Source organism: Corvus kubaryi, unplaced genomic scaffold (genome assembly GCF_017639235.1).
Source record: "Corvus kubaryi isolate FWS band 111438036 unplaced genomic scaffold, C.kubaryi_AGA036_p1.0 71, whole genome shotgun sequence".
In the NCBI taxonomy this organism is placed as follows: Eukaryota; Metazoa; Chordata; class Aves; order Passeriformes; family Corvidae; genus Corvus; species Corvus kubaryi.
The window spans coordinates 13,312,936-13,379,907 of NW_024582059.1; the positions used below are offsets into that span (position 1 = coordinate 13,312,936).

The following is a 66,972-nucleotide window of genomic DNA, read 5'->3' on the forward strand; positions in this document are numbered from 1 at the left end:
ACCCTGAAATGGATTCCAACTGCCATCTTAGCTCCTTTTCTCAGGGAATCTATTCTATATGTTGTCATATGTGTGTTTGGCATACAGAAATTGAAAGAGTCTGTATTGGGTTTTATTTCTCTCAAGCAAAAGAATAATAGTAAATAACCTGTACAGTTATGTCTAGGTCAAAGCAATATCTCCTAATGTAATTACAAGCCCATAAAAGCCTGAGGCACATGTGCAGGTCCATAATGCAGCATTCATCACCACAATAACTAATTTAGAGCTTCTTGTAGATTCTGCCTTTTTTTCCCCCATTAAAATACACAGACATATCTGTCTTTTTATTTTCCCTTTTATACACTTGTGAAATCCATAGGCCTGCCCTGGGCTGGTGCCTTCTGCAATTCTGGGACACAAGTAGAAGGTCACATTCGTGGGATCCTAAGTACTCCGTGTGTATTACTTATGGCTGATGTGACCTTAAGGCAAGCCAGGTTTTAAACTACACATACTGAAATATTACTTCTTGCAGAACCAATATTACTGAGACCTTAAAGAAATAGTCTATCAGGCAGGTTAAATCTCCTCACTGATAACAAAAAATCAAATCAGCCAAGTTTGGTAGATGAAGTGTTCACCCTTCCCCCCACTCACCACACAGAGATCCAATTCATAATCCTCAGCTCTAAAATACAACGTGTTATCTTTTTGCCCAAGACTTGAATGGCACATGCTGTTCTGTGCTCTGCAAAGGCTGAATTGCCATTTTTAAGTCATCACCTTGAGAACAGCTGAAGGTGCACAGGAGCCTTGGCACACCTTCCCATATCCTTGAAGCATTTAACAACAAATATTCTTGACATAGAAAGAGCTGGAGTCACGTGCTGTGATTGCTTAAAAGATATAATAAGGTGTGCCAGTGATTTGGCATTTCTCAGAACAACTCAGACCAGCCCAAAGGTATTATTTATTGCTTTCACAGCCTATAACCCCTCCACCCTCCCATTGCAGACAGATTATAATTGTTTCAAAATTGTTCAAAACTCCTGTGTAGAGGCAAGTTCAACTCAGGTAAAAATCTGATTTAGTCCTCTAAAAGCAGAATTTGGACTGGAATAAAAATCACAACATTACAAACTGCTGCCTATCAACCTCACTAATCAAGACACGCTTTACCTGTTCTGTTCACAATACAGACCAAAGTCACCTGCACTTTTCACACCAACAGTATCAACCTAGCTTTGATATTTATTGCTGGTGATGTAAAAAGTATGAGCACCCCAAAGCATTTTTGTGTGTCTCAAACTCAATTTTCAACATGGGCTGCAAAGCTGACAAAGAACGAATCTTTTCTTCCCTATGGCAAATTGAGCTCCCACTGGATTTCTGGCACTTTCTTTCCTCTATTTCAGAGAACAACTGGGGTGCATCTCCCATAAAGATTATTTGTGTAGAGGTTTTCATCTCTGTCAGAGCCCCTTCACTTGGATAAATTTCCCTTGAGCCCCAGCTCAGGGTTAGTGTCCCAAGCTGAATTATCTTCCTCATAGGGTCTTCAAAGGGACACAGGAAAGAGGCCCCTTAAAGAGCCTGTGTTTGAAAATTTGGGTGTACACTCTCCCAAGTGCCTGTCCTAGGTGATTTTGAAAGCCACGGCTTATGCTCAAGAGGTAGCAGAGCCTTGTGAAAGAAGATGTCTGCTGTCACCATAGGAGGTCATTGTAGCCCATGGAGCAAGGGTTTAATCCAAACTACAGATATGAGTTATTGCAGGCTGGACTGAAGTGTCTGGGGTGATTTTGTAAGATTCTTCTGTTCTCTAAGTATCAGTCAGCAAAATCTGCAAAGTACATCACAGGACTGAGAGTATTTTCAGCCTTAGTCTGAAAGTTACTGAATAAGATGCATGCAGTATTAGCATTCTTTTTTTTTAGATATTTCAGATGCCCCCCCTTTTTTTTTTGCTAAGAATATACTTTACTGCTAATACACATATTCCTGATGCTATAAGAAAAATCTCAGTTCTCAGGTTCCAAAAAAAATTAATTTTATATTGATCAAAGCACTGTAAATATTCTAAGAAGGCTTCATTTTAAATTATGCAGCACAGAATCAACTTGGAAATTTCAAAGTGCATCATAAGATGCTTTGAAAATGTTTCAATCAACCCTCATATGGCTCAAAGATCCCTCTGTTCTGATTTTGCATAAACAAGCCTGCCCTGTCCTTACTGATGCTTCGAGGACTACCAACAAGGTGCTAATGAGGATTTTTGTGTGTGTGTGTGTGAGAGTAAGGGACATATCTCTTAACAAAGAATTTGACTAATCTGACAAGGTCACTTCTATATAAGCAGCCAAACATCTGTCAGACTGTAATGACTTCTTCTGATCAATAGTGACATGGCCAGATTTGAAACTGGCAACCTGGAGGCAAAAGGCTTTGTACCCTGTTACTAATCTCCTGAGCTCTCTAGTCCCCTCCGATGTGCTGCTTTCTAATGAATACATTCTACATTCAAAATGACAAATGGCTTCAATTAAAAAGAGATCTCGGGGAAAACATTTCCATGTTTGAATGGAAGACCCCACAGTATTACTCATTTATTCTTTTAGGCCACTGGAGTTAATATGTCAGTTCTGTAAATTAAAAGTTTCTGTGTGAATCATGAAGAAAGATGCCTGGGAGCTGCATTGCCTTGAGACACGAGCTGTTCCTCCTGTGCTCACCAGGAGGTGGGAAGCACAAGCTGGGATCAAGAGAGATGCACCCTTGAGAATGTCACTGGTGTCCACAGAATTGAAGCCCTGCCTCTCTTAGGACTTTGTAATTGTTACAATTTTAAAATACAGCAAGGATTGCAGATGCTGCAGGAGGGGGGAAACTGGGTGAGCTCAGTTACCATGAGAGGAAGAGCTCGTTGTTTTCCCCATTACTGTGAAGCTGGGTGAATGAAGTAGAAAGGCCAGCTTCTGCAAAACTGAACTTCAATAAGAACGATTATTTTTTATGGCCTTACCTACAACACAAACACTTTCTTTCAGCCTTGGTTGCTGGCAACAGATGGAAGGCTAACACAGGGGTCTAGGCGCACAATCACCTGCTTTGTGCACCCCACAGACCTTCTGACCACTTCGATGGTGCGCTTTTCAAAGTTAAGCCTTTAATTCAGGTATTCAGAGTCTGATCCTGACGTTCCTTCTGAAGCCTGAGGTCAAGTGAAAGCTGTGCAGTTCATAATGTTCCTCACAGACATACACACCAGGCAGTCCTGGGTCCACCTGAGTTGCAGAGCAGCAAGTTCAGGAGGTGAAGAGGAGAGACTGTGCTAGAAGAAATCTGTAAAAATCCTTGCCTTGATTTTAAGCAAAATATTTTAGAAGCATATAACTGTGGTAGGGCAGTAAGAAATGCAGTGGAGTTTATTGGCTCACATAACTCGATTATGCTTAAGCTTTGCTGCTTAAGCATTCTGTGGGAGCTGAACAAGGACAGAGGCAGAGACTATACAGCAGCACCAAAGCTTTTTGGCCTGAGCTCTTCACTGCTGAGCCTTACAGAGGATTTGCATGCACCCTGCAGCCCCCAAATCCCCTGAGCTAGTCAGTCTGCAATCAGCTATCCCAGCATGACTTGGAGCATCTCCACCAATTTACTTCCTGCTCTTGTCTCACAGCTGGATGCCTCAGGAGTGGCTTCACGTGGCCTGTGCTGCCCTGAGCTCTGTCAGGCAAAGAGGTCCTCATCTTGCTCTCTGCTGCAGCTGCCCCTCTGGGATGCCTCTGTCAGGTCAACAATTGAATCTTTGATGGTTTTACCCTGTTGCCTCTTGATTAAATTCCACCAGAGGCAAACTGGGCATGAAGCGTGACATTGTGAGCTCTTCTAAAATGTCTCACAACTACTTCTGCTGGCATGAAGGGACAAAGCAGAAGGCAGCGGGAAATGATATCAGGAGTTTTAAAGTGGTTAGAAGCTGATCTAGATGATTATATTGTCTGTAAAAAAGGACTCAGAGGCAGAAAATCACACTACTGCTTTGGAACCTCTTCTGTTCATGACACTGCTATGAAATATGAACTTCCCTTCCTCACTCTGAACTGTTTGAAGAGTTTTCTCTGACTTGACTGAAAGGTCATCTATGTGGTTGGGTCCAGGAATTCCCATCTGTCTTCTTTTCAGGTTCACGGGTTACCAACTCTACTTGTCTCAGCAACTTGAAAAACTTTCACATACTATTATCTTCAATTCAGACCAGTGAGGGTTTTTGCTAATGAGTTCCAAGAGGAAAAAAATTATTGTTTCATAAGGAAACACTAAAATGACAAAGATGAATCTTCTCGTCAACTGAAGAGCTGAAAAAAAGCCCAACACAGCTGAACTGCTGCAGTTCTGGATCATGCCTATGCTCATTTCTGCAAGGTTCCAGCATGTAAAAGTACATGGCAGTTCAAATGAGAACCTGATGAACTGAAATCCTCTAGACCTGATTACACAAAAAGTCCAGGAAAATTAACATCTACAGGCCTTGTTCATTAGCAGTGAGGCCACTGTCAAAGAGATTGTGTAAGGGGGCAGCACAAATGCAAGCTGAACGGCTGTGATGACACAAAATCAGATGTTATCAAAGCATATCCTAAACACTTAGGCATATAGAGGTTTTTTTATAGTTAAACTATATAGTTTTCACGAATATGAAATTACCTACCTTAACTATCACAATAAAAGCCATTGCTGTCATATCATCAAATTGCAAAAGTGGTCAGTACAAAAAAAGCAGTGAACCAACAGTAAAAGACCACTCACCATAACCCTATCGTAAGTATATCTTGCTCCGTGGCTTGAAACTGCAGCAAAGTCAAACCCACAATAAAGTTTTCCATTAAAGATCTAAGATGCAGCATGGCTGGGGAATAGCTGCTTTGGCTTTTGGCTAAACTCTGAACACATTTCTGGGACACAGAGGTTCTATTTGTACCCACACGGTGGTTCTACCCTCTGGCATTATCTGAATCCAGGATGCACAACCCACTAAACTTCACTCTGAATTTACAGGAATTCATTTAAATGAGACTTTCACAGGTCCATTCAGCCATCCAGTATATCACACCGTTTAAAGTCTACTACACAAAGCATAGCAGCAGGCAGATAGAAATCTCTGCCTTAAGTATTTTTGCCACTGATATTGAAGATCTGGAACTTGAAATCCATCTTAGGAAGATATCTGTGCGATAATTTATTTTAGCTTTGTACCAAATGTGAATTCTCTGGTGCTTCTCTCCTACTGTATAAAATGCTGAGGAGTCTGTTCAGATTTACAGTTCACTGATCTGTGCTGAAAGTATCTATTACAATAAGCAGAGGAATGAATGGAAGGGAAAATTGTCTATCAGCACTCTCAGAGAGGTGAAGTTTTCAAGAACAGCAATCAAGAAAGTTATAAAACAGCTCCATTTTGCAAGCGTAGCTCTGAGAACATTTCCCCATCAGCTCCAGTAAATTGCAACACGGCTGGGTGTATCTGTCAGTATATTGATGTCACTATTAAACACCTGAGAGAAACAGAGTGTCTGCAGAGTTGGAGAGTGAGAGAAACGAACACCAGCAGTCGAAAAGCAATTCAGTGGTAAATGCCTGTGTTTTCACAGGGAAGCAGCTTCCCAGAGCAATCTGAACTGCAGTTCAGGGCTGTTGGGAGCATTCAGAGGGCTTTAACCTGAAGAAGCACCAAATGTCACTACGGTTACTTACGTAACAGTCCAAACTGCTTTGTAACAAGTCATTTAAAGGCTTAAGGTAGTTTAAGGATTTTCTTGATGGTTACACTGATGTTGACAGGGCACTAGCTTTACAGTTTGCTAATATTTTTATACAATTTTTATAAAGAAGATTTAAAACTCTAAACAATAACCTAAATGCAAAAAAAAACCCAAAACAAGCCAACCCAAAAGAACCCCCACAAACCAAAAGAAAACAACCAGGTAAAACCCCACATGATTTATGTTACAAATATCAAGACAAACTTTTGTGTCAGCTTCACTATTGTAGTTTTCTACTTCATATAAATGGTATGATTTGAAATACTAAGAGGAAAAATTCACCTTGCTAGCCGGCTTGCCTGTCTTCTTGAACACACTTTTAATGAGGATCCAAAGGGCTGACACTTTGAAATGATACTTTATTCTTCTAGCTGCTGCAGAAATATTATTACTAGTAGTAGTATTATCAAAAGAAACATAAGAGACTCTCCTGGCCCCTACATCCTACCAATGCTAACCAAGCACTATCTGCAGAATCTTCATCAAGCCCAAATCTGTACCTCAGTTGCAATTTAGCACCTGGAGATGAGGATTATTGGTAACAACTGCTGATTCATTTGATTGTTATCATGCTTGGGGTGGCACTGCCTCCTTTTATGCCTGTCAGCACTTAACAGACAATAACAGCTAATTGCAATTAGTAACCATCACTAAACCTGCGCCAAACCCCAATTTCACTTCAGATTCCTGGCTGAAATACTAGCAGCATGCATAAACTGCACACGTCTCTACTCCTTACTCCCCAAAGCAGAGAGGCTTCCTGCTTTTCTGGGCAGGATCAGCTGGAGGATCCTTAGTGCTCATGAGATGCAAGGACCTAGATCTTATCCACCCTTCCTCTCTTTCTTTGTGCGCTCTGAGGCTGTGCCTCAGCACCAGCCATGGCAGCTCATAGAGCTTTCCTTTATCACTGGCTTAGGCTTTCTTGGCTGCTCCAAGCTACAGCAGAAACTTCAACCCAGTTTCCCAAGGATAAATGTCATCATCATAAATTATCACAACTAGCACCGAGTGTTTTCAACAGCCCACAAAAAATTCGACTCAGAGGATCTGCAGTGCAGGATTTAAAGTGAATCTGCCCTGTGCAGTGACTTAAGTGTTGAAATGTCTCAGGGTGTTAGCTCAGACAGCCAACACAATGTAATCACCGTGGTTAGCCAGCACGGGAAGAGCAGGGAAGAGCAGGAGAATACTCCAACTCTCACGCATTGTACTGAAGGGCAGGAGCCTGTAGGAGGCATGGACAACACCCACTGTAAGCAACCTGTGCTTGAAACACCCTGGAGTTAGAGGAGTACCTCTGTCATCGCATAATTAATGCTTCCCTTCTCTTTCCCTTCTACAAAATACCTTGGGAAAGACAAAGTGATGCAACTGAAGTGGGAAATACCGCTGCTGAGGTAAGTGGGCACACCAGCTGTTTCAAACAAAGAGCTGGAACAAATGGAAACGAAATGTGGCGAGAGCAAAAATTTTGCAAACTCTTTGGACTTCAAAGTGCACAACAAACCACTGTAGGGGAATCAGTAAATGCTGCGTATCCAAATCTGCACTGTAGCTCAAGCATCAGTATCCCCACAGATTCACAGCTCATTCAGAGGTGACTCCTTTTACTCAGGATTTCAAAACCGCAGTGGGAAAGCAGTGGTTGTTAGTAGATTCCTGTCCAAAATAACAGCTGGGGGACAACTGAACTGAAAGTCCATACAGGTGGAAGCTGTATCACTGGAGATACCCCTGAATGGTCTTGCAGCTAGCTGCCAGCGTGAGGAGTGCTGCAGTCAATATAAGATGCCAAATGACCGGTTTTCCTAAAAAACTGAGGTATGATATATACAGCCAGCAGGTAATGTGGCGGTGCCTCTTGTTTTATTTAATCATAGAGCAGCCTCTCATTTCTCTTGCTGCTTCTGGCCAGGTGTGTGTAGCACTTCACCTGGAGTACTGGTAGCTCCTGGAGGAATGTCTCACGCCTTCCAATGCCAAGATCTTTGCGACCACTGCTGTCTGCCTGGGCTGACATCAAGTGCTGATTGCCCAATAACGCGCCACTCCCTCTCTCTTTAGCCTCATTGAGAGTGTAAAAGAGAGAACAACCATCCACAGCCTCCTCATTACAACCCTCAGTGTGGTGCCCTTAAATAACACCTTTTTTGTGTAGGTCAATTGGCCAATATATAGTGGCTGCCATTGGCTCCTCTGAGTGCTTGCACAGCGCGCTGGGCGTGCATGCATGTAATTTATCATGTCAAACTCATTTTCTTTTACCCGCTATTGTTCCTGCCTTTCTTTTTCCACAGAGTTATTATTCTGCATGAATTTCCTTTGTAATTAAGTGGCTCGGTTGCCATTCCCAGCTCTGGAAAAATGACAAAGGGAAAACACGAGAAGCCTCAGCCTCAAATTGGTTTGCATTCAGCAGGGTTGCCTGCCATTTGCAGGGACCAGCAGATGTCAGCCTAAATTGAAAAATGGAAAAGAAATACTGTATCATAATGTTAGCATCTCCCATGCCAGATGGGAGCCTTACAGAACATGGCAGGAGCAGTTAGCCAGCAGTGGTTAAAATTCAGCGTTGGAACAAGTATGGTTACGCTGCATGCACCAATAGTGTATTTTGATTATAGAACTTAATTGTATCATGGATCAATGATAGTTTAATTTATGAGGATTGATTTTGTTAATTCAAGCAGTTCAAGAGGCACTGTTAAAGCTTCAGTTCATTTAACTGTATCTGACTTCAGCTTTACTCATTCTATCAGAAGATAAATGACTGTATATAAACTAATACCCTCCCCTCCCTATGTGTATATTTATTTCAGCATCTGTCACTAACTGTGAGTAACATTTAAATGTAAAGTGTTAGCTGGGCAGGGTACAGCATTGGGCTTTGAGTACTTTAAATCCAGTAACAAAAGTGGCATACGATTACTTGCACATGCACACACTGATTTTTCTGATGGTTTACTGTTGCTGTATCCCCAAATTTTGTAATAGATAATTGTTGCACTCACACTAAATAGCAACAGGACAGTTGTAAATGCTGTGTCAGAAGAAAAGAAGGATGGGCAAGCCTATTCAAGACATGGGTTATGCAGATCACAACTCACCAGTACGAACCTGACATCCAGTAAAAGTAAATGTACTGTTGAGCTTCCAGCCATCTCACAGGACTCTTTCTTGAAGATCCAGATCATAAAAACAGGCTTTACATGAAAACCTTAACATTTACTCAAAACTGACATTTCCCACCAATCCACTCCACATGCTTTTCTATCCTTGATTTTTTGGGCGAAAGAACTGGGAGTTAGAAAATCAGGCAAATATAATCCCAAAGAAAAAAACCCAAGTTAATGATTTTTATGAAACTGCAATGCATTTTCTAACCCCTGAGGATTCTCACCTGAATGTGAAAGCAATCTCCTGAAACAAGTCAAATCACAGGCAGGAACTGGTTTGTCAGCTTTGAATCGACTGTTGATGAGGAAAAGCATTCATACGCGCACCTTAATTTCACACTGGCTTTTGCATCTTCCTCTGTTTTTTGCTTAATCTGATAAAATCAGACGATGCTTACTCCACCCTTGTGCTGCCCGTGACAAGCCAAATCCACACAGGATGCACCTTGCTGCAGCCTCTGCACTTTACAAGGAGTCTGAGGTTTTTGTCACCACAACTAGGCAATCAATAAACATATGTTTTCACTCGTTTGTTTTAATCCTTAATCCCATGCTAATCCAGTATCACTTGCACTAGAGTGGGGGAAAGGAATAGAATCATAGAACCACAGAATATCTCAAATTGGAAGGAATCCATGTATTGATCTTATAGAAAACAAGAAAAGGGGATGCATATTTCTACAGAGACCTAATGAATCAGGAAGGCTTGTCACCATGTGACAAGCATGAGCTGTGCAGAGATACTCGAAAAGCAAATAAATTATCTTTCTGTCAACAAAGTGTCATATCACAGGAGACTGCAAAATGGAAAGCTTTTATGAGGTAGGGGGAAATTCTTCTCTTTCCTGCACTGTTATATCAGCCCTTTGAGCCAGCTTTGCTTCACCTGTTTAGAATTCAGTGGAACAGTGCCGACTCAGACCATCTGATGCTTTCTTGAGCTTTTGGAAAAAACAGCAGAAAAGGATTCATTATATGGTCGACAATCATAGCATCAATAAAAATACAAATTACAAAATGAAATCAGAGCACAAAGAGAGAATGGCACACAGGAAAATATTAGGCCACAAATTGCAAGAGGCAACAACAGTGATAACCAATAAAAGGGATAAAAACCAAAATGAAACAAATGGTCCAAAATACATTTTGTGTTCAGCTCTGTGCCCTGCCTAGTCCTTCCATATCTTTAACAATTAAAGTCAACACACCCATAGCCAAGTAATTGTGGCTCCAGGGGTCTCTCAAACCACAATAACAGCAGATGCTTTCCCAGGGCATGTCAGTCACTGGCTCCTTCCCTGGCCAAACACTCCCAAATCTCCCATGCAAGGACTTTCCTGTCCCTTTGGACCAGGGAGTAGGACATTCTCTAACTAGGTCTTCACATTTCTTTTGCTGATTTCAGGGTTTCTCAGACAGATTTGCATTTTACAGCAGAGGTGGGGAGAAAACTCAGAGCTCCAAAAGGGATGTTATCTCTCCCTTTCAAATCAGCAAGAAAAAATGTTCTTGCTTCCTAATGAAGAATCAGTCTCCCACACAGGGATGTTCTTTCCTTGAGAGTGGCAAATTGGAGGGGACAAAGCAGAGCAGGCAGGCTTATCCTCTCACCAAGTTTTCCCATTTGAGTCAAGACACTTTTTCAGAACAACCTTAGTGGGCCCCAAGGTGTTTCATCTCTTTTCAAGTTTACCTCTAAAAAAAGCTTGTCTTTTTTCCACTCTGAATCCCCCAAGACTTAGTTGAGTCTCTCTCGCTCCTATTTCATGTTACACAACCTATAATAACATATATTGGTGGGAAAGAAACCAAGCAGTAGCAATTTGTAATAGATTTCTGCAGAGTAGCACAAAGGCAATTTGATCCAGCTTAAGAAAAATCAGCAGCATATGAAAACATGTTCTGCTCATGACAAAAATCTTTCTGTTCTTCCCCATCTGGCATTAAATCATCAAGCCTTACATAAATGCTTAATTTTGGTCAAGGGGGTGTGCTGACTGGGTACAATGGTGCTGCCTACCTGAAGTGTAGCTTGAGTCACACAGAAAGAAAATCAGTGGTAGGACAAAAATACTTTCTCGTCATCTCTCCTGCTCTTTGTTTTATCTTGCTCACCAGATAGATTCATTCTGCCTTCCTCGAGAAGACCTGAATCTATTCTGAAGCATACCCTGATCCAAGCTTTAGCCCTCTGGAAATCACACAGACCCCATGAATGTTAACTAAGGAATCACTGCCTACAATCATTTTACCTTTTCCTTTTGTTATTAATCCTGTTGTTTTTCTATATGTTTCTCCTCTGTTTCAGTATCTCTCTTGTCAAATACCGCTTTTCCTTTGTTTCTTGCTGCTTTCCAGTTTTGGATGCTCTCCAGCAGCATGGCAGCCTTCAGCTCAGAGTACATGTCCCCTTTGCCTGTGAGTATTTCCCCTAATGCTGACTTCTCTCACTCCACGAGTGTAATCCCTGTCATCTCTATCAGGACTCATTTCACACTTAGGCTTTTCAGGGTTATTTTGTTGCACATTCTCAACACAGCTCCTCCTTTTGTCCCTCTCCCACTTTCATTTTCTGGTGACATTCCAAGGATTGGATCCTGCTGAGCAGCCACTTGTTAGGAAGCAGAAAAGAGGAGCCTCTGGGGACTGGACTATACTATTTCTCTGCCCAGGACTGTTATGGTTGTGGGCAGGTGGTGTGTGACTCACCACAGTGCGAGCACAAATGTACTGGACTGGTACAGCATTAAAACCATTCAAGGGGTTTCTCTCTCTGTAGGAGAGAGAAATTGGAAATCTGAAACAGAGCCACATGGCTACCAGTGGAACATAAGTGAACTCTTTACAGTGTAATTATACTCACCAGAGCACTCAAAAATAATTGCTATCCTTAAGAATCAAGCTGCTTGTTTTAATCTTAATGGGGTAAACTGTTTTAGAGGGTATTGGTACAAAGGAAGGAGAGGCCAGACAAAGCAAGATGCTTTCCTTTTTGTTTTCATTGTGTTTGTCTTTAAGACTTGGATTTTTATCCTTCTGTACACCTGCACAATACAATAATTATCAAATTAGTTGCTGTCAGTACTCATTCCATACGGTCAGATAAAAGGCTCGTGAGGACACATGCGCAATAAAGATGTTTAATCTGGAGAATTTTAAATTAGGAGGAATATCTAGTAATTCATGTAATACTGACAACATACAAGTAAATCAGAGGAAGCTTCTAAAGCAAAAATGTCATTATTTTCTGAAAGATTATAGCAGTTCAACAGTCTGGATAGTTCTGTGGAGAAATTGGGTTCTCAGCTCCTAGGAGAATACAGGGAAGCTTTGTGATTTCAAACTGTGCCATTTTGATCTGCCAGCTGAAAGGAGAGTTAGTCTCATAATGCAACAGGACATGAAACAGAGGGGATTTTTAAAAAGGGTTGTAACAGTTTATGTGCAAGCATTTTTGTATCTACATACCTCAGCAAATTCTCTTTGAATTCTAAATTGTTTAGCTTCAAGTGTTCTGGGAGCTCCAGAAGAGCACATAATTTCAAGCTAACTGTTTGAAATGCTGTGACAAATAGTCCCTCTCCAAGAAGAAAGTATTGGACATCAAAGTCATCCCAGGAGGAGGGTAAAACAGAATCACTCAATATATTTATTTTACATTACTTTTCACCATCAAAATGCATAAAGTCATGTAGGATGCCAAATAAGGAGCTAGAGCCTCTGCAGTTACCAGAAAGAGTAGTTTTTCTGAAGTTAATTTTTAATGCTGAGAGACACAGCAGTGTCTCATTTATTCTCAGCTGTGGGTGTTTGCGGCATTTTTTGGTTCCATGCGAAACCCTGCTCTCAAGTCAGGTGTCACCAGGCCAGGCAGTAAAGCCTGGAATTTTCAATTGCAACCCCTGTGTCACAGAAAGGACACACCTGCCTGAGAAACAGGGAAGGGAAATTTATTGAGGTGTGGCCTTGAAGGGGAGCTACCACTAAAGGAGAGTTTAATTTTTTAAGGCCCACATGAATCAGCTTTCTGGGAGAAACTGAAGTGGTACATGCGCAGACAAGACCCTAAAGGAGTGTATGGGCACCAGCCATGTTTGGAAAGCTCATAAGATGAAGCAGATCAGAGATCACACAACACACCTCCTTAAAACCAAACACAGAGGTGTACTGAGGTGAGAGACAAAGATGCTGTTCCCAAGGCAATTTCTTTACCACTCCTGGATTATGGCAGTAATGGATTTGGATGCAAATTCCCAAAGCAAGTACTTGACAGATAAAGCAGTGAATGGTCAGCATAACAATGATGGTGGGGAATATGTTACATGCTGCCTGCTCCAAAGAAATGTAGAAACTCAGAGCAGCATGGATGTAAAAACTGAGCCCTTGTGAGTCTTCACAGTGTGTCTGGAGTCAACTGGCAGGAAATAAAAGCAAGTTAAAAGCATGAAACTGCATGGGATTAATCACAGAAAGATTGAAATGTTGCAGCAGTATTGACCACTTGAGAGGTGAATTGCTGTGATCAGTCCTGTCAGGTTCAAGAGACAGGCCCAACATCATCAACACTTGCAGCATGCTGTTCTCAGCACACATGAGCACATGGCTGCTGCTGTAACTCAGCAGAGGAGAGCCATCATGCTGCGGGAAGACCACAAGTCAAACAAAAATTTCTCATTAAAAATGTTATCTGGGAAGGGATTGTCACTGCCAGCACTGTGGAAAATAATTGTGGAAAGAAAAGTAGTAAACAGGATGGTGATGAAAGACTACTCCAAGAAAGTCCTTTTACCACCAGACATCATTATTTTAGTCAGTAGCTGTGAAGCAAGATCTATCCAATTTACAAAGACCTTAAAAACTGATTATAGTCTTCAATTCTTCCTGAGATCAGCAACCCACCCTAACTCTCACAGTGGCTTTGGAAAGGTACCAGCATTTACTGGTTTGGTGGTACTCTCCAGAGATGGCAAACAGACTGATGTTCTTAAGAAGTGCTCTGGTTGCAGGCTGTGAGGCTCACAAGCTCACCTTAGAATGGCCTGAGAGTCAAAAGGTGCAGACACAACAGGAGACTGGCAAAACATCTTTACTTGAGCAGGAACCTTGTTCTTAACCTGTAAATGTTGTCAGGCACTCCTCTGTTACTTCAGCTTTTTATATGCCTGTTGTAAGTGTTAATTTACTTCTGTCAAACATTGTTCTTTTCAACATCCTTGCAGTAGAGTACCTGCTGTGCACGTGTTTCTCCAAGTAGCTCTGTTCCATCAGGCAGAGGAGTGACACACATGCAGTTTGGTATTTATTCATTGCTATTACCACCTAAGCCTGAGATTTTAAACACTTTGCCACACTAACGCTGCCACTAGCACTGCTCTTTGCATGCAGGAGGAACTGCCTTTGTTCTGCAAGTTCAATAGGGTTAGCAGAACTAAAGGGCTGCAAAACCAACCCTGCATTTTTAGCTTCCCTCAATTTACACTGACAAACTTATACTGAAAAAGATGTTGGACATCTTTTGCTGTAGTATTTAAGTCTATTTTGGGATTTTTAAACGCAAAATGTAATCTCATTATTTTCTTAAATATTTTGTAATTACTTGGCTTAAATTTGACTGGGTGGGTCTCATTCAGATAATGATTCAATCTGTTTTTGCAGTAAGTTACTGCAAAAGACTTCAGAATTGCAGGCAGCTGACATCAGGTAATTTGACATAAGATAGACGCTTCACTCAATGAGTTTATTTTTATCAGTGCTCATGAGCCAAGGAAAGCTCTTTGCATACGCATCAAAGCACAAGCTGGGGTAGGCTGGCTATATACCCATATCTACCTTATACCCCAATTTTGATCTAATACTTGGAGGTAGCACAATAAGAGCTGAGATTGCCCGAAGTGCCCCAGATGCCCCTAGCTTAATCATGTTCTTCCCAGTAAGAAAGCAAGCACACTATTCAGACCCACTCAGCCTCAGTTTTGCTGCTGCTGTTGATGGCTTTCCTGCCATGTTTCAGAAGTTGCATAATTCTTCATTCTGTATCTCCCTCCTGCTTTCAGGCAGAAATCAAGACCTTCCTTGTCTTTAAATGCTTTAATGAAACATCCTTTTACAGATCAACATGTCTTGCCATACATTCTCTGTCTTCAGTAAACAGGAAGTTTTTCTGATCAGCACAGAAGAGAATTTTTCATCTCCCTCTAAGTAATGTTAAAAAACCTTACAAGTCTATCCTATGTCTTGAGCAACAAATTCACATATTTATTTATAATAATCTCTGTGTTCTTTCCCTTGATTATCTGTTTCTGCAATGTTTTTAGCTATTCTCTGGTTTTAACTCTCCTCTTCTACCTTTGTATCTTTAAACCTGCCTCTACTCCTGTTTCAAAAGATACATCAAGATCTACCTGCTGGCTACAATCTTCTCGTGGGCAGCATTGCTGGGTGACCAACAGTGTACCTTAACCTGAAAGGATCTCCAAGTATTTTTATAACAGATGGATGGTTTTTCACTGTTGATACAGGGCCTTTGGCATAGACACATTTTCACAGTCAATGGAAAAATGACCTGAGATACAACCTGCAGGCCGAGCTGTGAAACTGGCTACCAAGTGAGTGGAGAGATTGTACATACACCTCTAAAAAATGAAAAGCATGGCATGGAGCTTAAAACAGGGGACACTAGACAGCTTCTCACCCATGTGCACTTTATTCTCTAACTAAAATGTGTATCGCCTGGTTGAAAAGTAATTTTTCCCCATCAGCTTTTCCTGTTACTGCCTGGGGAAAAAAAAAAAGGATATACTGACAAACAACAATGAACAACGGTCAGCAACAATGAAATACTGTGTTTGTGTAGAAATAGATTGAAGGAATGCTCTTTCCCTTCTTCCAAACAAGCTTTTTGGAGTTTTGTGCTGTACTATAACAAAACTAAAATGATGGTAATTGGGGTGCCCGTAGGACATAGCAAACTGAAAAGAACAGAGGGATGGAAAAATCTGTCCTTATCTTATGGCTCAGGAGAAATGTGGTGCAAGGATATTGCATCATAAACAATTTCCAAAGTCATTGCAGCCTGGTCATTCTCAGAAACAGCAGGGAAGAAGAAAGAAATGCAGGGTAGGACACAGGGAAGGCAGAGAAAAGGCAGGGCTGTGGTCCAGTCCCAGCAAATGTACTTGGGTGCTGTGAGAGCTGGGAGAACAATCCCTCACAGCTGGGCATCCTAACTGTTGATGAACACTCCCCCATATCTTACTTTTAATTTATTTTTCTCTTCATACTTATTTAGGACAGCAAATGTATTGTTATTTATGCATTTTGTTGAACACTTACAAACATGTCCGGTGTTATTTCCCTGATTTGTACCTTTCTCCCACAGTTATTTAAGCATCTGACCTTCCTTTGGGGCCATAATGGCCATATATACTAGTTAAGTCAAAGTCCAAACCTATACAAACAAGGTAAGCCCACAGACAAGTTGAAGGGTGGTCCTAGACCTATATCTTCTGCTCTGAAAGCTAAGAGTTCCTCATAGCTGTCATCATATTTCTATTTAGCTCACACAAATAATTTCACATATAAAGGAATGATCAGTACTTTTTGGCCAATAAAGGCTGTTTTTAATGCACATTTGGCCTCTCCTTCCAGGAAACTGGCAACAGGATGAGAGGACATGGCTTCAAGCTGTGCCAGGGGAGGTGCAGGCTGAACATCAGGAGGAATTTCTTCATGGAACCTTAGAATGGACTGCCCAGGGAGCTAGTGGAGTCACCATCCCTGGAAGTGTTCAAGAAATGGCTGGACATGGCACTCAGTGCCGTGGTCTGGTTGACAAGGTGGTGATCAGGCAAAGGTTGGACACAATGACCTCAGAGGTCTGTTCCAACCTAAATGATTCTGTGATTCTGTGATTCATTGCTGATGGCATTCCAGTTTCCTCTGCTACGTTTTAGCTTTTAGTGAATCTCTCTCCCTTTTTTGTAAGAAAAGTTCCTGTTTTTCCAGGATTACATTTATTATGATAGTGTGTACCTATTAAGAAGCTGTAATAATGCCAGGTGTTGGGGCCAAGGTAGCAAAGTGATCAACTTAGACCCTAGAAATTATTGATGAAAACTATACTTGAGGTCTAGTATGTTCTTCTAGAATGTGTCTAAATGCTGAGCCTGAAAATTGTCTCGCTTGTATAAGCTGGTAATGGCCCTTTCTTTGAAAGGAAATAATAGTAGACAATTTTCTCATGTGTATTCTTTTCCCTTCAGTAAGTAGCAGTAAGTAGCCTAGCAATGGATGGCTGAACCTTTTTTTCCCTCCCAAGGCAATTTGCAGAGGAGTCAGAGTCGTCAGATGGAGCTGACGATAATTCTTTATCTAAACAAGTCTGTCATTTTAGGATTTTGTTTTAGTTGCCACCATTCTTGACTTTGCCATTCATCACACTAAATCTGTGTGAAGGTGAGATATACTGGTCCAATGGCTAAAAAAGAATTTAGAAAGCCTATAGTATTTATAGAGGACTTCTGGGCACTTCAGATAATTTTCATGTTATCTCCCAACTCTTGCAGATTGAATAGCAAGCTTTCTGGAAGTGCTTGCCCACTGTTTGTAAACAGCCATGGTCGTTTTGTTTGCAACTTGCTCTTTCTAAGACAAGAATTTTCAACAGCAGCCACAGCAATCAGTGTTTTCAGAAACACTTTGGTTTGTTTACATGCAACATGTGAGTGCAGAAGACTGTTTTCAGCTCGCAGCCACCACAGATTTCTGAGGGTGGGGAAGCAGGGCAAGGAAGTTCATTACAAGCCAGTGCGTTGGTTGTAACATATCTATAGCAACTTCAGCTAGGAAGCAGCTTGCTGATAAAGCTTTCTTACCATGCACTCTTGACTGGAGTCCCATCTGAACAGAGTGTTTTATTTTATCTCACCCTTGAGAACTCTCCTGCCATCAGGGCCATCATACAAAAGGGGAGAATGGCAGCTTTGCAAAGGGAAAATTACTGCGATGGAACTACTGTCTATTTCAAAAACAAAGTACTACTTTGTACTAGTATAAAACTGCTGAAATATTTGTACTACTTATAAAACTGCTGAAAATATGATTACACCAGGATGATTTAGTAAATACAAAAACTTCTTCCACAATAATTAAAGGTTTCCATCTTCTGCTGTTGATAACACTCTAGCATGGGAGCAGGAGTATTGGGCTCAGGCTTCCCAGCAGTCAGCTGAGCATGGGAAGAAGTATGAATCAATAAAATTAAAACTGAAGGAAAAAATGTAGACCTCTGTGTGATACATCTGATGGCCTGAAGGGGTTAATGAAATGCATGGAGCTGCTAGGCATTTGTTTCTGCAGCCAGTAGCAGCCACCAGTGACAGATGTGCAAAGCCACGTACACTTTCATTCTTTGAAAGTGTCCAAACTTTTTGTGTGTTGTCTTCTTTTGTTTCATACTCTCCAGCTCACCTGCCCAATTGAGCTGCTAGGGAGATTCAGTTTTGCAATTGCCTCAATGCACTTATTATCCCACTGTCAAATGCACTTAATCATCAGGTGCCTACTGATTTTGGTGGGATTTAGCTGTAATGTTGCTCCTAATAGATGCTTTCAGTCACTGCTGAATTCAGAAATAATGGTTTCTTTCATGCTTGCTGCCAATGTAGATGTTATTATCGCAGAGAAAAAAAATAATTGAACAAAAACACCCCAGATGTAGGGACAGACGGCAATATGCACGAGTCAGCACCAGGCAGGCCTGGGCTAGCAAGGGAGCTTGGCACGAGCTGTGCTGGCTGTGCAGCTAGAAATGGTCTGTGAGGAAAACCAGCCACTGGTCTCACTGGGAATTCCAAGCATATGAGGGGCTGGGTTCAGCCATAACTTGCTTGGTATAGGTGAGGAAATGATAGCACAAACTCTGGAGTAAATGGGATGGGCTTGTCAAAGCCAAACCAGACAAAATGGTTATTGAGTCACCCAAATAAAGAGAGCACAGTTCACTCTGAAGTACAAAGGCTCAGGTTGGCTTTGTGATCCCTCACAGGGGCTGTGGGCAGAGATGAGCGTTCAGAGTTGTTGCCTGCTGTCATTAGGGAATGCAAATCAGAGCATGAAGATGAAAGCAGAGGGGTGACAAAGTGCCTCGGGAACCACCTACCCTGGCTGATGCCTGAAAAGTTCTCCTGGGATTTCAGACTGATTGCTGTCTATTCTGCATAATGGGTAGGCTGACTGATTGATCCTCAGTTATTTTCCAATGGTTTGCCTCATGAGTCCAGGCAGCTCGGGTACAATCACAAGCCCATAAATAAGCTTCAGTGACTGATACAAACCTATCTTCACAGCGAACAATCTGCGTTTTAGTTTTTAAAAATAGACAAAGCCAACTATAATTAGTTTGTATACATCTGAAGAAAGATTTGAATGGATTGTTAAACAGTATTAAAAGGGGAGCATACATTTATTAGTATTTTAAAGTATTATTTTTTACTATATTTTAAATAGTAAAATGAGAATTAGTTTCAGTACTATTTCTATTAGGGAAATTAGTTTTCTAAGTGTTACTCAAACACATGTGGTTTTAATCAGAATTTTTACTTTACTCCAATGGAATCTGTAGTTTCATGAGAAGAGGAAAAAAAAAAAAAAAAGGAGAAAAGAGGAAAGAAAACCAGTACAACAACATAGAAATTATCTGATTGCTGGGGCAAAATAGTGCCTGTGAAGATGAGGACCCAGATTGAAGGATTTAGAGAGAAGGGCAGCAAAGGCAAAGAAAGTCACATTAAAACAGAGATGCAGTCTCTGGTGGGTCATTTGAATTTAATCTTCAGAGTAATTTTCATGCCATTTAGCCATAATGGCAGCAGGAATAAAGAGGACTAAACACATTAAAATGACAAAGTCATACAAGGAGGGATTTGGGCTTGTAGTCATTATATTTGATAAAATGCCATGATACAGTAGGCTGAGTTAGTGCCATACCAAAGATTTTTGTTTACAGAAAAAATGTGGTATGCAACAGGAGAAAGGTCTGTAGCACACTCATTCAGGGTCCATGGTACATTAAGAACCTGTCAATTACAGAGAATAAAGGATTTCCGACCTCAAAAAACCCAGGCTTGGATTGAAAACTTTCATCAATTCTCCACTGCTGTCCTTAACCACAAGCCACGAGAGGATGCCCCTGAAGCTGGAGGGATGCTGTTCAGTGCTGCACATTTTTGTAATTCAAGTAGCCAGAACCCAGAGGCACGTGCCCATGGACACTCTTCAGCACCATTGCTGCTGGTGGGGAATGTTCATTTCCGTTTGGAACAACAAAAGGTAGATTTATGCATCTGAGGGAAGATACTGTGGATTATCTTATCCACACACAGCATGGCAGGAATTCAGTCATTTCATGGACACTCATCTTAAGATCTTGTAATGTACATTAAGTAATACTAAGAAGAGAGCTGAAGATTCCCATGTGTTTTCAAGAAAAGTTCCTGATAGTGGGGCACAAATTAATTCAGGGATCTTCAAAACATTCTGTGTTTTAATAGGAAAAGGGAGTGAGACAAACACAGAGCCACAGAAAACCTGGTCAAATAGCATTAACTAAGGCAATAACCAGAAACAAACCTGGCCAGTCACACCAGAGGATAGGATATCAAGAAACTGCAGCAGCTTGGGACTTTGCAAAGAATAAGAATAAAAACCTGAAGGTTTATTTTTTTAGGCAGACAGGCATCAATTAAAAATATTTCTTTATTAGATTGTTGCTTTACAAATCACATGCAGACTGAAGTTAATTTCATCTTGCCTCAGTAGTTAGTGAACATCATGCAGAAACAAACAAAACCATGGATTTATAGAGCTCAAACTTAGAAAACACTTTGGTTATATAATTTAATCTTGTGTACTTTATAGGTCAAATGCTAAAATCTGTGTGAAGCCAATATAACAATGTTTGCTTAAAACACATCACCTAAGGAAAATCCAGCTGTGGTTTAAATATTTCAAGCAGCAGAGAAAATCCACCAAATCTATTACGGTGTTTATCCTGTGACTAATTAAACTGCTAAAAATACCTTATTTCTGATCTGAATGTATTCCTCTTAGTTTTTTGCTGCCAGACTCAAAAAACCTAGTTTATCATTATACTGGTTACATGAAAAAAATAATGAATCAATTAAATGCTCCCATATCAAAGTATGTGGTGGATAATGGTAGGCAAAATGAAAAATATATTTTTTCCAAACAGAATATATACCCATGATTATCAATTGATACAATGAGCTAAGTAGTAATCCAGCATCTGAGTCATCAAAATCTATCTGTCACTTTTGATTTGCAGTGAGGGTGTAAAGGAATAATCAAAACAAGCTTTCTCTTGAGAACTGATTCTCAGCAACATTGTGTGAGTATGTCTATGTGATGTAACAGTAGAACATAATTAGATTTGTGCTTCCAAATCATGCTAATATAAACAAGATGCTTTGTTTTCCCCTATCTCCAACCTATGGACTCCTTGTGGTTGCACACGTGGCTACAGCCAAAGGACATCTTGGAGGATCGGCACTAGAAAAGACATTACATTGGGAAACTTAGTGCTGTTAAAGAAACAAAGTATTTAAAAGCAAAGCTAAATTCACCTGCAGGTTGCTTCATTTGACTAACTTTGCATTTAGGACTGACTTAAGTACGATACAACAAGTAGCCACTGAAGGTAGTTACTGGTGGATACTGGGCTGGTATAGAGCCAGTTGCCAGTCTGAGCCAGACTTCCTGACCATAATTTAACTCTAATAAAGCACTTCCAGTAATTACTCTGTCAGTGTACTTATTACTGTTAATACTTTCAGCCTGAAAAGTAAGTTTGTCTATTCCATCAATGACCAGATAGCCAGAGGCACGTGGACTAAATGATTCAATAGTATATTCAAAAACATAGACCCCCAGATACGGAACATGGAACTTTCCAGTTGCTGGGGCAAATGAGGCGCCGTAGTTGACATCCAGATTGTTAAATCTGATGGGTCCTGGAGTTGTCATTCCATATGTATGAGAAGCAAAAAAAGCCACCATAGGTGCATATCTGTATGATCCTTTTGAAAAATCTGGAAAGGAATAAATAACAATTTCAAGTGATGTTACATTGTACAAAGGCAACTTGGACCAGTCAGAAGATCAAAAGCAGACTTTCTGATGTCACATCATCCTGTGGATGGTGGACCTTGAGCAAATGAAACATAGTATTCCTGCATAAACACATCTGTCTATACTGGATAAAGAGTAATTTTCTTCACAATTAGTGCTTGGTGTATTCACCAGAGAAAAATTTTAGAAACAGCAAGGGGACTTTATGTTTGTTTATCTATGGTATCACTAAGGGAGCTTTCTTTCCACCCCACACCCCCTCCTAGTTTTTCCCACCCCAGGATCTCTTTCACTGTTCATGTGAGAGAGCTGAAGCCAAGAATTTCACCACAGATCTTAGACAAACACTGAGGAGGTTTAGCACTCATGATGTTAAATGAGGGAATAAAAGTGTATGTGTTTCTCTTCAAGCTGAGCCTGCACAGTATCATTCCCTGCTTCTGTACAAATGATTTCATTCACTATTCATATACTGTCATGAGTGAAAATCAGCCTAATGACTGCTGAAAGATGCATAAAATTCACATTCCATGTGGCCTGGGTGTAAATTATTTATTTGTTTTCTGGACCGAATAAGCATAATTTTCACTTTTTTTTTCCTTTTGAAATCTTTCAAGGGCTGCACCCTTTGTTGATGAAAGCCAGAGGCAAGCCTAACATGATTTCTGGAGGCCATAGTCCCACGCATCCTGGTAGCTACTGGTATTTATAGAACATTTATGGCTGCATTGAAGCTAGTATTCCCCAGCGATGTGATTCTACCTCCACCTTCAAAATCCATGACATCGTGTTCAAATATATCTATTCCACACCCTCCCACTCTGCACATTTCAGCAGGGAGCTTTCCAGCTATTATGGCAGGTCCCAAAACAATTTAATCCCATCATCTGGTCATATTAAAAAAAGAGATCATGAGTCACCCGTGGGGATTGATGTCTTCAGCACCAAAACACAGGACTCTGCTACTTGAGTTGTCACTCATTAAAGTGAAACGTGAGACCTCTGACCAGCAAATGCTCTGTAATTAGGCCCTGGGGCAGAGGCCTGGACTGATGGTGTATTGCACTGCTAAATTCTGTACTTGCCAACACTCAGGGAATTGTCGTTCACCAGCTTCACACTACAGTTGACTCCTCCGAAGGGGTGGCGACAGGCACAGACAAAACTCTGCCTGTCATTGACACAGGTCCCTCCATTCTGGCACGGGGAACTGGCACACGCTGAAAACTGCCCTGTGAAAGAGAGAGAGGAAATCCAACAGCCTCAGTTGCAACATCCTGACAGTGAGACACTTCCTAAGTATGCAGTATTTTGGAAAGGCTCTTTATCAATTCACAATCTCTGCTGAAGTTCTTAGTGAAGGCCAACTTCAGATCCTGTCCAGCCTCCCTCTTTACCTGAGCACAGCACACCTTCAGCTATCCTCCAAGACATTCAAGATTACCTGTAAATTCTAGGTTCTGCCAGCCTCAGAGGGTCAGGAACATGCAGTGAGAAAAAATGTCCTCCAAAGAAGTTAGATCAGGCTGCTCTTTCTGGACTGGGCCATCTTATCCTTGGGTGTACCAAAACAGATTTTGTACTGCTGGTGTTCAGGTTGGACTGTCTTGTCTATGGTATTTTTCACCCAGGCACGTCACAAACATTGCAGAAGAGTCAGGCTCCTGGTGATGAAAGGTCTTAAATGCTATCCCAGCCACTTCAAGTATTTGTCCGTAAAAAACTCCGTAATTTCAGGATATCTACCAAGATTGTTGTAGGAATTTTGGATTGCAAGCAAGAAAAATTACACCAAACAGGCAGCTTTGCAGAGCACCCTTACTGAGGATGTCCTTGCCTCTGTTCCCAACTGGTATGAGCTGGCCAAACTACACTCAGCCAATACAGATAAATCTGTCAGGCCAGTGCTGCTGAGCTCTGAGACAGTAATTACTGAGTGTAATTGAATAATGTGTTGTCATAGCAGTTTTTTGGAGGGAGAAAATTCAGGTCACATTAAAAATTAAATATTGCTATGAATAATTCTGAACACAAAGCATTCTCAAACCACACAGTTTTGCTTGCTTTTGGTATGGTCAAATAAAACTTAGATATTTTAGAAAACAAACCTTTTCTTTGCCAGGAACTACCTGCAGACCTCTGGAAAGAGAACTCCACACAGTCCTGTGATGGTAAATCTAGGTTTGTAGGTCAGAACCGAAAAAGTCTTGCAGAAAAGCATCTGTTTATTGCCAGGAAACTGTTGAGCTGGATTTCACGTAGATGTTTCAGTAATTGCAGTGTTATCTTCATTTTACCAACCAGATATTTCACAGACTGCTGCATTAAGGCAAACTGTTTCTGTGTGATATTTTAGTTCAGTGAGCAGAATGCTGAGGCACATTGTGCAGTGACACTTGAATTTGCTCTGATATAGCATATGGATTTATAAACACAACAGTCATTCTTTTCACAGAAAAGAATGTCTGTTCTGTAATGCCTGAAATAAAGCAATTTAGGACTGTCATGACTGGGGTCACAGCCCAGGCAACTGGACATGAGGAAATAATGTTTTTTCTCTCAGATAATAGTTTGCTAAGTCCTTCATTGAAGTTATTTTTCACTCACATTTACCGAGCACCCACAACATTTCACTGATATTTACCAAGCATCCATATATTTACCAAGTGTCAAAGAAAAGCAGAAAAGGAAGGAAAACAGCTGATTGTGCTGACTCTATCATATTCCCAAAATACAAAAGCTTCCTGTAAGAGCTCAGCAGTCTCTCTGCTAATTGGCCTCTGCTTATCATAAACAAGAAGTAAATCCAAGAATCAGGAAAAAGATCACTAAAAGGAAACGATAATGAGATTGAGACTAGTGCTTTGGAAGTCTGCTGTGGGGTGATTCTGCCCGAACTTAACCTTGGAGTTAATTCAAATTTAGACACAGCTTTAGCTACATTAAATTAACCCTCCAGGTGAAGCACTGCTTAACAGCATCAGGGAAGCTCCTCCATTTTCTAGAATAGGAGAAGTTGTGCGGGGGTTTGAGTCAAGTTAGGATTTTCAGAGCAAGAGGCAAACGCTGCAGATCTCCACTGCACCAATAATCTCCATGTAACTATGCTATAATAGCATCTTTCTGCTGTCATTTCTGGCTGAGGCTCCTCCTCTGCCCAGTATTTTCTTTTATCTTACTGAAGGGTGTCCTGAGACACCACGTCTGAATAATCTCCTTGGGATAAAGATGCCAGAAGGTTCAGATTAGGAAAGGATTTCCTACTATAGTAAATATTTTGTTGTTACTTTATCTTTGACAATTTAGTAGTGTAGATGAGTAAAAGAGAGAGACTATAAATTAAAGGCTTAAATTGTAGCCAGTACTAGCAGAGAATAAAATGTAGTTGCTAATTACACTTATTATGGTAGCAGTGAGAAGAGCCAGTTAATGCTCACTTTTGCTACTCTTTGGGAGTGCAAACAGCCAGAAGCTCTTTTGGGAAATAGACTGCCAGTGCTGTGCAAACAAATTTCAAACAAATAATGAAGCTCTGTCAGTATCTACCGGGGTGTTGTTAGAAGCAAAACAAATATTCAGCAATTTAATGGTCTCCTTATGGAAAGGATTGACTCCAGTAGTTCAATTTGGAAATTCTTCTGACCAGGAAGTAACCTACCAACACTTTCTCAGTATTCAGTTATCAGTACCTGCTTCTCAGGAAGCCCTAGGAGATTGGAAGAGCCTGAGAATCTACTAAACCACCCTGCTTGCACAGGGTCAAACTGGTTGTCAGCCTATAGTTATTAATCACCTCTGGCTTAGCACTCTCAGGCTGACAGTGGGCAAAAAGCAGGGAGGAGAGGTGCCTCAGCTGTGCCCTCCACTTTTGGGTGGGGTGGACTGTCAGGACAGACCCGAGCTACCTGGACTTTGGCAACTCTGTCTCTTTGTTAAGCAGAGGTGTCTAATAACTCCAGTGTGATGATTTTAGGCCTACCAAATTAAAAACAACACAACAGTTTCATCAATCCATTAGTCAAAAGAGTAAATATGCGAATTTGAAGTGTATGTCACCAAACTGAACTGGAATAACCATCACATGTGTGCAATTAAAACACAAGATGGAAAACATTTGAATAGGTTAATTTAACTTGAAATTAAGTCTTGAATGATAAAGCAACAATGGAACTTTGCAATTCTGTTAGGAGTCAGAAATCTTGTGAAAACAAAATCAGAATTAAGACACAAAGAAAGTGAGAATGAAATGAAATTACCTCTCTCATAGATGCACTCTTTTAAATACATAAATATAGCACAGCTTCACTCTCAGTTATTCATATTGATGGGAGGGTGGCATAATCTGAATAAAGCAAAATCCACAGCTAATACAAGACATGCAACAAGAGAATACACTCACCTTTGGAAAGCACAGATTCCCTAGAGAGCAGCACTAATAGCAACAGGGAAATGGGAACTGAGCTGAACTGCCCTCACACTGCATCACACACTTCTGCAGAACAGTGCATCGGAAAGTAGGACCAGCCATAATCCACACCCAAGACTGATTAGTCTATATGTCTGTATGTAGATACATAGCAATACATATATATTAAGGTTGTCCTCTCCTCTATAATAGATATTCAAGCTGTCTTAAGATCATCACTTTTTTATCCACCCTGGGTTGCCATATCAGTCAGCATCAGGAGAAGTGTTGGTGCCTTCACCTCTCATACACATATTGGAGCCTCCACCTGACATAGAAATCCTCTCTAGTTCATTCCACAATACGGGAAATCTGCAAAGGTTTATGTCCCTGCACATGCAATGCAAACTCACGTTGCTTTCTCTTGATTTCAACTAATTACTTAGGAAAGTATTACCTCAGGGTCAAATCCCAAACACATTAAAGCCAATTAAAACCCTAATCTGTTAGAGGAGGCTCAAATATTGAACATATTGGAGTCAATGAAAATTGTCATTCACCTCTTTCTATAGTTTTATTCCTTTTTTTTAATTGAAAAAGGCAGTCTGAGATTAAATACATCTTATAATTAGCCAATTGTGCCTTAGAGTTTCTTCTAGAAATTTTAGTAGAGGCAACACAAATCTCTGATGGTATCCTAGAACTTGCAAGAAAAATCTTTCATAGAGAAGTAAAATCTACCCAGGCAGAAAATGGATATTTGTTAATTAGGGTAATGGTCTTGGTTCTTTAACTTACAGAAATATAATGTGTGGCTTTGCTAGGCTTGAAATATTGTTAAGTACCAAATCTCATTACTGATGGAAAAGTCAGCATAAACACTGCTGTATAGAGAACTTGTATAAAAATAAGGCTTCTCAACATCAGCAAAGATCTGCACTTTATGTAAGTGAGCATATATCCAAAGCTATCAAGCAAGTTATTTGTTAAAATTGAGTATGAGATAAATAACAAATAGGAAAGACATTAATTCATCAATCTGGAGTGAAAACCAGAGCAGTTGGCACCTTTCTGTGCTCCAGGCAGGTAGCACTAGTGATATTTTCCAACAAAGTACATGGTGTGGGAAGGATCAAAGACATATCTCATTTCCTCTTAATTTAAATTTTGAACAAAGACTTTGAATTTCCATCCTGTGCATTGGCAGGAACAGACAAAACACAAATGACTGAGGAAGAAGTGCCATTTTTAACAGCAAAATATTAAAATTACTTTGTAGTGAGGATTTGGCAAACCTTGGTGCATTTTTAAGTGCGATTGCCTCCTCTAATAGCTGTGTCCCCTCTCTAATTGAAAAGATAACCAAGGACTGCAATCCTTCAACAGGGATGGCTTTCATCAGAAACCAAGCTACTCATGGGATCATGGCTTTATAGAGGATCCTTTCCATTGATCATTGAGAAATGCTGTCCCTAGGTCAGGAAGACATGAAAGAGCAAAGTGGAAAGGAAGGGAGAAAGCATGGAGAGGGAAAAGGAGATTGCCCATAGCCTTAGCACATGAACAAGAGTAATAGTTCTTACTTTCTCTACATCTGCTTGCAGTAGGGACCAAACAGTGGTTTAGAAATGTTCAAAGGTTTAAGAGTACTTTACAGAAAGTATTCAGGTCTGGATCTTCAAGAGTATCTGGACATGTCTCTGTCATTAAGAAATCTGTCTAATTTTACTGTGAATTAGAATCATCTCAGTATTTCTAGTCACTCATCCACTCTTCATTTTCTGTATTGTGCCAGAAATTATATTTCCATAAAACATCATCTTGTGCTGTGGATTTTCACTCAAGCATGATTGCAAAAGTCATAACTCAAGAGTTTGTACTTCTGTGAATTCATTCATATGAATTCATTTCACATGATGGCATTTGAATTTAAGTTCAGAAGCAGATCACACTCAAAATTTCCTTTTTAAGAATGGCAGCTCCTGCTTAGCTGAGCTGCTCTCCTGGTGGACTGGAGCCAAATTTACTTTATTGGCTGGATTCCTGCTTTTTCAAGAACACACTGTTGTAACTAACTGCACTTCTCAAGGAAGTCCTGAAGGAGCCAGCAAAAGCCTCATTACAGTCATTTGTATTCACTTGCTTCAGGTTTTTGATACCTTTCGTCATTGCTGACACTGCAAAGTATTGATGCAACTCCATATTTCTCTCCCAGCTTGCATATATTTTTTTCTTATTGAAATTCCTAATTGAGATGCAGGTGCGACATTCTGGTTCTTCAGATTTGGTCTAAACTATCAGCTACTTTTCAAAGGTCAAGTTCTCAGCTGATTGCGTGTGCACATATATATCTCTTAAACTGATCAGATGGGAACCTATTAAGGAAAATTAAATGGAGCTTCTAGATGCCTTAGTGCAAAATCTCCTCATAAGCAAAATAAATTCTATTGTAAGCAAGAGACTAATCTCAAGTTCCTCTGAAACACTCTTTACAGCAGTCTTTAAACTTTTTATTTCTTCTCAGTCAGGTTCTGCCACTCAGTTCATCACAATTGTTACATAAATCTTTATAAAACATACCTTGATTTTTAGTAGAGTAAAACGCATTACCTGGATCTATTGCATTATCTGTGTTTCTCTGGCTTCGGCTTGCCAGGCTCATGGTGGCATTTGCTGCCACTTTTTTTGCTGGGGAGGGTTTCTTTATAACTGGTTTCAGCGGCTTCTGAAGTTTGGTGATATTGTTCATTGCATTTACCATCGATATGTCAACATGCTGGGTTAAATTTGTCAAAATAGCTCCTGCTTTTACTTCAAGCACAGATTCAATGAGCTCCTTGAGGCCTCTCTGCAGCAGGGGGATATCTGGCTGAGCCAATTTAATTAGCACAGGTATGCTTGCGTTCACTTTCTGGATGCTGTTGTTGGCATCCTGGCACAGCCCCCAGGCCTCATGAGCAGTCTTGTTCACAAGTGGAATGATGTTTGAGAAACGGATCGACTTGGCTTCCAGGGCCTTGATCCTGGAACTCAGTGCCTGGAGCTGAAGTGAGACCACCTGCTCTTTCTCTGTTGAGGCAGCTTTCGTTTTTTTGAGTGAGACACAGTTGTTTGCCAAAAGCTTGGAAATTTTTGACTCTACATTCAGAAGGCGAACCTCATGGTCCTTTGAACCCTCCACAGAGTCAAATAGTTTTTCTTCCAGGCGGCTGATATCTTGTTGCTGCTTTTCTACTTTTGATGATGTCTCATTTAAAATATAGAAAACTCTACTGAAGTTGTGGAGGATACTTTTGTCAGATTCCTTGTATGGAAGATCAGAAAGAGATGGTGATACTTGTGAAGTAATTTCGTATTTCTTGTTATAGAGCAGTGATTGGAGGGATTCATTCCACTGCTGGAACTGAGGAATGAAAGCCAGGAGGCTGTCCAGTTCCTCAGCTCTGCCACAGCAAACTCCAGTCTCATTTCTTAGAGCATGTAGCATATCTTTCAGTACATAATTATCTTGAATAGAATCAATAGCACTGTTTATTACTATCATGGTCTTGTTTAATCCATCTTCTATTTCCATGGAGCATTCATTAACACGACTCTCAAACAGATCCTGATAAGCCTGAGATTCATTTTTAAGTCCTTCCTGAGTTTTGGAAAGTTCCTTCATTGCAGAACTCATTCTGTTAATGACAACAGTGAGGTTATCAAGTTTCTCTTTGAATTCTTGAGCTTGGATTTGTTGCTCATACTCAGAAGTCAGACTAAAAGGTACTCCTTGTTCAATCAAGGGTTGCAGGATCTCCATATCATAGCACAAATCATTAATTTGCTCATTCATTTTGTCCATCTTACTGCCCAATGGAAGGAACACATCAGAGAGACTCTTGTTTAGAACAAGCATGCTCTCTTGGACTGCTGCCAGCTGTGCTTGGAAATCTGTCCTGCTCTCTGACAACATGTCATCACAGACCCCCAGAACAGAGTCCCTCTGAATTTCCAGTGCAACACTGAGATTGCTGATCTTGCTATCTTGGACTCTTAAGTCATCATAGATCTCCAGTACCATCATGCCTTGTCTCTTTACTTTCTCATGCAGGGTGAACATGTACTCTGTAACATTGTATTCCATGACTTTATCTGCTGAGGGGATGCTTTGCCTTGAGGACTGTTCAGCTGATAACAGTTGTTCATGAGCATCTCTCATTTCAGTAAGGGTCCTATTTAAAGATTCATAATAAATTACACTTCTTGACTGTTGATGCTCCAAGTTAACTTCCAAGGACTTCTGCTTTTCTTGTAAAGCTTTCACAGGCTTGTCACAAGTGAGGGCCATTTCCTCTCTCATCTGCACCATATGACTCTTCAGCTCCAGAATGTCAAGTTCTGTTGGCCCACTATCTTTCTCCTGAGCAAATTTATTTTGGGTTTCATTCAGATGCTTGACTAATTCTTTTGTATTTTCAAGGTCACCTGACAAACTAGACATAGTCTTGAAAATCTGAGCCATGCTCTCTTGCATTTCACCTTGAAACACATGAAAGTGTTCTTCAACTATGTTTTTGATTAAGTCGTTAATGCTTCTGGATTTGAGACCTTTGAGGAAAAGAAGAAATACGGAAACAATCAAACCAACTGTGCTATGACATCTAAGTTTTTCCCACAACGTGAGCAAACACAGCGCTGCACAGAGGTGACACACATCCCTACCCCAATTTACCCACACACAGAGCAAAATTTACAGCTGAAGAATGTCAAGTCCCTGTTTCTACTGAAATCAGCGCGACTTTTGCTATTATTTTGAAAGGGCAAACTCTGTCTTTGACCTCCTAGCTAAGTTGTTTCTGAGAACCAGAAGGAGATCTGTATGCTTTTGTGGCTTGCTCATAAAAAGTGATGTATCCTTTCTCCACTAGGGAAGCAAGGCAAAAACCATCTGCTTTACAACATTATGGTCAAGAAGTGAAAGCAGAGATTATTACCTTCCTGCTGTATTGTATGTGCTAGGTGACAATACAACACACTATTGTGAGAAAGAAGCAAAATAAAAAAAATCAGCTTATTGAATAGCTAAAGTTAGTAACACAACAACTGCTGCAAAATGCTGACATTTTAAAGGTAGAAACTTTACGGCTTGCATACTACGACTCCTTAAACAGCTCCTAGGAATTCTGATCCTGAAAAGCACTAGGCAGAAGTGAATGTGTGGGAATTCTGCCCCAGTGAACAACATGAAGGTATGTTTCCCATATAGCCTTAGAGAGGTCAAGGCAGGCATAAAAGAGTTCTGCATAACATATTTCAGTCAATTAGAGCAGTAGTTCTGCTCTGGTGCGAGATTAGAAGGATTTTTATTAATTTATTCTCCAAAGGTAGCCCATATGTTCAACTAAAACACTGATGCATTCTTTGCACAATTTTTATAAGCCCTATGAACATTTGCAGTCAGACTGTGACATAATGATTAAACTCTTCAACCTCTACAATGCCTCAATGACCACAGGTTCTCTGATTAAAACTGTATCGATAAAGGCAGAATTTATCTATTCCCTACTTCCATTTTCTTCTCAATTAATTCTACAGACTGGAATTTATTTCTTCATCTCTAAAACACTGAGGCATGTTCTGAAAACTTATTTGAAGGTACATTCTCAGCAAGTGCAGTAAAACATCAGGAAATCAGACCCAAGTTTGCTAGCCCAGGAAAGAGCCACGTCAGAAATACAGCACGAACTTTCCTAAGAATTAAACTCCATTATTGTCAACTGAGGTCCCAAATGTCACAGCAATTTTGTATAAAGTATAATAAACAACAATTATAATACTGGGATTACCTTTATTGACTTCCTTTTAACTATCCAAAGAGCAAGTAAATGACTAGACAGACACATGTACAAGAATACGCACATGTATGTGCACACTGAAATATCTGAGAATAAAGGTGTCCTGGCAGCTGAGAGGAAAAACCAAGATACTAACCAAGTTCAAAAAACTGACATGTAGGAAAACCATTCCAAGCTATGATGTGGTCAGGTTGCTTTATGATGCTGAAAAGTGTTCTGTGCTCTGAGACACAATGAGCTGTGAAGAAAAATTTAATGGCTGTGGAAAGAACCAAGATTACTCTAAACCTTCTGTGAGGAATCAATTAAATTCCTTCATCTCAGCAACAAATCTTGATAACAGGCCATTCATCTGTGAGAGGTGTTCCACAGGTCTGCACTGACCTTTTCTTTCTGTGACAGCCAAGAAGGTGCCAGCCTCACTCTCTGCTATTCCTGTTCCATTTAGTTGGATAGTGAGGGTAATATGGAGCTCGGCTCTGGTTTTCGGGTGTTCCCATTACCAAGGGAGTGTGGAGCCCGATAAACAAGACGGCTTTGGGTTTCTCTCCCTGCTGCTTGCTGGCTAGGACAACTAGGCAGGGACTGTGGGAGCACACTTGTCCACACAAAGACCTAACCCAAACTTGTGTTGTAGGTGACAATTAGGTATGCTGTAAGGCTTGAGCTAAGAATACATGTATGCATTCATGGATGTAACTCAATTTCTTCATTGCTCATTTTGAAATAGAAAGGTCCAAACTACCTGTGAAAGTTAAAGATTTCTTGCACTTTTTATGAGATTATAAATTTTAATTTTAGCTTCCTGGCTGAAAACCAAAGGGCGTAATTACTCTGTGTCAACATATACTCTCTTTGCAGTTTCAATTATTTGAAGAATAATGTGCAAAATAAATGTATGTACACAGGAGACTGAATTGAGGTTATATATGCAGCTGTAAATGACATTTCTGACTTGGAAGTGATTAACACTCCATTATTGAGTTCATTTTTAAAGGAGTGTACATTTTAATAATGAAGAGGAAAGGTGCGTATTAAACATGGAGTTAAAGGAGGAAGAAAAGAATAGCAGGAAGTAAGCAGAGTTTCTTAAATTAAAAAGAGAGCACAAAATTATTTTCCCTAAGTAAAAAAACAGAACAGCTGCCTGAGTACTGAAAGCAATTTTTAAAATGCACAACAGGTTTCACTAACAAAATTAGAGGAGCATATCAGTTACTCCAGTGAGTGTTGCCCTCTATCAACAAATGACATTTGTGTCACCAAAGTCACAGATCAAACCAAGAGTTAGAGACTTTTCAAACTGTATTGAATTGTTTGGTCATAGAATCAGACCTCACTCCTAAGAAACCCTGATACAAAGCTGGGCAGAACATTACAATTGCTGTGATAAGAAAAAAAGTGATGCATGGACTGTGAGCAAAGGACCTGGGCACACCAAGAAGAAAATGGAAAAGTAGGTGAAGAAGGAAAATGTCTGTATAACATGAAGCAACTATAGACCTAACTGTGCTTTGATAGCACTTTGCTTCAGGATGGCAAAGCCATACTGGGGAAAGTTGTGGTTTGCTTCAGGAGAGCTTTTAAGAGCTATTTTTAGCCAGTCTGATGTGCCTATGCTGCACCTGTGTACAAAGTTCCAGGACAGCATGGAAGCTCCTTCCAGGTCCTGCTACTTTAGGATGCTGTTTATGCATTTGAGTACAACTCAAATATTTCCTGGACAGAAACTGCAGTTGCCGTTTGTCATTACACACACAAGCCAACAGACACACTAACCTTTTCTTTCTCCCCTCCTGTCCTCATTCCTGATGTTTACCTATGTAAAAGTCAAGAATAACCTGTACTGGAATGCTCATAATTAGAGCCAAGGAATGTAGTTGATAGCATCTTGTTCATTGGAGCTACTTGATTAGGAGATAGATTGAGAAGATAAATTAAAAAAAAAAGGGACATCAGCTGGAGATTTTTTTTAAGCAGGTATAATGTAAAACATTGCAGGTAAAAACAATAAAGGCTTGAAGCACATTTTCAAAGAAGGGGAGGGGTTTGAACAGCACATTGTAATAAAGACTTAGACCCTGAAATACCAGTAGGGAGTGCAGAAGCAGAAACACAGGATGCAGAAAAACACCTCTTAGACTAGCATGAAAATGACAGCTAGAATGAGTGGAATATACGAAAAAGAATGAGGACAAAGCAGAAGGGAAATGGAAAATATTCAAAGACAAATTAAATGTGCACCCAAAGGTCAAGAATGCCATCTAGCAATATGTGGAGAGGTGAAAGCAGGTCACCGATCAAGAGATGGAATGAACTGCATACAAGAGAGCCATCTAGCATGTGCAGGAGCAGCTCAGGAGACAGAGGACTGAAAACACAAGAAATGAGATCCTACTTTGAGGGAGATACAAAACCACTTATTGTTTCATTCAGTTTTATCTCAATCTAAGGCACTCCAGAACCTCTGCTCTATTTCTAAACAGTAGAAAAGTCCTCTGGATTCTTAAGTGTAAAATATGGTTTGGGGAAAATTCCTGAAAAATGAGAAAAATAATGCACATTGAGGAAATGAAAGTTTCAGTGAATCTGTTTGTTAAGCAGCACTTGTAGCTGTGTAACACACAGGTCTTGCTCCAGGATTCAGGAAGAATGCATGCATAATTCTGCGGGTGAGGATCTGCCCAAGCTCCTGATCTCTAGCTGTGTCTTTCTCATATACTGATCATGTTTATCAAAGATAGCCTAATATGATCAGGGACAAATTATTCAGCAGAATGTTTGCCGTGTTATAAATACAACCACCACAGAATTCCTTATAGTTTGCCCTGCATGTGTGAATTACGTATCAAAGGATATTAGTTAGACTTGGTAGCAAAGCAAATACTGCATCCTTTAGTGGCTGCCAGATAAACAAAAACAGAGATAAGAATATTTGCAGAAGCTCTAAGTAAATTAAAATGCCTTGCTAGTGGCTTAAGTTACCATGTAGATGATGAAGTATCCAAGAATACAAATCTTTTGTCACTATGAAAAACACCATAGCGAATGTTGAAATAAACAAATTCCTCTCTTATGAAATGAAATTTAAAAAATTAGTTCTCCCTACAAGTGTTGAGTGATAGAACAGGACAGTCTATGAAGGTTTTTAGCTTTTTTCCCCCTGGCACCTCTAACAGGGTGAGTGATTACATTAATTTATTTTTCTTACCTTTTAGAGAAGACTGGAAGTCTCTGCCCTTATCTTCATTGATTTTGCCTTCCAGAGAAGAAAGCATCTTGCTCACATCATTCATTGCAGCAGCAATGCTGTCAACCTTCTTCTGTAGAAAAGTCAGTTTCATCTCCTGACTGCTAATCTTCTCATTCATTTTTTGAAAAAGTGCTTGGTTGGGGAACAAAATGAGAAGAAAAAACCCCAACAAGTAGTGTTAAAACATTGTGCAGTGAATTAAAAAAAAGGCATAATTGACTTGAGAGACATTAGCAAAAAGTGGGGTGAAAAGTTTCTGAACTTTTCATTTTGAGTGAATCATCTTGATTTTTGTCATGTATCATTTATTAGTGAAATTCAGCAGCACAGTAGTTACTAATTACTGAAGCATATGTATCCATTATAAAGTATTTATGATTCTACAAGGGTATTCTGAATGGTTAGCATATTTTAATCAACATAATGCCATTCTTCCTCCATGTAGCACCCTACAGGGTACTCAGTTAACTCTCATTTAGTCAATCTCCTTTAACACAATCACAAAAGCATTCATTTTTACTTACCATTTATAACACAACTTCATGAATTTGCAAGGCTTGTGTCTGAAGGAACACATCATCTTTCCATTGTTTAGGTCAAAATAAAGACTTGTTCAACACAGAAGCAAGGCAGAAAAACAGCTAATAGATAAACTACTTTGCAATAATGACTAGTCTGTCATTAAAAATAGAAGCTCAACCTACGAAGTCAAGTTTATTTTAAAACCTGCCCGAATTGTTGCTGACACTTGTAGTCTCTTCAGGAATAAAAAGGCCTCGAAGGATGCTTTTAAGATAGGGAATGGTGAAGAACGCATTGATGCTGAAAATTAAGACCCCACTCGACTTCAGCCAGCCGTCTGAGTTTGATGGGTGACAGGTACCAAACTTAGTCTGGGATTTTCAGAAGATGGTGATAAAATTAGGTATTTGAACTCCTGTAAGCAAAGCTAGAAAATCTCCAACAATTCAGCCTAAATGGCCTATGTTTGACATGGGATATATTACCCCAAATGATCTGGGCTATGTATACTATGACTTAATAAACTGCTGTGGAAGAGATTCTTTAGCATTGCACACACATATTTATTAGTGTAAGTTTACAGTATTGCTATTGATCCTTTGTCACTTTTCATCACAGCATCAGTGTCTATTCCTGTGGCAGCAAACAGTTCTAATCAGAAATCGTGTCTAAGTACAGGGGTCTAAAGGCTCCAAAACATCCCAAGTTACATGCTAAAGGGCATATTCTTCTGATGACTTGTATTTTAGTATGTAAAAAATACATGTGTCTTATCTAACCTGGTAGCATATGGGAAAACCCAGAAAATGAGCTAAATGCACCCCATCAGCACAGATGAAGCAGGCCAACACCCATGAGAATGCTCTCCTGCAGAGGCATGTTGGCTGTAAAGGCCAGTATTGGAAGAGCCTGGAGAATAAGGCTCTTTTAGGTTAGGATCTTAGGATCTCCAACTGTGTTCTCTGCCCAAGGTATCTACTTATACAGATAATAAATAGTTTCTAACTCAACCATCTAGCTTGGACTCTGGCAATTCTTCTGACTGGCACTGCAAAGACAGGACATTGATAGACCTTTGTCTTCATAATAAAGCTTTGTGAGAGACAAACAGGTCTGGACACTCCTGCTTCTGCTAGAATTATTACTATGAGAAAGGGATTTGAATTCATAAGTGGCTCATGCATGGTCACCCAAACTGATAACTAACCTGCAGGGTGTAATGCTTTTTTTAGCTTGGTTTCTATCATTTCCCACTGAGGGAGGAAGAGAAGTTAGATGAACCTAAAAGTGAGGTTTTATGCCTGAAAGTGTCATGGCTGCACAGTGGCAGCTGGAAGCAGAATCTGGCTTATAGAGCAGGTGCTGATGGAATGACAGACCAGGGCAGTCAGTCCTGGCCCCAGGCCATGTTTGCAGGGTTGACAGCCAAAACAGGTATCTCTCTCTTTCTAGACTGACCCAATTTGATTTAAAAATAACTGAAAGGCAATTAATATGGAGGTTAGAGATTCCAATTCCAGATTTATTTCTCAGAGCATAATTCTACTAACAGAAGTGGCATGTCTCAGTGCTCTATCGATCAAGTTCACTTTTTCATAATAGGCCCTGTCTGCTTTACTAAACATCCTCCTCCCTCCAGCCCAGGGAGACTTGATTGCTCATACATTATCACCAAGGGGCAACAGCCTAATTCCCTTTTGAAAATACCTTTCTATATCTCCATGCCAGATTCAATCTATCCCTCTCTTTTTCTTTCTATTAAGATTTAAAATAAAACACATACGTGCATACAAGCACAGACACGTGTAAAATCTCCATAAAAATCAGCAGCAATCTTAATTCTGGTGTCCTGTTCTCTCAGCATGCATTACAGCCCAGAAGAGTATATTGAAAACTGCAAAACACAGACCTGAGAACATAACCTGCCTTATTTATTTGCTTCATTAAAATGTTTCTGGATATAGGCCAATAGGTGACAACAACACCACAGCACGGAACAGCAGATGGTTGTACAGAAAGCCAGTGCAGACAAACATAACTGAAGCATCAATAGAGTCAAAAGAACAGGGAGGTAGTAAGAAAGTTCAAGCAATTTAAAGCATCCTTCACATCCTGGCCATCACCATGAAAACTAACATTTTTCCAGTGGAAAAGGGCCACTGTTTGAGACCAGGCACCTGTGCCCACAGTTGCATGCCAACTCCAAAAATTGTGAACATTGCAGGATTGCTTCCAGACCAAAGCTGCCAACAACTAGGACTCTGGCTGCCCTTGGAGCTCCAGATGCCACACCTCTGACCTGACCCCGAGACACTGAAGGACTGAGCTTTTTCCCCCATGGAAAATGGCCACCGTTCGTGTCCAGTTGCGTGTGGCCAACAGTGGCATGCTGCCTCCTAAAATGGCAAACAGCACAGGATTTCTCCCAGAGCAAAGCTGCCAGCAGCTGGAGACCAAGATGTGGAGAAGATTTTCACGCAGCAGTCATCTAATGTAGGTTCTCGATACAGATATTTGAATAAATCATTTTTGTTACTGACCATCTCCTACAGTTCTAGATTGTCTGTACATACTGTTGTGAGACAAAACTGACATTATATTCCAAAAACATAAGGTCCAGACAGGTTAAAGTAAACCCAGTAATGAGCAAATGAATAGGGCAATAAGAAATACTTTCAAGTATCTGTGGTATAAATGTGTAAACTGTCACTGTGTTTCTTAGCTATTTGATCATCCTAGACATAGTAGCTTAAAACACCTGAGCTGCCCTTGTTAAGGCTTGAAACATCCTTGTGATTTTGAATAAAGAGCCAATTTTTGTAAGAAAATATATAACAGTAATTACGTATTCACATAATCAATTAACATCATTACATTTTCTTCTGTGTGCAATGCTGGTCTGTACTACTCCTGTATTTGGGTTGGGTCTTTTTGCCTTTTTTTTTTGGTTTAATTTTCTTTTCTTTCTCCTGTTAATTAACGTATTGTATTCACCAACATAATAGTTTAAATATTTCTATACAGAGTAGTTCTCTGGTTTTAATTTAGTCACAAGACACTCTATAAATTCTAAGCTGCTGCTATATTTAAATCCAGTATCTTCTGCCCATCTTTATCAGAAGAGCATACCAGTAAACCATGACTGCCAGAAGCTGACAGTGCATTCAGGTCCCTTCAGTAGACAGGGATTTTCCTCAAGTTGTTTTTGCAGTGATCTCAGTGAATCCCATTGTCAGTGACTGGGTAGAGGTGAGAGCACTCTTAAAAACTGACCTGTCCCACTGGGGTCCTGTAGAGCTCCTGGTGTCCTCTCACTGACAGTTCTGCTGCTTTCAGCCTGGTTGCTGTGTATAACTGATTGCTGCTCTGGAGCTAGAGAAGGGAGAAAAATGAAAGGAAAGGATGTGAGCGAACCACAGAACACAACAATCGGGATGATTCCACAACAATTTTTTTCTGTCTCTGCTCTGTACCAGCTTTACCAAAGCCTAATCATCTGCAGTGACTCTTACCCGCTTTGTGCAGTGTGGGACCACATTGCTGAAGATGTTGACTGGCTTTATAAAAGACTTCTTGAGACTGGCATGGGCTGGTGTTAATATTAAAATGTCAAAATTTGCTTTATGATGAACAGAATTTTTAAATGCCCAAGGCTAAAAATTCTAGACAAATATTTTGGAACCATGTAAAACAGGAATATGAAGACAATACAGAGCTTGCCAGCTGTAAAATTTATTAGGGTTTTTTAATGGCTACAAAATTAACCAGGCCTGCTGAAACTGATTTTTGGGTTGGTTTTTTAGGGTTGGTTTTGTTTGGTGGGGTTTTTTTTGTTGTTGTTTTTTTTTTCTTTACAGATTACACAGATCTTCAACCATGGAAATCTTACTACTAAAGGCAATGGTGATATTACATTTTTGCAGCACCTAAAAAATAAGAACTATTTCAAAGCATAATCAAATTCTAAGTTCCAACAAATACATCTGAGATTTATGACTGGTATACACATTAAAAGACTTCACAAAGGTGTCAATTTTGTAAATATTTTCTCTGGTGATGGCAGATGGGATTATCTGTTCTTATTTTACATTTCAGCCCAAAAATCTGAAAGCAATTTGCAAACAGCTGGACTAACATTATTATTAATTCAATATCCTAGCTGGGGAAACTGAGGTCCAGAAAGTTAAGTGCCTGCACTCGCAAAAAGTAATGAACTGATCAGATAGCTGGGAACTGAACTGAAATTGCCATATTCCTGACATACATTTTCTAGCCATTAGGCTTAATGCTGTTGTTTTCATTTCATTATTATTAAAAAAAAAAACCAAAATATGTACAAATTAGGTAATAAATTTGCTAGTGTAAATTTATAGCAATTTTTATATACTTGCTCAGTTCATGAAACATTTTGAAGTCAATGCTCCAGGAAGAGCATATCTAAAGAATGCCACTTACGTGGCACTAATGTGATTTCCAGTCTTTAGTACAGTACAAGCAGAATAACTTGAGTATAGTGACATTATTTTACAGTTCAAATATTAAAATCTAGTTTAGCCATAACACAAGTTTCCAGGGAAACAGATTAAAACGCTGAATCAAGGAGTTCCATGTTTCACATAGCTCATTTGAAGATAAATAGACCACAATTAGAAGGATATAAGGTGTTTAAGGGTGTTGTAAAATTAGGATAGGAACTCAGAGGAAATTAACATATGGACAGTTTGATAGAATCTATTGAAATTGGCTGATAAGAAATACAAAATCCTCAAATAGTTATAATTTCAACAGCTTCTGTTATCTTTCTGTGTCAAGGTTACTGACAGAAGCTAAATTCTTGCATTCAGCCCATGTCATTACACAGGATTTATCAGGTGGTGACATGATGGTACAATCTGTGACAAGGGAGTATGTTACTTGCCTGTGATAATGACCAGCTGATCAATGTCCTTTTATTCTTTCATTTACTGATCTTTCTGTTACTCTAAATGCATTCACTGACACTCTTGGTGCTATGGACACCACTTTTTTTTAATATATATTATCCACCTTCTTTCATCCTCCCTGATAAATCAACTGCCCCACTCAGAGCTCCACAATCTAGAATACCCAAAATCTTACCATTTTATTCACTTGTAAAGTTTTAAGGATGTTTATTTATCCCTGTGTGCTTGTTTTACCAGTGCTTTAAAACTGCTCAGGTAACATGATGGCTGCAAGACCCAGGACATAGCATCTCTGTCAGAGCAAACCATCCATGAAGCAAGCCCAAACTGCACTGCCTCTGACAGCAGCAAGGACTGGAGTCAGCAATGCACACACACACACACACAAACCTCACCCACAGATAGTCACATATTGTACACTTACTAAATTTCATCGCAGTATAGGAAAGGTACTTTGCAAGTGCCATTAGAAATTGAGCCTTTTCATTTGTGAAACAAATTCAGAGGAGTCACTGGTAATATAGCTTCTCCTACATCATTCTTCCAGCGTGGCTCAGACCTTTTCCAAAGGAATCACTCCAAGACATCATATGGTGATTACATCTATGTGTCCCTTATTCCCACAGCTGAGATTTCCCATCGTAGATGCTGGATAACAGCAGGTGTGATGGGAGCACCAGACTGAAAATCTAATACACATACTGTTTAGGGTAGAAATAGCCATCAAATGACTCACATTTGAGACCTTTAAAAAATTAGCTATGCCATTCTCACTTTAAACTAAAAAAAATAAAATACGAAATTTAAATCAGACAGCTAGACCCACCCTAAAGGTGCCATTCTCAAAAACAAAGCAGCACAAACAAAACAAACAACAAAAAAAAGCAGCAATACAAAATCCTGAGCAATGAGTTCTTCCAGTTGTATCAGAAAAAAAACAGGTAATGCACATAGAAAGGTAACATTAGATGTCTATCATCCAATATATTGGCCTAGATGTATAATTTATTGTCCCATGTATTTTTAAACACAGCGTTCAAAATCATTTCAGGGAATATTTAAAAAATGGAGATTGGGTCTTTTTCACTCAATATATCGTTGATGAAGCAGGAGCGGCTGAAGGGGCTTCCCGGAGGGGGGGGTGAGGTAGTTTCCTCCCGTTCCCTGTGTTTCAAGGCGAATTGCCACCTTTTGTGTGTGCCGCTCACCCCACGCAGAGGATGGGACATTGCACGGCCATCTGCTGGAGAAATGACATCACTGCCACGCCAGGGAATTCTGTGCTGACAGTGGCTGTGGCAGAGACGGCTGCTGGCTCTAAACCATATAATTTGGTGTTCAGGGGCCATATGTGCATGAGGGAACTGGGATTTCATTACTACACACGCAAAGTTAAAATAAAGCTGTGTTCAGTAAAAGTGATATGCTATGAAGTCTGCAGCTCAGAATTTAAAAGTGCTTTTGTTTTAGTGGTTTTGCTCCCAGTTAAGCATTTTGTATTCCCAGGTCAAAATGATGATGCTTTAATTGTTAAATTGTTCATATTGAGCTGTCTCATTAGACTTAAAAGAAATTACGTCTACGTTTTTTCGTTCTTAAAACTTTTCTTACAAAATTGCATTGTCCATGCTGGAATAGGATCCATGTCATAGCTAATTTGGTCAGGCGTTGCCACAAGGGAGGTAAGGCTAGAAACAGCAATCTGAACACATCACTTCCTGCTCTCTCACTACTGCAGTACCTTGGGAAGCATCTGTAATCAAGCAGTTACAACAGGGCTACCAAATAAGACTTTCAGATGTGTAATAATAACTATCAGGTGCTGGTGGTTCCTTCTGCCTAGACTATCAGACTGAAATAGTTACATATGACTTCACTCTGTCTGAGAGAGAAGTTAAACCAGAAGGCATTTTAAATTAGCATTTTCTACCAGCAACCCACATCACCCTAAGAGGGCCTTTGCAGGATCTAAAGGATTGTCAGAACACCCCAGTTCCCTTGACACAGAAACCCTTCAGTAGCAGTTCTGTTGTTGAACAACAGAGAGGCCAAGTGGGAGGCTCAGTGACTCGGAGAGCCCCACTCAGCACTTTCAGCGTCTCTCCCCTGCTGTTGCAGAGTGCAGGAAGACAAAGCTATCGGGCTCCCAACTGTTCAAGTTCATTAGCCGACATCCCTTCATGGGAATTGAATAATACAGGCAGGGCTTGTGCTGGTGGTCTGCTCCTCATGGGAGGCAGGATTCCAGAAGCAGGGAAGAAAAGCTTCTCTGACATAACACCTTTCATCCCAATCTCGTTAAGCAGTTCTACAAGCATTAATTAATTAAATATCCCATTGCCCCTGTGAGATAAGTGTCATCTCAATTTTCTAGCTGGGTAAACTTGGTTATGCAGATTATAAGTGGCTTCCCAAAGTTATTCAGCAAGCCAGAAGAAGTCTGAAAACAGAACCCAGGGGATGTAACACCCACTCCTGTAACACTTGACAGCACTTTCCTTTATTCTTATTTTTTACACAGATGCCACTACAAATTGAGTTGTACAGCTTTTCTTCCTGGTCAATGTTTCCCTGTTATTTTGATGCCATTTCAATTTTGTCACCTGTGACCTTCCCCTTCAATACTACCCTTTACATTTTCTTAAATCTATTTTTGCTAATGTTTGGGTTTTTTTTCTGAAAGGAAACCTTTACAACACTTGATCCATGCTCACTGGACAGCCTTTCTGCCTGACCATGTCCTGTGTTAATAACTGACTCTACACTCTGCTGTGCAGAGGAGAACTTGGAGCCTGCCAAGGTTCTGGCTCTTCAGCACTGAAATTTCCCTCCTGGATGTGAACAACAGTGATTTCTCTTCATTCCTCTACATTAATTTTTAATCATAGCCCTTTACTTTACCGCTGCTGATTGAACTCCCTATCACACCTAATGGCCTTTCTTGCAATATTCATTCATTTAAAACATGTATGCTGATGCCATATCTAATTTTTCAAGGACTGCTTGCTTAAGGCCAGCAGCAAAGAAATAGCTGTTATACAGATACAAAACTACAATATGATGCCACATGTTTGATCACCAGGGCAGAGGTAAAAGGCTGTTCTGTCAAAAAGGGCACAGTTACACAGGGATCATGTGCAATACCTAGAAAAATTCAGTCACTGTTGAAACGAACAACAGAAGACCTACAAAATTCAGAGAAGTAAAAAAAAGTTGATACATTATTTTATCACAAACAAAATACATTCTTAGAGCCTGAAACTGAAAGGAAAAAGAGTAACAGTGTTGTAGAGGAATATTACAGCAAATATTCAATAGAGGACCTGGATTTAATATCCCCAGCAATGCAATACTCAATAACTAAAAGGTCAAAACATAGACGCACTGAATGCAAACTCCATATTTTAGCAAAATGAAATAAGGCTGGAGATTTTATGAGCTTTATTTAGAGTGGAAGAGAAGAAAGGACATTTTGCTTAGCCACTCTGAAAATTCACATGCAGGGAAGCATCAACATCCCAAAGCATTTTAGTTTACTGTGCATTTTTCCTGGTTTTAAATTAACGGAAAGGACTGTATTGGTTTTCAACAGAGCCATTTGCTCCCAAATCACACCTCATTGTTTTCTTTTGCTGAATAGTTTCAAATCCTTACAATTCTACTCACCTTTGGGTTGGCAGTTCTGCCCCCTGTACCCAGGACAGCACTTCCACTCCAGGGATGTCACTATTTTATGTTTGATTCTGTAGGCCTGGTGTGTTGTTGTCTGGGATCTGTGAAATGAGAACAATTTAAACCTATTTTAGGTAACCAAAGAGGAGCTGTAAGATACCTGCGTAACTACAGTGCATTATCTCACTTGTCATATTTATTCTTTCATTACTGCTTGAAATTCAAACTGAATTCTAACCAGGGTTTGGTGTTTCATTAGCAATCAGAGCTTTAATATTGCAACCTTCAGATCATCGACATGAATTTTAAAGAAACCTGATGTCTATTTAGATTTCTTCCCCGAATATCTTATTCGGGATTCAAATACTGCAATCTTTTATGGAAGACATTACAATTAATAACTACCTCATTGAACAAAGTGAGCCAAAACTACAATAGTCATATGCCCCTTTTCTTTGAAATTGGTGGAAAAATGCATTCACAATAATTTATACCACATCAGCACACATTTAATGCACCCTGGAAACCTTCCCTTCTGATTATTTTAAACAAGATTATACAAACATTAATCCAATAAAGTGTGAAAAATTCCACTCTGGACTTCAGGGAAAGGAGGGCAGGGCTGTGTAATTGTGAGGCCTCAGTTACCACTGTTACAGTACCCAACTGCAGAGGCAGCAGCAATTTTATTTGTGTTCCAACACATTCTGCATGTCCTGGCTACCCCCATCACTTCTCCCAGGTTTCTTAACTTCACAGAGAAGTGAGTTTAGAACAAACGTGCTGCAGTAGGGCATACAGAATAAACTACAGCAAGTCTCCTTGCTCTTTTAAGATGTTAAATACAAAGTTCAAATAAAAACAATATCACACAGTACTGCTAGTTGTTAACACTAAGATGAAGAACACCTAAAATCTCAGAAAATACGATGATAAAACAGTTACTGAATTGTTTTGTACGCAATCCCTGTATAAATCACTCCAGAAAAAGAGAAGAATTTAAAGGCTGTCAGACCAAAAAAATATCCTCCCAACACATTAAAAAATGCCACCATATTTTACACCCCAATTAATCTTGTCACCCCTTTGCAAGGGATGCAATATTATATATAATAAAATTCTTATAGCAGCTGGCAGGAGCTTTGCATGTGTTCCCAACCAGCTTTGGCTCTAAAAAATGTCTTTTTCAGCAGCAAGAAATCAATAAAGATTAAGGTGATCTTAATTCAAGAGTGTTCTCGGTTATTTTGCTGTATGGATGGTCTTATGATAAAAACACCTCATTCTGCATTAGCATAATCCATTCCTAAAACCACTCACAAAAATGAAGTGTCCATGAAAGGAGTTAATCAGGAATAGCTATTTCAAAAATAATCCACACTAAAAAAATTCATGTAAATGAGTCCCAGAAATTTATATAGTAGAGCCTTGTTTATACAAGCAGCACAAGGACCTAAAGTGATGGAATTAGGAAAAAATCAAAACAAAATAACACAGCTGGCAACATTTCAACCACAGGGTCCGCTCCACAGTTTTGCAATGCAGTCGACTGCATTTCAGAGTCACCAAATGCTAAGGAAGCTCTATTCCCACTTTCAACTCTAAGCTTTAAGCGTGTTCTGCCATACCACCTAGAGGACAATTCTCAGAACAGTCAAACTGACTTCTAAGAGGCTTCTGAAATTTGTCGAGGGAAAAATACATTACAATCTGGAGATTGTAATATTTTTGTTGGTGCTGTTTCAGTTTGCCATTTTCCAAACTCATGCATTAAATTCCAATTTCATTTCTGACTGCAATCTAACATTTGGAGAACACAAGGAGGCACCCAAACCACAAAGGACAATCTGAATATGTTTTAGAGGTATTATTTACAAGTTCCATCCAGGCCAATTACTTGTCTAGGTTCACTGCCTGACCAAAGCTGTGCCAGAAATAAGCACTCAGCAGAGAGATAATAACAAAAATATTTGTGCCTCTCAGGGGAAGCCTTTTGCTCCAACAGAGCACAGGCTTGGAAAATTGCACAGAAAGGATTTTCTTCCATGCACATGCTTTAAACCTTTGTACTTGTGCATCTCTCTGACTCCAAGACTTTGAACTGATTGGAGGGTGCCAGAGTGGGGACATGCCCAGTCACGAGCACTTAGACTTGCTATAGGAACAGGCCATGAGCTTTCTACAAGCTATAGGGTCATGTGATGATGAGCCCTGGAGACATGCTAAGCTTCTCTCTCCTGTTTCCCTTTTAATTTTTAAAGTTATATGCACATTAATTGTGCATTGGATGGTAATTAAAGTACTTTCAAGTCCTCTTTCTTCCCAGCTCTCCGTACCTCTGAGCACAGGATCCAATGTGCCAAGTGCAAGGCTTTGCTCTGCCTGATGAGAAGGTTTCCAGGTTGTCCACCACAACTGTAGGTACAAGTCTGGTATGGACATAAGCACACCAGTTTCTGTAAGATAGAGAAGGTAAATATGATTAAAAGTACAATCAACATTTTCCACTATATGATAATATATGACACTTAACTGTGAAAGTTGCACCCATAAATGACAAACAGGAGTAAGTTATGAAAATTACATTTGTTTCTCTCCAACTGCCAATGTTGTCTCAGGAAATCACTTAGTCTTTGTGCTTCAGCAAAGGAAACAGATGATAATTTCTCCATCTCTACATACATTCATACTGCAAATCTAAATTTTAATTTGTAAATGTCAGTGGAGATCCAAGTACAAAGAAGCTCTTCTAGACTTCAGTAATGACAGGTCTTAAAGTACACCTACATTTCAGACTACAGAAACTGTTTATCCAGAATTCAAAGGAATGTTTAGTAAGGTTTTTAATCATCCACAGCTTTCACTTCATGGACAGCCATTTCTAGTGCTTCTTGTTTCCCCAGCAATAGTGTGAGTACAGACTTTGTTTTCCAGTGTACTGTGAGGTCAAAGCCACACACAGCAAATACACAGCAGGGCTCCACACTTGCCTGTGCCTCTCGATGCCCATCCAGAGAAGGCAGTCACATACAAAATGATCAAACTCTAGATCACTGCAGCCCAGGGGGCTGGAGTTGGTGAGTGCAAGAGCAGGTTTGCTGGGGTTTTCTTAAAGGTTTCTAAGGAGGTTGCAAGCAAATGCAAACTGGTAAATCAGACTTTGGAACTTTGCTACAGTAGAGAATAGAATTAAGTCAAAATTATAATCTAAATAATAGCTCAGGACAGATTCATACAGGGAAATTACACCACAGAGATCTATTGGTATTCCTTGAATCAGAAGCAGGTAGATAAGGGTGTGATTTTCAGAGGCTTTTGGCAAGGTCTCTCAACAAAAGATATTGGAGGGGGAAGCAGTCTATCACATAGCAAGAAAATAGATCCTGTTATAGACAAATAAGGCATTAAATCAGAAAGATGAAAGACTAGTTTGCTTTCTCAAGAAGCACTTTATCAACACAATCCCACATTAATCTGTAATAGGCACTATATTCACTAACTAGGGGGGAAGTCAGTAAATAGGGGGATGGCAGGGTTATACAGAATTATACAAAATCATTTTGTGTAGTAAACAAAGCTGAACTTGAAGAACTGCAGAAGTCTCATGATACTGAATGTCCAATTAAGTAGGTGTCAGAAAAGGGTCTTGCAATGCAGAATCAGTCACAACGACAGGCTTATAGAGATAGTATCACTACGTACAGTAGATTTCATCAGTGGAAAAAATAATCTTGGAGTCATTGTTAATGGCTCTCTGAATAGGCCAATTTCTTGTTTTGCATTAACGAAGCTAGGTAATCAAATACTTGACATTATCAGGGAAGGACTAAAGAACAAACAGGAATCACCACTGTTTCAGCACATCAACTCTTTGTTGCTGTATACAAGTAGATAGCCAGTTTGAACAGAGAATTCAGGTTTGGTCCTATACCCTCAAGAGAGGTGCAAAAACCCCAAGATTCAAATAGAAGAAAAGCAGAAGGGATAAGAAGTCATGACATTCATTATTCGCTTAGTCTTGTTATGATAAGTAGGCAACAAAACAGGTTTAAAACCAAAGACCAGGGCAGCATTTCCATAGCTATAGACTGTGCCAAATTTGGAAGTCAAAACAGATTTAAAAAGCAGTAAAATTATTTCATGAAAAAACATGCCATTATGGTATTATCAGTTTGGTTTTTTAAAAAATCATTGCCACTATAACCTCTGTCTCAGGAAGTCTCCCAGCTGCAGACTTGAAGGCATCCTGAAGAAAGTATTATTGCTTTTCTGCTGGTGGAACAAATGTCTCTTTGGCCTAGTACTGACTTTTTTCTTTCATCCTTAACTTAGCACAGCCTTTCTCAGGATCATATGTTATTGCCTTGTCCATGCTGAAACATACTTAATTTTTGAGTTGGCAAGTTAGTGACTAGACATTGTTTCAGTTGAAGGACTGGTGGAGCTGCAAGTACTTCCAAAAAATATTTGCATATGAAAGCTTAAAGTTCATCTTCCTGTGTTGTGTTTTGCTGTTAACATTTTCTTCCAGTTGTAGTAGCTCTGTTCATGTTTCATAATTCAGTAAGGGTTATTTACCCCAGAAACCAGTATCTTGCTATGGGCTCCTTACAGTGGAAATCAAAATACAATTAAGACCAGATTAGTTCCATTCACTTAAGTGGCATTAATACGGATTTACACTGCTTCAAACATGAACAACAGCACAAAACACAAAACAGTATCAGCATCTATCCTCAAGTGATTGCTTTTGTCTACTGAGATCCTACCAGTGTATGCACATTAAGCTCAGTAGTGCTGTACTAGGAAAGTGATTCCTGAGAAAAAAGCAGGCTAAGCTATAAAGATGCTAAAACCAACAGATTGAACCTCGTGATATCTCTACTGCCAATATTGCTGTGCTCCCTTTCACAACACACATTGTTTATTTGAGGAATAATGTTCTTCCTATAAAATGGGCTTTTATTGAGTGCTTTTGATCTGATTTTGCTCACTCACTCTCCACTTCCTTGAGAATTTTCAGTAAGACAGTATTTCTTCTTAATTAGTTATAAAAAAGCTGTGCTTTTTTTAATGCTTCCTTTATTTTCTCACTCCTTTAGTTACTGCCTTTTATCTCTGTGTATTAATTAGAAACTCCATGAATAAATATTTGCTAAAAGCTAAATGCAGCTATCAAGAATGAGCATAAAGATTAGGTACTCCACTCACTTCCTCTGGGAAAGTCAGGAGCAACTATATGCAAGTTTGAGACACATAAAATTGGCAAAAACGAGAGGAAATTTAAGTCCTACAAGTTTTGTAGAGGAACGGTGAAGTCACTTACCCACCCCTCCGGGTGGGGCATGCGGGCCCTTCACAGTCTCGTGTACCACAGAGGCTGGCAGGACTAACCAAGTAATAATGATATTTGAGTTAAGTGCCAGCAGCAGTAAGCCAGAGAGCGAGCCTGTAGCTGCCTCTCTCCTGGCACACTTCTGCAGCAGCAAGAGAGGACAGGCATCTTCTCTTGCCAAGAGTTCAGTGTGAGCCAGACACAGCAGGGCACTTGTGGCCCTTGGAAGCACTGCCAGGAAAACAGCTCTTCCAGGGGGCTTCCTCACTGAGCATCAGGGAGCAGCATGAGTGGGATTTCTCCCTATCAAAAGGGGAGAGCCAACCACACAAGCCAGGCACTGACCTCACCAGCAGCAGAGGTACCACAGCACCAGGAACCTGCAGGCAGCAGTGGGGTGGCAGGAACAAGTCAAGGAGCAGCCCAGCAGGGACCACTTGAGGAGCCAGGTCCAAGAGGTCTGCTAGAGACAAGCACCCCCATAAGGAAAGCAATACAATCTCCAGCCTGGGCTTAAGTGGAGTCCCAGCCCAGGGGCGTGGGTGGAGGCTACAGGTGAGGTTGCTTAGGACCATCAAGGCTCGTTATGCTGCCTAGGGCACTATCACTGAGCTTCTTTCTCAGTACAGGCATGAAATCTCTTCCCTTTCATATCTGTGGTGAGGGTTCTGCAAATCCATACCCAAGATTAAAAAATGTATTTTTTTTCTTTGAAGTGCAGCACAGAGATTAAAAAAATAATAATCTCTGAGCATATGAATGGGATACTAAATATTTCTTAACAGATGCAGGAAGTGATTCTGGGCCAGACTGACACCGATCTATTCAGGAGGAGCTCTGACTAATCATGGGGATTTGCTTATGATTTAAACTAAGTATAGAGAATGTAAACATCTAAATTCCTAAATAATTCTCAGCAATTAACTGATGGCATATAAAGTCTGCTCAGAAAACCTCTGAAGCAATAATGCCATCTCTAGCTGTTACGCAGTACCACATCTCCTTTCCTGTTGCACATTAGCCATCTGGGAAGTGAGGAGCTAACGCCTTGGGCAGCTGGGTGCTAAGCATACCACCTCTGCAAATAAAAAAGTCAAATATAGGGGCAAGATTTTAAAATCTGGGCTACAGCGAGGCAGGGGTGAGGTTAGGACTTGAGCCTGTGGCTCCGTAGCCTGCGCTTTACCTTTGCATGCAGATCTGACAGCTCACCAGAGAAAGGGATTAAGCAGAAGATGTACAGCAATATTGTCATTGACACCCTTTTCTGCAGTGCACATATTTGGGGTATGCATTTTAGTCACTGAGAGCCATTTTACAGTTAAGCAAACATGGCCAATGAAAAGATAAGAGAATGAAAACAGGCATAAAGAAAAATAGCAAAAGACATGAAAGCACTGGAATATAGATTTCAGTTAAAAAACCAAACAACCCTAGCCCCCACTTAAAACCTTTTAAAAATTCATACTGTAAATCCCATTATTATTATTACTATTATTATTATTATTGAGGGTGTCTAGCTTTGAGGAGCAGCTATTGGAACTTCCCCATTTGGAGACGCCTTCCAAAGGAAAAAAATGTTACAATACACCCCAAATGTTAAGGGCTATTCTTGAATTTTAAAGACAGTCTGAACTCAGCCTCTGGTCTCCACCAAAAATTTTACTAACTTGAGCAGATTGTTTCCATTTAAAATACTTAACTCATTCTTAATGTACGTGAGTGCAATGTCTGAAGCTGTGGTTCTCACATGGCCCAGCAATCTTTGATCAGGCTAAATTGGAGGAAATATTCACAGCAAAAGAGCCCCTGGTGTGACTCATAATTAGGTTTACGCTACCAATGAAATAAGCTCATTAAGAGACGTTAAAAATGTAAATATAATTTTGAAATCAAATTGTCGGAAAAAATGTAGATTTGGAAATAGAAGATGAAGCGTGGCGGAAGAATTATGACAGGCTGTGTTAATGCAAAGGCAGAACAGAAGACAACTGATTTGCATAACAGGACTTCAAACCTGAAAATCCTCTTTACCCTCCCTGGAATAATTTATTCCAGATCATCAACACAGGCTTCTAACATGCAGATTTTGTTGAGAGCTGGAGGAGCCTAGCGTCTCTTTTGCATTGAGCTTGATTTCAATCAGGAAAGCTGTATTTAAAAACAAAACAAAATCCTCACAATATACAACAGAAATCCAGCCTGGAAAGAGCAGTACAAGTTCCCAGCTGGCATAAAGCCCAAGTGACAGATTTCATCCCCCTCTAGCATGTCTTGGCTAGGAACGTGCAGTGGTGGCAATGTGTGGGAGAGTCCTCAGGCCTTTGAAGCAGCCTCCTTGATGTGGTATTCGCTGCATTATTTCCAGCTTAAATCAAAATGCTGCTAGCCCAGCTCTGCACTCCGTGTGCTTTGGCTGTACCCGAATGTGACATCCCACCCTCAGGGGTGAGGAAGCACCTACACCGAGTAGCACGGTAGGAAGAGCAGCATCTGCTTCTGCTGGAACCTGTGAGCACGTCTGCTTGGCAGCCTGAGTTTCCTGGGCCTTAGGGCCATTCCCAGTTCCAAGTCCTGAGCAGATAACTGGCCCCGGAGCCTGCCCCGGCGGCTGGAACAAAGGGTCTACACCCATCAGTGGCCCCCCGGCGCTGCCTTTAAGCCTGTCTTTAGCTTCTGGGATCCTGCCTCCTGGTTCGGGGGACACTCAAGAGCCCTTAAACCCGTCTTTGCACTGTAAAACCCTCTCCTAACTCGCCATGAGCCGGGCTCAGGCTCGGCCTTACCCGAGCCTCCCCGGCGGCGCGGGGCGCGGCAGTGCCCGGCACGGCTGGCAGGGGGCGGCCGCAGCCCGCGGAGGTGCCGCCGCTGGGGCACCCGATGCTGCTGAACAAAGAAGTGCTATTTACACCAATACCAAAAATCACGGGGGTTTTGAGGTCCCTGCAGTCCCCCTTCCACAGCACATTTCCACTGTAAAGTGTTCCTTGGGTGCATTGATGAGAAAAAAAGCAAACTTCACAAAAACTGCCGGCAACGCCTGTGCGGGATTGCTTACAGATCCTTGCAAGTGGTCCTAAAGCCACCCCACAGGAACACCAGTGCTAATCAGACCACAAAGGGTATAGAATCAGTTATGCCCCCTTCATATCGTATCTGAAAATGACTTATTTTTGTCTGTGAGTAAATTAGATTACCTGGCTTTTAATAGAAATGCTATTGAATCAGCCCAGCTGAATACCACTGAATCATGAAAATAAGATTATTGTCTTGCTGACAGAATACAAAAGGACCCAGAGCTGGAGCCATTGTCAAAGTCCATGCCCATCTTAGTGGTTGTGCCTCATTCATGTTGTATGCAGCTTATTTGTGTTTCACAGAATAGTTAATGAAATACTCATCTTGATTATACAACAGTTTTAATTTTATATTATCCTTTACATCTGAGCAAAAGGGGTTGTAGAAAGATGCTACAAGCATCTAGAGCCAGGAGATAAATTTGCTTTAAACAGCCTTCCAAGTTTGGATGAGGAGAGATAATGTTGATTGACACAGTGCAAACACTCAGATTATAAGGATAGCAAGCACCCTCACAAAGCTCTTTTTTGCTATTGCATGGGAGACTGGTTTTAGCAACTTCCTTTGAGTTCCACTAGGTGACTACAGAGGCGTCTCACCGTCATATGGTAAATTCTATATCTTTACGTGAATGTTGGTCATCTCTCAAAAATATAAGCTCTATTTCAAAGAGAAATTATAAACTTGAACTAAAACTAGTTAATTCTTTAGGTTCAGTGCCCTGAAATGTATGAATCTCAGCTGCAATAAAAATTCAGTACTCACTAGGGACTGACCATAAACAAATCAAATTGGAAAATGTGTTTTACAAGCTGGTTGGAATGGAAGAAACTAAAAAGTGCATGTGACATATAATATAGTATGTGATAGTAAAATATGTTATAGGATATGTTTTTATCTCTGAGAAACAGCTGACTTGTTGACACTGACTAGAGCATTAGGTGTCAAAGATTTATTTAATGATTTTTTTCAGGACTCAGTGTCCTGACATTTTGTTCTGTCTGTTACAAAACACAAATTCTGCTCTCATCATTCATTTCCTTTTTTTGTATTACAGTGCTGAAACCTTGGACTGCAACAGCCTCTTTATTTCATCCAAATTTTTATTTACTCTTTGTCCTCCCTCTTGCTGCAAAAATTAATTCACCCTTTCCACTTATTATTTCACCAATCTGTTTTAGCATTTAAAATGTTCTCTTGTTGCAAATCAGATCACCTCTTTGATACATGATCTTGCACTCCGTGTTCAGAGCCCTTTAACACAATCAAACTTTTCAAGGTAGAATTTAGACTTTGGAGAAGATATCATTAATCTCAAACCTTCGAGAATTATCCAGTAAAACACAACTGAAAATGCAGACAAACTGTTCTTTAAAAAGGTCTGAATTCTGCTTTTTTACTTCTGGAATAGAAATTTATTTTCCATCTTCTAATTGACCCAGAGTACAAAATTCATTATGATAGTTCTGGTCTAGTTTACTGTCAGTGCTTTTCAGGTAACCTTCAGTGGTATTGGTTTTCACTGCTTTTTTAGTGCTTTTGTGATCTACAGAGAAGGAGATTGCAGTGTGTCAGTGACGGCTTCTCCACTTTGGGAAATACCAGCACAAAAAAGACTTTGTAAGTGACCAAATGAAAATATGAAAAATAAGATCCCTTGCAGTTTCAGGGGTGAATTTGTCCTTGCTTATAGTGTTGTTTTGGGCAGCTCTTCTTTTCCTCTTTTCCTTCATTAAATGATTAACCACCTTGCCAGTTTCTTTGTACCTGATTTGTCGCTTTATCATACAGATACATATCTTTATTCTGTCCCTGACTGATCTTACGTGGCTCTTGAACAGAAAGGATCTGAGCCAAAGTCCATGAAATTCAAGGTGATTTTTTTCCACAGGCTTTTCCTCATGACCAATGGTATTGCTTACCAGGAATGTGATACAGAATAGATGCTCTGAGATTTGGCAGAAAAATTGACATTTGAAACACTCACATTCTCTAACTGGCAACACAATAATGCCTTTGGAACACATACGGGGACACTTTGCTGCTGTCCTCTTCCTTGCCAAGTCTATTCTAGAATTAGTGTCAGTTCTCTAAAATGTTAATTTTATTCAGATTTATAAGAATGCCTGTTTTGTGTGCATACCTGGGCAGATGTTTCTGGTGTACCTTAAATGAAATGCTGCAAAGAGTTGAGTATTTGCAGGGGCTAGGAGGTAAATCCTGTGTCCAGTTTGGTACAGTAATTCTAATCTATTCGGAGGGGTGAAGGGACACTGTAGGGATGGAAAAGAGTCTGTTCCTAATCCTTCCTGCTGTTCCCATGGCAGATGAAACAAAGAACAAGAGCAAGATAAGCATGAGCATTAATGCAATAGTTAGTGTAATTAGACAAACAGAAACCTTCCTTACCACCCTGAAAAAAAACCCAGAAATCATCTGTATAGTGGTGCCTTACCTGATCACAGAAAAACTAAACAATGAGACCCTGAGGAGGCTAAATGCTTTGTGTCTCAAAAACAACCTTGGTGAAGAAGTGATTTTTTTTCCTGTGCTATGTTTCCTGTGCTGCTGAAAACAGTCTGTCATGACCCTACCAGCCACCGTTGCCATTTGCCATGGTCTTTGGGACTGCTATGGGAGTAACACTGAGTTTAGCCTGTGTAGGAAGATTGGACAGTGAGCTTACAGCTGAGCATCAGAAATACATTCAAGGTGCTGCTGGACACGAGTGACTTATTGCAAGGATCTGCATAGCTGTGGTACAACATTATGGGGACAAAGGTTGTCAAACACACCCTGACACAGCTGCCAAGGCAACCTCAGGCCAGTGTAAGATCTTCCTCCTTCCAGGTCATAGTGAATATACCTAGTGAGGCAGAAACTTAAGCCATGTGTGACTGTATTTTTTGGAAATGCACAGTGATGCAAAATCTTAGGAAATCAATTCAAGAATTTTTGTCTCTGCTCCATTAAAAAGTGACATGATGAAAAGAGACTGTGAACCTTCCATTAACTAGGCAGTTAAATCAGATTTCTATGTGTCTTATGTATCTGAGCCATCTGCTGATCTCAACCATTCATTTTAATTTGTCAGTACACTAGATTTCTACCAAGCTGATATAGGCAAAAGCAATTTCCAGGGAGAAATGCAGACGTTTGGTCGCGAGAATGAAATATTTCAGCACTCCTATAACATGTGACAGCTAAGCAAATCTGTCCCTGGTGCTGACTCTATTAAACCCTTCTGTGCTTAGTAATAAAATACTGTCACCTCACCACTACCCAAGGTAATGCTAGAGGAAGTCTGTAAAGACCCTCAGTGGTTTCATGATAACTGGAAAAGGTGTAATATACACATAATAAGAGAAGAGAGTAATGTAGAGCCACCCAGCCATGTGGGGATACTGTGCTTAATTTACAGCCTGAATGAAGGTCTCATGTATTCAGGGGCTGCCTTGCACAGTAATTAATAAAATAAGGTTCAGAACGAAAAGATGAGCGTGCTGGTCTCAGGACTGCACCTGAGATTTACTCCATTGCACCACTGTTGTTTAAGCTGCTTTACACAGTGAAGTACTGCAACTGTCTCTCTCCACAGGCTGAAAAACATGTACCTCAAATTAACTCAATTGAAAAGAATGTATCATAAATTTTCTTCTTTGACACCAAATTGATACTCAGATTTAGTGTCACTGAATATTGGAAAAATTCTCTCCCTAGTTTTCCAGTATTTCTTTATTCATTGGTATGGACTCCATAAAACTTTGAAGATAAGTAGAAATAAAAAAGAAAAAAAAGCATATTTGTAGAGACATTAAGTTTTACATTTCACAGCTAAAGCCAAAGTCATTACTAGGAGTGAAGAAAGGAATTCTCCTTCAGCTCAGGCCATTCCAGATGAGCTCCTATGAAGTTTTCTTATCCTTGTGAAAGCTTGGATGCAGACCCTGCCAGAAGGGGGAATACCTCACCACAGAAAACATTCTTCTGAAATGGTCTGAGAGCAGACAGTGACAAATTGTGTTCTCCTGTACCTATTCTAAGGTTAATTATAAAATTGTTCCAATGTGAAGGAACAGAATTTAATTGCATTTTTCTGCCAGTGAAGAATAAGGAAGGGTTTAGTGTTTTTAGAGAAAAGGATATGCCCAATATTTAGCCCTTATAATACCACATCAGGATGTAATAGAGGCTCAAAGCCTAACCTAGTTCTAGCATGCATTTGATTAGATGTGAGTACATAATATTGTCCTCACATAACCTAGGGTAGAGATAGCAAGGGAATTATCTTTGTAAGCCATTAAGGCACATAACCTCCTTCAGAAAGGGGTATTTGGATAAGTAAGTTTGTACAATGGGCACGTATTGTACCTTGTGGGTAATCTGACAGCCTTGCAGACTCTCTAATAAAGTGTATGTACTGGTATTTTTAAAATTATAAATATGTTTTAAAATAAATGCTCATTCTTATTTGTTTTCCTTCCTCTTGTCTCTCACAGATCTCTCCCTATTGTTCCTTCTATACGGAGCCTCCTAATGTCAGCATCTCTGCACATATGTTAGCACAATGGGTTGCCATAAAGGATTACAGAGCCATGCAGATCCTACAAGGTCACTCAAAAATTCGGTTGGAATACAGTCTATAACCAAAGAGGTGCTTTAATTCAAAGTAAATTCAAAAAGCAAATAGTTCTTCCACATTTCCTCATGCTTTACAACTGTGGAATCTGTTACTGAGTCATGCTGTGCTCAGGCTTCAAATGAGTAAAACCTTGAAGAAAGATGCATGTCTTTATTGGATCTTAGAGTATGTCTTTCACTTTATTTGTGATAAATATTGAAAAAAAGAAGGAAATTATATGCTAGAAATTATTTAGGGCATAATTGATGGCACCTGCACTTAATAAATAAAACTTTTTGTGTTCTTACGCATATTTTCCCAGCAGTATCTATTCAGGTGTTTCACAGCAGTGGTTGGTAACAGTGAGCACACAAGACTTGGCATTTTCTCATGCCTTTGCTGAAAAAAAAAAAGAGTCACAAGCAAGTTTATTATTCATCCAGGTCTGATTCCTACGTAAAGAAAGATGGAACAGTGAAGTGACTTAAGTCATGGTCCAGGTCACAGCAAAAGTGGAAGGAAAGTTCAAAACACCACAGCTGATTGCAAAAACACTTGTATACAGGGGGAAGACAAGCCTTGTAGCACAAGAATCTTCCTGTGAAAAGGACTGAGCCACACCTAGATATCTGCTAGACAGGGAGAGGGTATGTAGCTCAGCAGTTTGAGAAAGAGTGGGGATCCAGCATTCTGTTTTATGCTGGGGTTTCATGCTGCTACCCATTCCTGTAAATTTGGTATGCAGTCCTGGCTTTGCTGCTAACTGGCTCAGTGGGCTCAAATATGCATGTTGCACAGCAGGTTGCTCCTCGACCACTCATGAAATTAGGTCCTGGCAAATACAAGATTTGCTTATTTTGCCTCTCTGCAGCTACAACCACATGTCATTATGATAAATAAAATATGTGACCATCTTCACCAGAGACTAATTTTTGTGTAAAAGGTAGAAAGAATACCTGCTGATTCACAGAGTTTTTCTGAAGATTAATTTAATTGGAATACTGTTCTTGAAGAAAGCTGTGAAAGCTAAAGACCAAGGTTAGCATGTATTAGGATTTATTTTAATGGAGATGTAGCTACCAGTACTCATGTTAAAAGAGAACTCATTTAACTCAGGTGAACTCAGATACTCTGCCAAACACTGTGGTAAGGCGGTGTAACAGACGACTTTCAGAAAGGTGTCTGGGAAACACAGCTCCTCTGCTGGGCTCTCTCTTCCAAGCAGAGGCAAAGGACTCCTTTCCTTTGGGTCCTTGTGCATCCTTTCCCTTATGCATCATCAAAAACTTGCTCAGGTCAATGGGAATCTTTTCCTTCAGTTAAAGGTATATTAGCTCCCAGCCACACACAGCAAGATGATCATAGTAGTGATGATTTATTCTCTTTTGCATGAAGTTGGATGCTAACATTTGGGAAAGTACTATCAGAAGAAGAAATCTATATTCTGAAAGCCCACTCTCCATAAATGCTATGGAAAACAACCAACACTTTGTGTCTTTCATTTTCTACCAGGATCTGACTATATATCAGCAATTAAGGGAAACTTGCAATATCTGCAAAGTCAGTGTTAATATCCCCATTGAGAAATGAAGACATTGGGGAACAAAGAAAATAATTGAGTGTTCCAGAGCTATAAAAACAGACAGTACAGTTTGATATACTCTGTTATACACAGCTATTGTGTATTAAGTTATAGAGTTCTGAATGCACATTCACCTGCAACACCACTTTTCATAAGTTTTTATCAGAGAATAGGATGTTTCTAATTGTCAGACATTGATGCATTTTGTACATTTAATTGCTTGTATTTTCAATTTAGTGGAGAAGTTTACAAACACAATATTTTTTTAATAGATTCCAAATGAGATAGTGCATCTTCAATTTCTTTTACCCACAAAAAAAGAAAGAAGAAAAAAATATTCAGCAGTAGTTTACTGTGCATAAAGCAGGGCGTCATCTATTGTAGTTCTTTCCTACCCATATTTGACAATGATTCTCCAGTTGATTTTGAGATAACTACCCTGAGGAATAAAACATTGCAGCATTTACACTGTTAGAAATGTTACAATTGTTTTGCCTGAGTAAATGCTGCCATTTTGCTCCCTTGCTTGTTTTAGATGGTCCTTTTTAAGGTAAAAAAATAATTTTACTGAAATTGCTAGGAATTTTGTCAATTATGACACTGGAAACAGGAAAATAAGCAGTGCACAGGACACAAGAAAAAATACGCAACTTACTTTCCCCTGGTAGTTTGAAAGCCGGATGCTTTGGAGTTGGCATCCTGCTGGCTCCTGGTGATACCACCACTGTGAGAGGACTGCTTGACAGATCTGTTCCCTGTAGCTGTATCCAGGCTTGTAGTGACCCCTTGAAGGAGAGGGATCTCTCTAGCAGTGCTTTGTAGGGCTGTCCCTTTGCTGTGAGATGAGCTTCCCATCTTGTCTTTGCCAGAGTCATCATCACTGTGTCCATTTGACTGACTTGCAGGGGTAGATACTGTGGTACTGGAAGTTTTCTTTGCTGCTTTCATTCCCAGTGTCTCGTCTGAAGATGCAAAAGGAGGTCCCTGTGAGGCATTCACTTTGGCTTCTTGGATTTCAGAATGGGGTGACCCCCTAATTGTGGTCGAAGATGGAGTCGAGTCTGAGTGACTTGTCTGGGTTTCATCACCTTGTCCTGTGGTCCAGAATTTTCCTGGAATGTTAAATCCAATGCTGCCCCTCTGTAAGTGCAATAGGAGCAGGAAGAAAATGATCTCTTTCATTCTGATGGTTTGCAAATGCTGCAAGTTATCTCACATTTATTTCCTAAACAAGAAATCCTGTAGTTTCTCCCTCCTCCTGGGCTGCTGCTCAGATAGTGAGCCTACCCAGAGGATGCCCTGACAGGTTTTATTTCTGTAGAAAGGAAACAGGTTTTGGTGTTTCAAAACTGACTGAGGAAGCCTGGTTTCCTGTTTCTGTGGATCCCCCCGCAACCTGTGACCCCTCAGAGAGCAGGAACCTGGCAGCCTCTGTGGGAGGAAAAAAAGAAGTCTCTGCAGAAGGCACAGGATAAAGATTCATGGCACAATAGAAATGTGGAAAAATATGCACTGTGAAGTAATCCTGAGGGATAAAACCTGAAATTATTAGCTAATTTTCCTTTCACATGCACATGCACAGAGAAGTGATGTCTCACATGTGCCCTTTCGATGGTTAAAATTACGACCTTGTTATTCGAAAAAGAGTTGGCAAAACTGGTGTGCTACACAAAGCTGAACATTTGCTGTGTCTCCTCTTTTTAGTCTGAACATTTAAGCACACTGCTGCCAAAAGTGTGGAGACAAGGAAGAGGTTCACGCTGTATCCACCACTGATCCCCATGCCTGGAGATACTCAAAATTCAACTAGACAAGACCCTGAGCAATTTGATCTTAGCCCTGCTTAGAGTTGGGGCTTTGGACCAGATGACCTTTGGATGTCCTTTCCAGTCTATATCACTCTATGAAATTATGCTTAGTACCTGCAAGGTTGAACACTGCAGCCAGAAAAGAGGAGATGAAAGCTTTCCTCCTCTGCTGCCATTCGCCAGCTCTCTGAGACTAAGGCTGGTCAGTTTCTTGTTGAAGGAAAAGAAAGGGAAAAAGGTAATTGCTGAAGAAATTGCATAGAGAAATACAAATACACGAAATTTTAAAGGAGGTACAAAGCAGCAACAGAATAGACCTGTCAGGAACCATATAGATCTGAGAGGCCCTTGCCAACCAGTTCAAAAATCCTCTGGCCACTGACAGGAGTTCTGTACTAAGGACTGTGAACAAGACGTCCCTGAAAGCAACTCACACATCTGCTAACAGAACAGCATCTTATGGGTGTGCTTCATGTTAGTTGAGGATTGCCTTTCCTCAAAAACAGAAGAAAATCCCCATTCCGTGGAAGTCTAATGACTAACAGGGACACAGCGGAAAAGCTGGTAAATTACTTGCATATTTTGTCAGAAAAGGCTTTCAGAAAAAACAAAACCAATCCAATAAACCCAAAAGCAAAACACCAACATGGGGGATAAACTACCATCTTTTGTTGCAGTCAAACAAATCTCTGTGATGACTGTTCCTGTTTAGAAGATTTGGATAACAGTGCCTTGATTTCAGTTTCCAGGTGAAAATGTTTAGGTGTACTGAAGGGTTGGGTTTTCCCTTTGTTATGATTTTATTTTCCTGTTTTATTGTCTTGGTAAAGCAGAGGCTTCTGCTGTGTAAGTAAACCAGACGCAATTTTATGATACGACACGTTAGAAAAGATATGCAGTTGTGTTTTCTTTTGGAGACTATTACCCCTCTCTTTTTTTTTATTCATAGTGAAATCTGTACATGACCTTTGAATGTAGGACACAGGAGACAATCTAATGAGCAATTTAATTTAAAGACTAACATAAGCAATTTCATGCAAGCACTTATCTTTTTCAGCTTTATATTTGAGATTTTGAATTAGTACCATTACCTGAATCAGCCTTTGGCATCCCATATTTTTTAGAAATCCCAAGACAAAATGAAAGGTAAATCAGTGTTGACCGTATTTGCAAATTAAGCGCAAGCTGCCTTTAAAAAAAAAAAAATCACAGCAGCTGTATACTGTGGTTAATTATACAATAAGAATGCCTAAAACAACACAGAACTTGGATTATGCTTTGAGTCACTCCATTCAGTGTTGATTCTGCCTCTAAATTCAGAGAAGCAACTGCAGATTTCCACCAGTAAAGAGGAAAGTAATGTAGAAGAGTCTGGCTTTTGGTGGTTGGTGGATTTCGCTTACAGCAGTGTATACTTCCCTGTCTGAATAATCCAAAATGAAGACCTATTGTTAATATTACTTTATTAGTACATGTCCGGGCTTTAGATTAAAAGATAAGGCTGTTTGAAGGCTGTTTTTATTTAGCAAAACCATCTTGGCACTGTAAGAAACTCAGGATATCCATTTTCAGACTGCTGTATGCTGGATCTGAATCCCAAGCTCATTATAAGTCTTATTTCAGCATTAGTTCACATCCAAGTGCTGCTTGTCTTGGTGCAAATTGAACCCAGCAGAAGATCAGCACTTGGATGCATTTGATGAAACTCAGGTAGAACTAGATTCAGAATTATCCTGAAAGCTCTCACTCAACATGCTGCCTACTCCCTTAAGCATAAATCCATAGGTGCCACATTTTTTGTATTAGTTGTGTATTCATGTAACTGAAATCCCTGGACGTTGGGCTGGCCTCATGGGCTTTTCTTGGAAATTTTAAAAGTTGACCTTGGAGCAAAAGCTGGATCTCAAGTTTCCAATCCATATTAAGTGTCCATATCAGAGTCTACATCATGCTTGCTATCAGACACATATTCTTTCACTCTGCGAGTTTTAATTCTATAGGTATTGGCACATTCAGCAGGAGGCACGGAGAGTCTCTCATCTCCCATGAGAGCACAGGATGGCAAAAGAGGCAGTTTTCTGGGAGCTGGAAATGGATTGTGAAGATGCAACTGCACTCCTGGGGGGCATTTAAGTCACCAGGCTACATTATATAAAAGAGCAGTACCCTTCTGCTCACAGAAGAGTTATCCCTGTTCTGTACTGCGGAAGAAAGAACACTATTTATTTTCAGGGTCACAGCTGTGGTTCTTCAGACAAGGCGAGCACTTTACTGATGCTTGAGTAAGCTGACCAAAGACTGTGATTGTGGAAACACTTTTATATTTTTCATCTGCTAACAGCACACACTCAACACTGTGACTTCAGACAAATCCCTGAACATGTCATTGCATAACCTGAGCCATCTTCAGGAACTTTCAACTCCCCCCAACCACTGTGAGAGCATCAGGTTTGCTCTCCCCTAAATCACCAGACTGCATAGCCACCTTGGCAGAGTTACTGTTGATCCTCCAGATTATTTAACAATTTCTATAAGCTCACTGTGGCTACATAGCCACAGTCTGTCATCCTCACTCTTTGGGATTTACCAGTAGAAAACCTATTCCCAGTCTTAGGCAGAGTAGTCCAAATCCATAGGGATTAGTCACCCCAGAACTATTCAGGCCAAGGACTGCACAGCCAGATCGTCTCCCCTACCTCTGCTGGCAGCCACAACAGCTGTAAAACACTGCTCACACAATGGGCTCTCTGTCTGCTTAGCACATGGGGTCACAAGTGATGTGGTAAAAAATGAGAGTTTCTATCTGAGTGTTGTGGTTTAACCCCAGCCAGCAAACAAGCCCCACACAGCCACTCACTCAATCCTTCAGCAGTAGGATCAGCAAGAAAATCAGAAAGGAAAAAGGTAGAAAACTCATGGGTAGAGATAAAGACAATTCAATAGGAAGAGCAAAACCCACACATGCAAGCAAAGCAGAACAAGGAGCTCATTCCCATGGGCATGCAGGTGTTCAGCCATCCCCAGAGGAGCAGGGCCCCAGCACATATTACTTGGGAAGACAAACATACTCTAAGCATCCCCCCCTTCCTCCTTCTTGCCCCCGCTCTATACACTGAGCATAAGGCCATAAGGTCTGGAATAGCCCTTTGGTCAGTTTGGGTCACCTGTCCCAGCTGTGGCTCCTCCCAACCTCCCACACATCCCAAAATTCCCTGCCAGTGTGGCAGCACGAAAAGCAGAAAAGGTCTTGGCTCTGTGCAAGCCCTGCTCAGCAATAACACAAACATCTCTATATTATCAGCCCCATGTTCAGCACAAATCCAAAACACAGCCCCATACCGACTGTGAAGAATTTTAACTCTACCCCAGCCAAAACCAGCACAGTGAGAAAGCTGTTATTGAATAGCTCTTTATTCCACTGGTGTGCCTACTGCCGGGAGAATTTTGCTTTCCCTTGCTCCAGATCAAAGACACTTGTATTTGACATAAATTCTCCCATTTCCTGCCGTGCCTCTTGGTACCAGCTGAATGGTCCAGTGAAAAAGCCACTTTGCTTTCTTGTCTCATATACAGATGCACAGGGCAGCACTTAAGACAGGAAAATAGGCACCTCAGGATAAGGAAGAAGAAATCGCTTCTGCAGTCACTCTGCAATGATTCAGAAAATTCTTATCAGGTTATGAAGAGCTCTAAATATCTCTATATCAAAAAAGAAAGTTTCTTTTTCTTATCATAATGTTTCCTCTGTAAGGTCCAAAAGCATACTGAAGGCTCCTGAGCAATACCCATACTTACTGTTTGGTTTTAGTTTTGTTTTTTATTTAAGAGCTCATATCCAATATGTATGGCTGGTTAGCATAAATTAAAAGCTTACATTACAAAATATGCTATCATGCTTAAGGTGGCCACATTTTACAAATTACAGCCATTGTGTACTTAGAAAAAATATCTCTCTATGTCTACCCAGGAAAGTCAAATTTTACATCTAAAATAGGATTCAATGAATCAGTAAGAGTTCTTTAGGTTTGTTCTGATTGCATAATACAGACCACTGTGTCCCCCCCAAAAAAATGACTCCTTTGAATCCTAGTTTGCTTAGAAGAGCAGTAACAGGAGAAACCATTACTTTATGTAGAAAGGACACAGCAGCAGAAGGATTTTCCAATTAAAGGTCAGGATGTGAAGTTTGCATGGTTACAGCATGAGCTCTTAGTGTTTCTACAGGCTCAGCTGCGATTGGGATCCAGCTAAGCCAGAGCGTCCTATTCCATCATCAGCATCACTCTTGATCAAACTAAGCAAACATAATACCCCACAGTATTTGAGTATACCTTTGCTGAAGTATCATGTAACACCTGTGTTTTTAAAGTGTATTCCAATATATTCTTTTCCTTTGCCTGTGGGCACGTTTTTAGCCTTCAGAGACATTTATGTATTCTTTTACTTGGGAGCAGTGGCAGCTGATGAAGGAGATTGCTGTCTGCTTTGCTCTGACTTCAGCCTATCCTCAGGGCAAAGCTGACATCAGATAAGTGGCAACTGGCAATCATCTGGTTACCTAAAAAAAAAACCCTCTGTGAGCTGTTCCTAGCATTTCCTTTCTAGAAATTACTTTGATAGGCAAAAAAACCCAAAGAACACTAGGTTTCTCCTAGAACAAAAAAAACAACTTATTGGTGCAGAGATCTCACTTTGGCCTTTTTTTCATAGCATTGCCTCCCAGGTGTGATGAAGCCACTGGTCTTTGGTGACCACTGCAGCCTCCTTTACCAGCCTCTAGGTGAGGGTGCTAAAGGACAGTTTAGCTAAGGGAATGCTCACACTATTCTGGAGACCAAACCACGCCCAAGTGCCAGGAAATCAGAAGAGACCTAGGAAAGCAACAGCTACCTATATAGCCTTTAAATCCAACACTAAGAAAAACTTGGCTTTATCGCCAAGAAAATGTGGGGAACTGGGGACTAAGTAATGATGCCTGAAGGACAGAAACTTCCTGGATGAACTTTTTGTCTGTCTGATAGTGTGGATTTCCCACCCATGTCTGCTACTGACAAAACTTTGTTAGCAACACCCTGTGAAAAACAAACATGTGCTATTGACAAGCTCCCATGCCAGCTCGTTCCCCAGTGTATCCATCTGTGGAATTCTGTGGAAACTAGAAGGAAGCCAAGGCTGTGACAAAAGACCAGAGAAGCAAAAACTTTCCTCTGCTGGAAGCACACATCCATGTCTGTGCTGGGCTGCTCTCCTGCAGCTGAAGGTGACTCCACAAGGTGATCAACCCTCCTGCATAGCAGTGCTGCGAGTGACTGGGACAGCAGCGTTTCCCTGAACTCTGGGAGCAGCCAAGCACCTTGGTATTCTTTAAGGGCAGGTGCTGCTAATTCTTCTGGAGTGTGTACCTTCCTTGTTTTGCAGAGCCTAGGGCTACAGACTGCATTGAGCATGTTTATCTCTCTCCTTCGGCAAAAGTAGTTGCTTCATTTTGCTCACATCAGTAGGGATGAGAAGTCGGGATGCTTCCACTACACCTTTGGCAGCAAAAAAAACCAGAATAATGAAGGGAAAGTGGTGACTGAAGAGAAACAGGGCATCAAAAGGAAAGGAAACTGCTAAGTGGGAAAGAACAGAGAGATGACTACAGAAGTAGTGACAGTTCTACAAAGGGAACTCTGTGCTAAAATTTGAGTTTGTTACTTCAATTAAGCTTTCTTAGACCCTGGAAGTCCTTTTAATGTCAAGTTTTTCCTGGTACGTGTGACACAAAAAGCTTCCAAAAGTAGAATA

At 40.3% G+C, this 66,972-nt stretch overlaps 1 protein-coding gene across 2 annotated transcripts; it reads right to left on the reverse strand.

Moving 5' to 3' along the window:
• Positions 1 to 20,719: 20,719 nt before the first annotated feature.
• MMRN1 (multimerin 1) lies at positions 20,720 to 60,646 on the reverse strand. 2 transcript variants are annotated; one of them, XM_042049899.1, is made up of 8 exons: positions 60,033 to 60,646; positions 47,098 to 47,217; positions 44,756 to 44,862; positions 39,420 to 39,518; positions 35,583 to 35,756; positions 29,145 to 31,124; positions 23,215 to 23,361; positions 20,720 to 22,089 (listed from the first exon to the last, which is right to left on the reverse strand). In XM_042049899.1, the coding sequence occupies exons 1-8, from the start codon at positions 60,557 to 60,559 to the stop codon at positions 21,668 to 21,670; spliced, it is 3,576 nt and encodes a 1,191-aa protein (XP_041905833.1). In that variant the 5' UTR covers positions 60,560 to 60,646; the 3' UTR covers positions 20,720 to 21,667. The 2 variants fall into 2 exon arrangements, with proteins under 2 accessions (XP_041905833.1, XP_041905834.1); XM_042049900.1 differs by having other exon boundaries at positions 60,029 to 60,368.
• Between the last annotated feature and the right edge of the window lie 6,326 nt (positions 60,647 to 66,972).

What these genes read in the sequence shown, in the direction of transcription:
- MMRN1 (XM_042049899.1), bottom strand. Translation starts at nt 60,559, where the DNA reads ATGAAAGAGATCATTTTCTTCCTGCTCCTATTGCACTTACAGAGGGGC. An exon ending in TTTCAAACTACCAGGGGAAA is followed by an intron (nt 47,218 to 60,032) that starts GTAAGTTGCGTA and finishes TCTATCTTACAG; the next exon opens with AAACTGGTGTGCTTATGTCC. An exon ending in CGACAATTCCCTGAGTGTTG is followed by an intron (nt 22,090 to 23,214) that starts GCAAGTACAGAA and finishes ATTCCTTTCCAG; the next exon opens with ATTTTTCAAAAGGATCATAC.